The sequence below is a fragment of the Bufo gargarizans genome, unplaced genomic scaffold (assembly GCF_014858855.1).
Source record: "Bufo gargarizans isolate SCDJY-AF-19 unplaced genomic scaffold, ASM1485885v1 fragScaff_scaffold_703_pilon:::fragment_4:::debris, whole genome shotgun sequence".
Taxonomy (NCBI): Eukaryota; Metazoa; Chordata; class Amphibia; order Anura; family Bufonidae; genus Bufo; species Bufo gargarizans.
The window spans coordinates 531992-589870 of record NW_025334171.1 but is presented as its reverse complement, the minus strand read 5'-3'; the positions used below and the strand labels follow the sequence as shown (position 1 = coordinate 589870).

Sequence of the window (57879 nt, the reverse complement as noted above, 5' to 3'; positions counted from 1 at the left end):
CAGATGTAGACAGCCTGTCCGTTTACGCCATAGGCGGTAATCAAGGAATGATTTCTCATTTTCTAGGTTCTAGATGACCACATACACACTACTCCTTGCAGCGAACAGTGCAGAAACCTAGACAACTCCACCACCTGGGAACAATCTAGATGGTGCACCTTTAATGTGTTGCTGCCTTTCAGTACAACACATCTCTCTTTTATCACTTAGGCCCCATGCACACGGCCGTTGTTCACAGCCGTGTGCGGGCCGTGGAACCGCGGCCTGGATCCCTCCTGAGAGCAGGAGCGCACGGCGTCACTGGTTGCTATGACGCCGTGCGCCCCCTGCTGCCGGCACAGTACAGTAATACACTGGTATAGATCGTACCAGTGTATTACTGTACTGTGCCGGCAGCAGGGAGCGCACGGCGTCATAGCAACCAGTGACGCCGTGCGCTCCTGCTCTCAGGAGGGATCCAGGCCGCGGTTCCACGGCCCGCACACGGCTGTGAACAACGGCCGTGTGCATGGGGCCTTACACTGAAGTAAACGCGTTTCTACACATACAGTGAACCACCTGAAACAAGGATCAACAACAGCCATCCTGACTACATTTTTTTTACTGCAGTTTAAACTGACAATAGATACAAGGCCGAGATAAAGTTTTACATTTTTTAAAAAAGTTTTTAAAATATTATTATACAAACATATTTCATATAAAATGTGCAAAACAGCAGAAATTCCAAAATGACAAAAAAATTTTTTTTTAAATTACAATTATTAAAAAGTTAAAAAATTTAAAACCTTTCCCATGGGGAAACACCTTTAAGAACTGCGTGAAAGCTCTAAACTATGGCAGGATCTTCCATATCGCAATAATGTTTTTGTCGGTTAAAGCCACTAAGTATTCCATCGCTGGGTCCACAAGCACGGTGTTAATCACAGACTCTCCCATTTTCTCTTTTTTAGCACTGAGGTACGGCCAGTCTATGATCTGTCAAAAAACAGAAAAAGGTTATATAAAACGGCACAATAAAATATAACAATTCTTAATGGGGTTGTCAACCCCTTCACAAATGATGGTTTATTTACAGGATAGAACAAACAAAAAAAAAACTAGTGATGCAAAGAAACAAAACAATACTACTAGATTGCAACATTTTTTATTTTTATTACATAAAAAGCTGTGGTCATAATGGCCACACATATCCCATGGGATAAAAACAGTACAAAAAAAAAAAAAAAAAAAGAGCTGTGGGGGGACACGGCAATAAGTCCTATATATTGATGTCCTAAATGTCCCATGTGATATATGTGTGACCACAGCTTTTAATGTATTTGTCTATGTAATAAAACTTATTCTTTTTGCAATCTAGTAGTATTGTTTTATTTCTTTGTATAGCTAGGTGTGTTTTTTTTTTAAACTATTAGTACCTAGCTATTGGTTTATCACAGGACAATTCATACTATAATCCTATTGGCCTTTGTGTTATGTAGGTTTATTATTTACAGGATAGACCACCACTAACTGATTGGTGGTGGTCCAACACACCATACCCTGGCTGATCAGCTGTTCTGCAGTAGCTCTTGCACTGGTATTACCCAGCTTTGTCCATTGTGCTGTGGATGAAGCTGGTTAGTGCAGCTCTGCTCCTGTTGAACTGAATGGGAGCAGTGCTGCAGTTACCCGCTGCATCCACTTCACAACGGGCAGAGCTGGACCCAGAGCTACTGCAGAACAGCTGATCGGCGGGTAAGCGGGGTGTCGGATCCGATGTTTATGACCTAACCTGAGGATAGGCCATTAAAGGGGATGTCCAGGTTAAGAGCTGAACCCAGACATATCCCCTTCTTCACCCTGGCAGCCCCTCTGAGATGAGCATAGGATCTTTTCATGCTCCATTACTCTTCTTTGCTTTTTTGTTTACATTTTTACACTGCTAGGCAGAGGCTTCCGTCTAGCAGTGTTCCCGGTGACGTCATCGGTACTAATGGGTGGGCTTTAGCGCTGCCCTAGCTGAGACCCGGTACGTCACCGAATATAATGAAAAAGCATTTGCCCTGCACTGTTCAGGGCAGGACAAGGGAGAGCATCGGAGCATAAAATGCTCCGATGCTCATCTCAGAGGGGCTGCCTGGGTGAAGGAGGGGATATGTCCGGGTTCAGAGCCAACCCCTTTAATATAAAAGGAGTGAACAACCCCCTTTATTATTATTCTGGTTCAGGAGACAAATAGAAAAATAAACAGAGACATATGTTCTGTTTTGGCATGGGCTTTGACCTATAGTGAAGCCAAGGGGACGCCATGTTCTGCAGAGGTGTCAGCAGAGCAGAACAACTAAAATACCAAAGTGCTGAATCCGGAACATGAACTGAACAGATCCCACTGATGGACTGTGTTCGGGAGGTCATTTAAAAATTGTTTTAAAATGTAAAAGTCCTGCTTTTTGACTGAATCTGTGATAGAGGCCCTAGATGGAGCCTCCAAACAGATGTGAAGAAGCTCCTAACTGCCTACTGCTCCTTAACACTCCCCTTGTGTTAAAAAACAGAATATACTATAGGTCTCATACATGTATGTCAACATAATCCAAACCAGAAGATGCCAGACTGCACTCCAGCATACATACCTTTGTGGGCTCCCGCAAAGCCTTGCATGCTACTCCTTTTCGTAATTCAGCCTTGCAAGACTCAAGGTCATATATCCATATCTTTCCAGCTTCATCTCCACACAAAACACACTCTTCATCTGTAAAGGAGTAGAATAAATAATCAGCATGCTGCTTTTTCATGTGCCACTGCCTTCTAGGGTTGTACTGGGTAGATCAATACTTTGATGCTCAGTTCAATACTGACATTGCCACTTTTTCAATACTAGGAAGCATTATTACGCAGCCTAGTAGCAGTCATGATTATAGTACAATGCCCTGCATGCCATGTTCTCATAATGTCCCTCACTTATCACGGTGACGCGACTGGCCACCATCACTAATGAAAACGCTGAGCGGCCTGATGGTGGGGGATGGATAATAGGAGTGTCCATGCTGTCTGCTCACATTCACTGCTGCCTCAATGCTTAAAGGATAAACGGACCTGTGATGTCATCGCCATGTGGCCAGTAACATCCATATGTTACTAGTCACATGGCGATGATGTCACCTCACAGGTTCTTCATCCTAGGAGCATCCTGGAGGAGTCTTGCTGCAGGTATAGTTATATGTGGGGATTTCCTAATGAGCAGGTGACAGAGGTGCATGCTTTGTGGAGTGCTGCTGTATGCCTGTGCATTGCACACACAGACCATACATGTCTGGAATGTGCAAGCTGCCGAGCTATGTAAAGGGGATGGGAGGGAGTCATTCATATTAAGTGCCCCCATCAAGTACCTCCTCAGAAAATGGGCAGCATGGGGTTTAATGTGTGGGTATTTTCTTGTGTTTCTTTTTTGCAATTGGTATTGAGTATTGTGATACTTTACTTTGTATCGAAGTCAAAATTCTGGTATTGTGACAACCCTACTGCGTTCATACAATTAATTGGCTTTATTATATTAAGGTTTCTCTTTTTTTGTAAATTATTTCTATTCATAATTTAGTGACAACACAGATGAGCAGTAACAGGCAGGTTAAAAGCTACTAATTGACTAAAATGTTCTAAGCTATCTCACTTAAAGTATAACTGTCGTATTTATATATTTTTTTGGAGTATTGGATTGTGGTAATATCACCTTTGTGGCCCTATTTCAACTTTTCATTGTGTATTCAATTACCCCTTAATTCCACATTTTTGTTCCCTGTACTGCCTACTTTTACCTGTGCTTAAAATAGGGTTGCTAGGCATGGTCCGTCTATGTGTTGAAGGACGGAGGACACAGAAGCAGGCAGCGTGCAGGGTCACATTACTGACAGCCAGGGACTGTAAGTAAATGATTAAAGCCAGGTCCTCCCCAGCAGCTGATAACAGTGCCTGGGCTGTGTGCACTTCTCCCTGTCCCTGCGCTTGGCAGACGCTCCCTCACTCAGCAGAGCTGGAGAATGCAGAGTTGAAGCAGCACAGACCAGGGAAGGGAGATCTGCCGTCTGCTCAGTGTATAAATGAAAGCAACATGTGGTAAGAGGACCCCTTTGTGCTGCAGGTGATTAACCCTTTAGAGGGGAGGGCTCTGGTTTCTGACACTTTTGGGGGACTATTGTTACTGGCTAGTGAGGGCAGTGGCGCCATCTTAACTGAATAGTGAAATTGCAGTTTTATGCAGACTGGTTAAATATGGGGTAAGTCAGTCTAATAGTAACGGATTCTGGAATATCATGTTATTAGTAACTACATATATGAAAATTGAAATTAGGGTCTAAATGTGACAGTTATCCTTTAAGCTACGTCCACACTAGCATTTACAGTTCTGGTAATATGTTCCAGTGAAGGACCATAAATCGCCAAATATGGCCTATGTCCAACACTGCTGGCGCCTACCAGATTCCACTCGCTGTAATGCAGTGAGGTGTAAGCTAAGGCTACTTTCACATTAGCGTTCAGGGCTCCGCTTGTTAGCTCCGTTTGAAGGCTCTCACAAGCAGCCCCGAACGCATCCGTCCAGCCCTAATGCATTCTGAGTGGATGCGGATCCGCTCAGAATGCATCAGTCTGGCACCGTTTGTCCTCCGCTCCGCTCAGCAGGCGGACACCAGAACGCTGCTTGCAGCGTTCGGGTGTCCGCCTGGCCGTGCGGAGGCAAACGGATCCGTCCAGACTTACAATGTAAGTCAATGGGGACAGATCCGTTTGAATTTGACACTATATGGCTCAATTTTTAAACGGATCAGTCCCCCATTGACTTTCAATGTAAAGTCTGGACGGATCCGTCTGAAGCTACTTTCACACTTAGAATTTTTTCTACAATATAATGCAGACGGATCTGTTCTGAACGGATCCCATCGTCTGCATTATATGAGCGGATCCGCTCTGAACGCAAGTGTGAAAGTAGCCTTAGACAGGCTGTCTAGACCTGCACCAGATTTATCACAGGGGATCAGGCTGGATGATAAATGCGGTGCAAGCATAGAAACTTTCCTAATTCTATACCAAATATTGGTTGGCTTACCGCGAGTCAGATTGGTACTCCAGAACGGCCCCCTAATTTCGGTGCAAAATGGTACATATTGGACTCCTTCCGTTTCTGTGAAGCATTACCTACCTTGCCAAGCTCTACCACTTCCCCCCCCCCCAAACATGACGGTTTACAATCTACAATTGTAGAAATCCTAGATGTGCCAATTTTTGCCACTTTTTTAATGCAAATCTGGGCACGTGTTTTAGGGATCAAGATCCCTACCATAATACGTGAATTGCTTATAAAAAGCACAACCGAAACAGTTGCATGCAAGCAGAGGTTTCTTGTCTCACGGGAAGTACACTATCTGTAAGTGTTTGACAGTACTAGAATCATTTAGTAGGTGGATGCAAACATCTTACCTGCAGATGTTGTTAGAGCAAGATACGGGAGATCCGTCTCTGACCACTTCAGCTCTGCTAAGATTTGGGCTTCTGCTTTCCTGCTGCTCTTAGACTTTAGTTTCTCAAAAGATTTCTTCCAGCTCCATACATATATGGATCCTTGCAATGCACTTTTAGAAACTTTGAATAAAAGCAAAAAGTTATTACTAGACAACACCTACCCAACCAGTTGCTGTTTACATGCATATATCGAATGGGGTGAATCTGTTAAATGGATACATCAAAATTACATAAAATCAGGGTCTCAAGAGTAGCCCCATCGCTCATCTCTTTCCATAACTTCCAAAGACTCCTATTATCCATTGAATAAATGTGTGAGATGGGAATACCACGAAGAGCATCCTTTTACCTTGTTCTTTTTTTAACTAAATGTTTTTTTCTTTGAAACTAAAGCAAAACGTACTGTGAACAGAGCAAAACCAGCGCCTTATGAATTGATGGGCTCCACTACGCAGAACTATAATTTTGCTTATAGTAACAGTTCTGCATATGTCTGTATTGTAGGCTCTGTGCATGACCAATATATAGGATCAGATCTCTTTCTGGGGATTATAACCACCATAGAAAAAGCCTTTGGAAAAGTTGTCCAGATCATGAAGGATAGGATTTGATCCAATCTTTGGCACCAAATACAAATATTGTCCGTTTGTAATAGTCTTAGGGCTGTGCAATCAATCTAATTATTTCAATTAATTTGCCCTTTAAGCGTCTGAACATTATTTTTTTTAAGAACGTCAATTCACATTTTTCAGAGTGCTGTATCAGTGCAGACTGTGTACTCTCTTCAGTCTCTGCTAATATAGCACTGGTTCAGAGATAGCTCTGCTTCCCTAGACACAGTGGTTATAGCCACTGTGGCATCTAGGCAGTTAGACAGAAGCTTCCTATCACCATCTATGCCTATTGTGGGGTGCTGAGGAGTTGCCATTAAGAAAGGTTCCCAGGTCTGCCGTAACTCTGTGTTAGACTGTACTGTAGACATAGCCTAAAAGGCTATTATGCACTAGTATACAAGGTATACCACTGCATTGTAAAAGTCATGTTCCCTACTGAAAATTTTAAAAAATAAAATTTGAGGTCAATAAAGTTTATAAAAAAAAAAATACTACAGCTACATCCACAGAAAAATGAATAAGTTCTGACTGGAAAAAATAAAAATACAGACCCCCACAAAACTATACATGTGGTATCGCCATATTTGTATTGACCCATAGAATAAAAATAACATGCTAGTTATGCCACAAGGTGAATGTTATGAATTAAAGTGCAAAAAAACAATGTCGGAATAGCTTGTTATATCCATCACCGTATGCCAAAAATAATAAGTTAATCGATATCTCTTTTGCAATTTCGTCATAAACATAATTCTTGCAATATATGCAAAAACATATCCAACTGCTCAAATATGTATATTATATGCACAGGTAGGGTTATTCTACCCTTACATACACCACTTCAATGTACACAAAAGTCTTGTACAACTTACCTACAAGATCATTACTTAGAAACGCCAGACCATCCACAATGTGGAAATCTGAATCCTTGGATTCCTTATTGTATATTGGAAAACTGAACTCTACTTCATAGGACCTGGTTTAAAATAAATGGTGAAAAATAGTTAAATACTTTTTTGTTTTTTATTTTTTTAAATAGAGTATATTTTCACATTCATAGCGATATGCCATTAATGTCCCATATGGGGCAACCACCTTAACACTACCATAAAAAAAATGTTTTAACAGCTTTTTTTTTTTTTTTTTCCACAAGGGTGGATGGTTTTCTAGATATACTTTTTTGAAGTCACTCCATATATTCTACTTCCTGGCTTGTCTCCAACATCCTCCTTTGTTTGGCAAACAGCCATGCTTGACTTTATCTATCAGAAAATTCACTTCAACTAGAAAAAGCCCCTATGTAGTAACTTAAGCTTATAATACACTTGCAGATTTTGCAGGAGATTGTCGGGAGGGAAGCGTTTCCCCGCCCTGGAATCACCTGCTCCCCAGTGGAGGGGACCGCTACTGCTACATGCAGTGATCTCCTCTATAGCATTTGGAGGAGCGATCGATTGCCATCACTCTTCCCCATACTGATTCATTGTTTGCTGGCAGCAGATCGCGATTACACACCACGATCTGCCGCTGGAAAATAATGATTTTTAAACATGTTGAAAGATTCCAATTACCCGTGGAACAAGCGTTTGCTCATCCATTGGGTAATCGGCGGCAGTATAACGCTGCCAGATCATCCCTAACGAGCGCTCATGCAAGCGCTTGCTATCGCTGATCTTCTCGATTATCTGCAGGTGTAATATAAGCTTAAATTAGAGAATTAGATTGATAAGTGCAATGCTCTTCTATGGGCATCTTTATCTAGGCATATCAAGAGAACAGTAGCGCAGTCATACTGTCATCCTAATTCTTCAATGTACTATTACACTAGCAGATAACATCTTCCCCTCACAGCAGCAGTAATCCGACTATAAATACATAAATATATAGGATTTTTTTTTTCTGTGTTGACTGCTACAGAACCATATTTTTAATTATTTTTCAATGTTATAGTACTGCAGAAAAAAAAATAAAAAAGCCCCAAAAATCTTAAAAAAATAAAACATTTTCTATGAATACTTTTTAAAAGTTAGCAAAAATCTTTAAAATTGTCCATTTACCTAAGCATTATAATCAGACATAGTTATTCTTTGTATTCTGGTTCTGTGGCAGTAAAACAATGCCGCTTAGCATTATTATATCATCTGCCTTATTTGTATACAACAGACAGACCATAGCGGAAACTGAAAGACCCATTATAAGTCAGCGGGCATCACCAGTGCCCGACTTGCGACAGATCCTGGGCTGATCCTGTGGCTTCTGTTGTAAATGGAAGCCACAATGGGAACAAAGAACTTAGCTGACAGATTTATTAACACTGAGAACACTTGCAGAAATTTATGAGGGCATTACCGGCTTCCCTGTTGCTTTTTTAGCGTTATGTCCCAAACAAAGCATCCATCTTCACAAGCTGCCATGAAGTACTGATCTGGACTTGCAGGAACTGGGCAGAGACGCAGAGGAGTAGATGTAGTATGCAGGGTGAGCAACTGGCTGGAAATCAGAAGAAGGGGGGAAACAATTGAGACTTTCAAGCAAATCAAATTACCTTCGAGTAGAAGCAATCATCCTGGATCTTGCACATGCAGTTGTGCTGCATTTGTTAGGCTGGAGAGATTTCGAACTCATGCACGCGGCCGTTCTGTGCATTGGGGATGGCAATTTGCAGCCCCCAATGCACGGGCAATGTCCGTGTGGCGGCCGGGACGGATTGAGACCCATTCAACACCAGAAGCACGACGTAGTGCTTCCGTGCCTCCGTTCCACACCGCAGCTCCAGATTGCGGACCCATTCAAGTGAATGGGTCCGCATCCGTGATGCGGGGAGCCACGGCCGTGTGCATGAGGCCTTGGTCTGTAAGCCGACAATATCACACCATGTAGTTTCAGCTGAGGCTGCTTCCATGGAGGGACACATGAGGGTTTGGGTTGTCCTTGTTGCAATATTTCATAGCTATAAGCCATCATTTCCTAGCCACATAGTATTATGCTTGTCTGTAATGAAGAGGCTTTTGACTGCAATACAATTTACTAACATAGTGTGGTGACTTCACGTCATGTTGAGGGGGTTCAAGTCACTGTGGAGGCAGAGTCTAATGGGGTGCAATGTTACATGGTATGAAGAAACTATGGAATGTTGTACTGTTCTATCAAAGCTGCCTGGTTGCTGTGGTGCCATCTGGGAGACATTCATCTTCCTGCATAGTAATTTGGCCCCCATTTTCTCCTTCTGCAATGCTGTTTTTTAATATAAAAAGTCTGAAGTGTGCAGCCTGTATCTGGCAAATGACATAGAAATTGGCCAGATTTTACAGAACGTGCACACACAAAGAAGAGGAATCTAGTAAGAAGTGCATGTTTCACTACTGCAATGACAAATTAGCAATCCTTTACTAACCAATCACATTTTCAAACAGCCGAGAAATATTTTGGTGCAACGTTATATTCTATATTAAAAGGGTAGTCCGAGCCTTGGCGTTGACAACCTGTGAGGTCCTATGCCCCTGAACATAAAAACCCCCACTCACCTGTCACCATTCCTGGCTGCTTCCAGTCCCCATAGGACTAGGTAACATCTTGGTTCCGTGACTGTTTCAGCCAATCACAGATCTCAGCCATCACGAGACCAAGCCATATCTTGGTCTTGGCAGGACCGGAAGCGGCAGGACCATGGACAGGTGAGTGGGGCTTTTTAGGTTTCAGGGGCACAGGTTAGGACCATACAGGTCGTTGATTCCAAGGCTGAAAAAGCCCTCAATACCAGAAATTTAATTCTCAGCTGTTATAAAATATCACACAGTACATGCCTACATGTATACCATACCTAGCTCTGAAGTTGTATTCATGGTCAGGAACGCCTATATCCCATAAGATAATCCTCTTGTCATAAGATCCAGCTAATAAGAGAGAACAGGTCAATATATATTACATATCTGGAATATGACAATTTTGACTTTTTTTTTTTTTTTTTTAAACTAAAGATTATTTTCTCATGCAGTCGTTATAGGGGTATTCTGATTTCTTTCAAATTTCTTTTTATTGATTAATGAAGTAAAACATACATGGCTTATATAAATAGTACAAAGGCTTGAGATACAAAATTGACATAGCCATTTATCAAACATAGTATGGATTGTAACAGCAAATTGTCAGTAAGGCATCAGTTGGGGTAAAAAAAAAAAAAAAAAAAAAAAAAAGGGGGGGGGGGGGGTAGGGTAGAGAGGGACAATTCATCCGACGTCCACTCCCCAGGTAGGCACAATTTCATCCTCCAAGTATTCAAATACACCTGGGCCCGTGCGCATAAAAAGCACATTTTTTTATGTTAAGCCTTCTGCAAGTATACTGGAAGTGACCAGCAGTCACATGGTATTGTCAATGTTCAGGTTGCCTGTATTCTGTGAACTTATGATTCCCTAGGTATCAAAATCAGGGGATTTGCTGAGTCTATAAGTTTTCCAGGGATTCCATATCTTTAGGAATTTCCAATGTTTTTGCTCTTCCCACCTCGCCAACTCTTCTAGGCGGTACATCTGGTCTACTTTGTCTCTCCACTGTTCTATGGTCCTACTTAAGCATTTCAATGGGATTAATAGTCTTGCTGCCTGAATCGGGAGGGTAGCTAAATCCTCTTTAGACGGTTGCCAATAGTTTGTGGGCAACCAGAGGAGTACAGCTTCAGGTGTCAAGGTAATATGGGAGGGGTATAAGCTATTAATTAAGCGTGTGATCTCCAACCAAAAAGGTTAGTATCTTTGGGCTGAACCAGAAAATGTGGCTCAGTGAGCCTTCTCCAGTGCCACATCTCTAGCATGTATCGGAATCTCGTAGACCCTTTGAGTACATCTGCTTGGGGGTTTTGTACCATTGAGGGGTATTCTGGTTTCATGACAGACCTTTCCTTAGGATATGTCATCAATATCATAAAACAACATCCCTTTAAACCCTTTCCCAAGCTCTGCTCTCAGGCTTAGAGAAAATAACCCCTCAAACCTGGGCTTGGTAATAGCTACAGATATGGGACTGGTCTTGTTTCAAAGCTGACAGTCTAGGCCAGGGATGGCCAACCTGAGGCTCACCAGATGTTGCAAAACTGCAACTCCCAGCATGCCCAGACTGCCAACAGCTATCAGCCTACAGCAGGGCATGGTGGGAATTGTAGTTTTACAACAGCTGGAGAGCCTCAGGTTGGCCATGCCTGGTCTAGGCATTATATCCTCTACATCGGGAGATAGAGCTTTTAGAAATCGGTCAGGAGGTTTCAGCTGCTTTCACTCCCGGTCCAATTCCTAACAGCTATATCTCCTCATGTGGAGGATATAATGCTGTCATTCTGGTCTTGTTTTAAAACCTAGACTGTCATCTTTGAAACACAATAATATTGCTGCTTTATTATCTTTCCCCTAAAAATTACATAAGTTATTTAATACACTATATGGCCCCCAAAATGGTTCCAAAAAGTATAACTCATCCTGCAAAATTCAAGGTCTTAAAGGGCTTCTGTCACCCCACTAAACTGATTTTTTTTGTGTGTGTGTGTGTGTGTGTGTGTGTGTGTGTGTACTTATAATCCCTATCCTGCGATATTGCTATACCTTATGTCATTAATAATTTTCGTTCAGTAGATTTTGCAAAAAAAGTACTTTTATGATATGCTAATTACCTTTCTACCAGCAAGTAGGTCGTCTACTTGCTGGTAGCAGCCGCAGAAAACCGCCCCCTCCTCCCGTTGATTGACAGGGCCAGCCGCGATCTCCTTCTCCGGCTGGCCCTGTCAGCATTTCAAGAATCGCGCTGACAGGGCCAGCCGGAGGAGGAGATCGCGGCTGGCCCTGTCAATCAACAAGAGCAGGGGGCGGTTTTCTGCGGCTGCTATATCGCAGGATAGTACACACCAAAAAAAAAAAAATCTGTTTAGTGGGGTGACAGAAGCCCTTTAAACAGCTAAATTGTGGAAAAAATAAAAAACATTATGACAGCTGGAACACAGAGGGGGGACAATGTTACTGGTTCTTAAGGCTAAAATTAGTCATGTCACTAAGGGGTTAAAAAATGCACTTATGTACCCTGAGAGCCAACTAGATTTACTTCAGACATAAATTCAAAATAAAAAAAAGCAACATTTTGGGAGGTTTTTCCAAATTTAATATGGCTGGAGGTTATAACAGAATTACAGGCTCCCTCGTGGGCCATTTACATGGGCTGATGATTAAATGGGTTGTCCAGACTTTTTACTATTGATGATCTATCCTCAGGATAGCCTCAATATCACATCAGCGGGGGCTGACACCCGGCACCCCCACCGATCAGCTGTAAGAGTAGATGGCACGCACGTGTCGTCTCTGGTCTCTCTTCCTGTTCATGGCTGTTGTCTATGGCAAAAACCATAGACAGCAGCAGTGCGCAGGAAGAGAGAGGGGAGACGGCACGTGCGCATTCCGTCTCCCCATACAGCTGATCGGTGGGGGTGCCGGGTGTCAGATCTGATACTGATGACCTATCCTGAGGATACGTCATCAATAGTAAAAGTCTGGACATGGGAACAAAAGATCTAAGCATGCTCAACTCCAATATACCCAATCCTTTTCCCCCAAAAAGTGTGCCATTAGTGGAGAGACAGAACAACCTTTTACAGATTTGATATTAGTGTTATAATGAGCAAATTGTCAGGTTTCCTCTATTATATATCTTTAGACTGCCATGCAATGAATTTTGTTTGAGTTAGCACCAAGGCTATGTTCACATGTGGCATAATCACTGCAGATTTTTGGAGCGCCTATTCAGTACCATGCATGTCAACTGGATAAAAAACAAAACATTTCATACACTGTGGAAAGAACCAGCATGAATTTTACAGCATGCTGCAGATTGTATAATACACAGCATGTCATATTCTGCTGTGTGTTTTCAAAGGCATCTTCTGCAGGTGAACTCCTCTTAGGCTAGTTTCACATTAGCGTTCATGGATCCGGCAGGCTGTTCCGACTAGGCGGATGCTGTCTGAATGCCAGCCGGCTCCGTTAACTATAATGGGGTCCGGCGGAGATCCAGCAGCAACCCAGCTATTATGCAGAGAATCAGCCAGACAAGTACTGCTGCGCGCAGCTGGAAGGCTGTACCGGTAGTATAAAACAAGCCTTCGTGGGGCTGGGCTGAAACGCAGCCACCACGGAGTAAATGTAATACAAACAGGCTGCACCAACAGGGCAGTGGCTAAAATGGTTTTATCTCAACTGGAATTTCATTCAGGGTTTTTGTTTCTTATACTTACTGAAGAGGAAGGTTTCCTGAGTTGGGCTGAAGCACATGATAGAGATGGCCTTTTTATGCGCTTTTATCTCACCATAGCATAAACCAACTTTAGGATACATTAATTTCACAATGCCAAATCTTCCGCCAGCTGCTAACACATTGATTTTTCTTTTCTGCCCCTCTTTGCAGATCATCGTTAGAGTTGTCCACGCCAGTGCGAAGAACTCCTAAATGAATTCATATTCATAGCTTAGCAAATTAATATCTTAAATCAATATAAAGAGTGTCTGGTGAGATGGAATTGCCAATACCATGACACAAGAAGGATCACACTCACCTCTCCAGGGACTTTATACTTATTCAGTACTTTTCCAGTCTCGCAATCAGTTACACAGACAGATCCCCCGCCACAAGTGGCAATAACTGAAATAGGAAATAGCCATTAGCATAACAGTAATTCTCATCTTACAAAGTCACCTATATATCCAATCACTGCAGGAAAGTAACCGAAATATGTGACGTGTCATGCGGTTCTGAGCCTTGCTGACAGAATAACTTATGTCTTACCACTTTTCTATCATATTTATGAACAGTTTAGTTACAATCGTAAGCTCTGTTGGGTGTAACTGTTAGGGCTCATGCATAGAAACGTATTTTCTCTCCATGTCCGTTGTTTTTCCTTTGCGGACCATATGCGGAACCATTCTCTTCAACGAGTCCGCAAAAACAGAAGTTACTCCATGTGCATACCATTTCCATATGTCCGTTCCGCCAAAAAATAGAACATGTCCTATTATTGTCCACATCACGGACAAGGATAGTACAGTTTTTTTAGGGGTCAGCTGTTCCGCAAACTACCGGTACATACGGTCGTGTCCATGAGCCCTTGGTAAATTTTATGTACAGCAATACAGGGCAATTTGCCAAAGAATTAGGGAAATGTATCACTTTATTTTACCTATTAAAATCTGATAGCAACACACTTTTGTTTTCTCCAATCTTAATTTCTGATTGTCAGTTTATTTAAAGGGGCACTATCATAAAAAGAAACAAATGACCTATTAAAGGGGTTGTCCAGGTTCAGAGCTGAACCTGGACATCCCTCCATTTTCACCCCGGCAGCCCCCCTGCCAGGAGCATCGGAGCAGTTCATGCTCCGATGCTCTCCTTTGCCCTGCGCTAAATCGCGCAGGGCAAAGGCATTTTTCTGAGTTCCGGTGACATACCGGGCTCTCTATGGGGCTGACAGGCAGCCCGGTGACGTCACCGGCACTGATGGGCGGGATTTGGCTCTGCCCTAGCCAGTAAAACGGCTAGGGCAGAGCTAAAGCCCGCCCCTCAGAGCCGGTGACGTCACCGAACACACTGCTGGGCGGAAGTTACCGCCCGGCAGTGTGTTATTGAAAACACAAGAGCCTGTGCCCTGCGCGATCTAGCGCAGGGCACGGGAGCGCATCTGAGCATGAGATGCTCCGATGCCAGGCTCAGGAGGGCTGCCGGGGTGAAAATAAGGGTATGTCCGGGTTCAGCTCTGAACCCGGACAACCCCTTTAAAAGGGAATCTGTCACCAGGATCTTGGAGGCGTCAGCCTCTACATAACTCGGGCATACCCTGCGCCAGTCTAAATGTAAGACAGCTTCCTTGCTGGCTTACATTTAGACCATTTTTTATGCCTAAAACAAGCGTCGAGAATGATGAATAGGATGGGCTTGATGTCCCCTTCCCCGTCCACTTTTTTTTTAGACGTGGCATGAACGGGGAAAAGTCGCAGATTGCAATGCAAATAACCTTTGAGCTGCAATCTGACGCCTTAGGCCTCTTTCACACTTGCGTTGTCCGGATCCGGCGTGTACTCCACTTGCCGGAATTACACGCCGGATCCGGAAAAACGCAAGTGTACTGAAAGCATTTGAAGACGGATCCGTCTTCAAAATGCTTTCAGTGTTACTATGGCACCCAGGACGCTATTAAAGTCCTGGTTGCCATAGTAGGAGCGGGGAGCGGTATACTTACAGTCCGTGTGGCTCCCGGGGCGCTCCAGAATGACGTCAGAGCGCCCCGTGCGCATGGATGACGTGTTCCATGTGATCACGTGATCCACGCGCTTGGGGCGCCCTGACGTCACTCTGGAGCGCCCCGGGAGCCGCACGGATGGCAAGTATGCTGCTCCCCCGCTCCACTTTACCATGGCTGCCAGGACTTAAGCGTCCTTGCAGCCATGGTAACCATTCAGAAAAAGCTAAACGTCTGGTCCGGCAATGCGCCGAAACAACGTTTAGCTTAAGGCCGGATCCGGATCAATGCCTTTCAATGGGCATTAATTCCGGATCCGGCCTTGCGGCAAGTGTTCAGGATTTTTGGCCAGAGCAAAAAGCGCAGCATGCTGCGGTATTTTCTCCGGCCAAAAAACGTTCCGTTCCGGAACTGAAGACATCCTGATGCATCCTGAACGGATTTCTCTCCATTCAGAATGCATTAGGATAATCCTGATCAGGATTCTTCCGGCATAGAGCCCCGACGACGGAACTCTATGCCGGATCCGGACAACACAAGTGTGAAAGGGCCCATAGGCATATTTCTGGATAGTAAATGACCACCCTCCAATGTGTCTACTTTCAGGAAATATTTGGATATGGTGGTATATGTCAACACAAGGTTACATCATGGACAATAGGTGATCACCTCCTCCCCCTCCCTGTAGAATGACTGCTGCACAGGTCACAGAGTATGTCTAGAACAGTGATGGCGAACCTTTTACAGACCGAGAGCCCAAACTGCAACATAAACCCACTTATTTATTGCAAAGTGCCAACACGGCAATTTACCTTGAATACTACAGTCCAATATAGAATATCCTCCATGTACTTTATCATTTATCTACAATAGCCTGCCTACATTCAGTGCGCTGCCTGTGCTGTTCATGGTGTGCCCTGCGCCGATGACTGACAGGAGAAGTCTAAGGCATATTGGTACACCATAGAATTTTTCCAGGGTGTGGGTGCCCACAGAGAGGGCTCTGAGTGCCACCTCTGGCACCCGTGCCATAGGTTCGCCATCACTGGTCTAGAACATGCATAGACGTAAATGAGCCATTCCCAGACTCCTGCTTTGATAAGTCAATTTGGCTGCAGTAAAGAATATATCTAAACTGTTATTCACAGGGCAAAGCAACATCTCAGGCAAATGTAAGCCCCACTGTCATGTACAGAAAATTAAATAAGAAAACTTACAAAACAGAAAATAAAAACTAGGAAGGAAAAGAAGAAAATGTTAATAGTGCAGGTGATACATTCCCTTTAAAGTGATTTTCTTACCTTTACTTGAATTTGAAGAATCCAGATTAGGTTCAAAAGCACAAGACCACAGCTGAGTGCAGAAATCATCGCTGTCATTATTTTTGCTGTGACACTGAATAAAATGGAGCGGCTCCAAATTGAACTGTTTCTAAAAATGAAGGGAAAATAATAAGACAGGTTAAAATGTCAATTTCAGAAAATAAAAAAGCTTAATCAGGTTATACGAGAACATGATATTGATGGTCTATCCTCAAGATAGGTTATCAATATCAAATGAGTGGGGTTCAACTCCTAGCATCCCTGACGATCCTCTGTTTGAAGAGGGCGCTGAACATTGTACAGTGGCTGTGCTTGGTACTGCAGTTCAGCCTCATTCGCTTGAAGGGGACTAAGCAGCACACAGGCCACGTGACCAATGTACGGTGATGTCACTGACCTAGGAAGAGGCCTAAGCACTCACGAAGCACAATGCCCTCTTCCAACAGCTGAGGATTGGACATCAATAGCAAATTCCCAGATAACCCCTAAATGTAATATATAAAGCATACTCACCTTCTTGCGTGGGTCTTTCTTTTCTTTCCCACCGGTCACTGTTCTGTCTACTGTTTTCTTTGATGGTGTGCTCCTTAAGGACACTTTTGTAGGAGTCAATAATATACGTGGAGCTTGTTCCTTTACAGGTGTACTATCCGGTTTCCCTTTGACTGGAGTACGTTTGAGTGGGCTTTCTTGCAATTTACTTGACCTCTTTGGTGACAATACAATTGCAAGCACTTCGTTCGATCTGAGCCTTTTAGTGGGAGATACCTGCTCACTATTTGTTTCTGCGCTTAACCTGAGTCTCTTGGATGGCGATTTCACCTCAGAATCTGTTTCTACCTTCGACCTGAGCCTTCTGGATGGACTTATTACCTCACAATCTGTTGCGGCAATTTGTGTTTGTGAAACCTATAGAGCAGTAAAAAGAAAGTGAATTGTGGCTCATCAGACCTAGGTTTGGTCATAATATGTCTATGATCATCAAGTACACATATTATATACTCCAACAACCATTCACATGTGACAATCATCAACACTTTATAAAAGACTATCAGTCTAGAAACAAGTGACATTATTGAGGTTCAGAATGAGATGAAAAGATGAAGGCTGGTCTTTCAGGTAAAAAAAATATTTTGGAGTCATCATTTAATAGATCAATATACTCTAAGACAACATTTCTTGTGCTACTAGAAAGGACATGATAAAACTATTGTAGATCAATACTGTGTTTGGAAACTATCCCACTGAACAGTTGTATACGCTTGCCAAAAACTTCCATTAAAGGGGTTATCCAGGAAATGATAACGATCCTGAGGCTAGGTCATCATTATCACATCAATGGGGGTCCGAGTCTTGACATCTCCACTGGTCAGCTGTTCCAGAGAGCCGCCACGTTTAGGCTACTTTCACACTAGCGTTCGGGGCTCCACTTGCGAGTTCCGTTCAAAGGCTCTCACAGGCGGCCCCGAACGCTTCCGTCCAGCCCTAATGCATTCTGACTGGATGCGGATCCACTCAGAATGCATCAGTCTGGCAGCGTTTGGCCTCCGCTCCGCTCAGCAGGCGGACACCTGAACGCTGCTTGCAGCGTTTGGGTGTCCGCCTGGCCGTGCGGAGGCAAACGGATTCGTCCAGACTTACAATGTAAGTCAATGGGGACGGATCCGTTTGAATATGACACACTATGGCTCAATTTTCAAACGGATCCGTCCCCCATTGACTTTCAATGTAAAGTCTGGACGGATCCGTCTGGGGCTACTTTGACACTTAGAATTTTTTTTACAATATAATGCAGACGGATCCGTTCTGAAGGGATCCACCGTCTGCATTATGTGATCAGACGGATTCGCTCTGAACGCAAGTGTGAAAGTAGCCTTACTGAAGCTCTGTTGAGCGTGGCGGGCTCATGGCAGCTCACCAAGCACAGCACCATACATTGTATGGCAGGCTGTGCTTGGTATTGCAGCTCAGCCCCTTTCACTTCAATAGGGCTGAGCTGCAACTAGGCCACGTAACGTCACTGTCCTAGGAAGTGGTCCCGGAAATCACGGAGCGCCCAGCCTATTCTAACAGTTGGTTGGAGGGGGTTCCAGGAGTCTTGAGGATAGGTCGTCAATATTATTTCCAGGATAACCCCTTTAAGCTACATTCACACTTTTTTTTTACATCGATTATTCACTGTCCGTAAAAAAAAATAAGTGTGAATAACCCCATAGTCTATCATTCTTCTTAAAAAAGACTTGCAACAGCAGTTAAAAAAAACTTTGTCACACGTGTGAATTTAGTCTTAAAAAAAAATAAACTTATACCATGCAGTTTTTTTTGTAATAAAACTCATTTTTAGACAGGTGGGGCTGTGGGATCAGGACGTAAAAAGACCCTCTTTGTCTATAGGCGCACCTCCATATACATTTGGAGATGTTCCCAACGCACACACTGCCAGAGCACCGCTGAAGGGAAGCCACTTCTGCTGAAGGTTTCAGGGGTCTAGTTATTACTGGAATCATTAGAGCTCTGTCCCTTTCGGCCTAAAGGTGTTGTCCCATCTCGCCGCCTGCTCTGCTGTTTGCACAGCTCTCGTTCACTACAATCAGAGCTATGGAAACTGGAGGGCTTCTGTCCGCTCAGCTGTCTTCGTAAGCCCAGCCACCTGGGGCCAGCGCCAAGTCATGCCATGGAAATGCCAAGATGGGACAACCCCTTCATGAGATCTGTCATTAAACAAACAGATATGGTTCATGCCATGCCATGCCATAAGCAACCATAGTTCCTGAAACTAAAATATAGCTAAATGTACTTCATATACATGCTACGATATCAACTGGCAAAATAGGAAATGACAGCTGGCACAATAAAACTCACCTCTGCTTGCTCATTCTGCGGCACACTACTCCTTTTCTTTTCACCCAAAAACGAAGATATTAAATTGTCTGCAATTATTTGTACCTGTGTTAAGAAGAAAAAAAATTAATAAACAGTTTTGATGATGTAAAAGTATTTTAGGTCTGTATTTCCAGAGCAGGATAATGGTGCTCCATCTTCTCTGTGCTGTATCCAATCCCATTCAATACTTATATTACTAGTAAGATATGATCATATTATTCCAACATTTATTTTTGCAGGAGTCTAAGTTAAGCCAAATTTAACAAGTGTCGCATGTTGTTTGATGAATTTGATGCATCTTTAAGTCTGTCTTGAGAGGTTACCCCACTTTCTATGCCACCCCTTTAACTGGACTACAACAATTTTTGCAATTGATAAATCGGGCTTAAATCAGCTCGACAGACTAACCATGCCCACTTTCTCACCCACTTCCAAAACTGGAGTGAGTGGTGGGAAAATGGCACAAAAAGTTGCACAGCGCTAACTTTGCAAATTTTTTATACAGAATTCTGAAGTGCAGGGCTTGATAAATTCCCCCACCTTCCAACAGAAAAATATATATCATTGCAGATTGGAGTCAAAGCCAAAAGAGAATCCCGCAGATTAGGAGAAGTAGAAGTCCTTCTTTTAAATGTCCCATTCCATTGTAAATTCATTCCTGACGCAACGATTTCTTATTATTATTTTCCTTACTTTAAGATTCACTCCTGGCTTTGGGGAAAAACTAGATTGTGCGACTCTGGCCTAATGGCCTCTCAAACAAATCAAGGAAGACATGACAGAGGAATAGTAATCTGTGATCTGCAGTCTTACTTTCCACGTGGTGAAGTCTTTGATTGAATTCGGTCCATACTTGACATGATTCCCCACAGATTTCAGAAATTCCTTACTAACAGATTTAATAATTGCTGGTGTAGGCCCATCAGGTAATTTGTCTTTGTAGTTCTTTTCCCAGTACGATTCAACCTATGGCAATGGAAGGAGAGTGTGGTAGATGAAATGCGTGCTCTTACAGGTATATAGCTTTACAATGAGAAAGGTAAACCATCTTCTAAGAAAGACCACATAAGACACAAATGGCATTTGTTGAGATACAATTTTATCAAAACTGACACTTAGGAAATATATCAAATACAAAGCAAATGCCAAATTCGAAATATTTATAGAGGACCTATCGCCAGGAAATGCAGTGCGGTCTGCAGGCAGCATGTTATAGAGCAGGAGGAGCTGAGCAGATGGATATGCAGTTTTATGGGAAAAGATTCAGTAAAACTCTGCCCTTTCTGAAGACCACCCTGTGGACAGCCATCTCTGTAGACACACTTAGGGCTCTTTCACACTTGCGTTCTTTTGTTCCGGCATAGAGTTCCGTCGTCGGGGCTCTATGCCGGAAGAATCCTGATCAGGATTATCCTAATGCATTCTGAATGGAGTGAAATCCGTTCAGGATGCATCAGGATGTCTTCAGTTCCGGAACGGAACGTTTTTTTGGCCGGAGAAAATACCGCAGCATGCTGCGCTTTTTGCTCCGGCCAAAAAAACTGAAGACTTGCCGCAAGGCCGGATCCGGAATGAATGCCCATTGAAAGGCATTGATCCCGGATCCGGCCTTAAGCTAAACGTCGTTTCGGCGCATTGCCGGATACGACGTTTAGCTTTTTTAGAGTGGTTACCATGGCTGCCGGGACGCTAAAGTCCTGGCAGCCATGGTAAAGTGTAGCGGGGAGCGGCATACTTACCGGCCGTGCGGCTCCCGGGACGCTCCAGAGTGACGTCAGGGCGCCCCAGGCGCATGGATGACGTGATCGCATGGCACGTCATCCATGCGCATGGGGCGCTCTGACGTCACTCTGGAGCGCCCCGGGAGCCGCACGGATGGCAAGTATACCGCTACTACTATGGCAACCAGGACTTTAATAGCGTCCTGGCTGCCATAGTAACACAAAGCATTTTGAAGACGGATCAGTCTTCAAATGCTTTCAGTACACTTGCGTTTTTCCGGATCCGGCGTGTAATTCCGGCAAGTGGAGTACACGCCGGATCCGGACAACGCAAGTGTGAAAGAGGCCTTAGGCCTCATGCGCACGGCCGTTGTTTGGGTCCTCATCTGAGCCGCCGTTTTGGCGGCTCGGATGCGGACCCATTCACTTCAATGGGGCCGCAAAACATGCGGACAGCACTCCGTGTGCTGTCCACATCCGTGGCTCCGTTCCGCGGCCCCGCTAAAAATATATAACATGTCCTATTCTTGTCCTCGCTTTGCACGGTCGTTTGCATGAAGCCTTACACTGAGAATGCCATCACTAATGACACCTTCCCTATGTAAAACTATCAGTGACTGACAGCTATATCTTTGTCTACACACTTACACAGGGAATGCTTATTGATCATTGATAACACCTCCCAGTGTACAGCTCTGTGACTGACGGCTATCTCTGTATACACACTTACACCGAGAATGCCATCAATGACTGATAACACCTCCGTGTGTACAACTATCAGTAAATGACAGCTATCTATTTATACACACTTACACAGAGAATGCTATTGATCACCGAGAACATCTCCCTGTGTACAACTATCAGTGACTGACAGCTCTCTCTGTATACAAACTTACACAGAGAATGCTATTCGGCCATCTCTGTATACACACTTACACCAAGAATGCCATAGATCACTGATAACACCTCCCTGTGTACAACTGAGATCAGAAATAGCAGAGATTTAAATGTATGAATTAAAACTATATATGAATGCGCTTAGCTCCTTCTACTCTAGAACATACTGCATGCAAAGTGCAATGCATTTTGTGCTGACAGGTTCTCTTTAATGCTTGCTTATACCTTGGCGCTCACAGAGTTCTGCTACATCTCTGGGTTTGCTTATGCAATGCAGCAAATAAGCTTTAAACATTCTAGGGCAAATGTATTTCAGAAAGATTACGCAAGTATAGGTAAAGGATTTATTATCCAGATCACTTGAGATGCTGCAGATACATGGTCAGCAGTACTAACATGTGTACTTACCCTGCTGCTCAGCTCCCTGTGGTTCACAAACCTAACGTGGTTGGCTAAGGAGGTTATATCTTTATTATTCAGCCGCCGAAGCTTAGGGAGAAGACAGCAAACTTTGTAATTATCACTAACCTAAGGGAACAAGAAGAAAGATTAAAGTTTGTCTGTAGCTACTAACTACAAACAGATAAGGATAGATATATCATGGGTGGAATTTTCAAAGTCACTCTTGTTCGAGTCTGCGCTGGCGCAATATGTGCCAAATTTATCAAATCTGCCGCATCTGCAAAATTAACATTTTTGTCTAGAGATGTTACTCCAGTGTTTCACATCGCACCTGTACTGTAGTAAGACTCCACGTTTTTTTTTTTCTGTTACGGCGTTCACCGCATAGGAGATTTTTTTTATATTTTAATACTTCGCACTTAAAAGTGCTGATAATATTTGTGCAAATTACACTAAAAAATTGTGACTTTTTAGCACTGCGTTTCAGTAACAGGGGATTAATAAATTTACCCCATGTCTTGTGATGTGACCACTTACCGTCAGATAGAGATTCTCCTCATACATAACCTCCTCCAGACTGGAAAACTGTTGTATAGGAGTAACATCTTCAATCTGATTGTCACTAAAGTTTAGAACTTTGAGTTTAGGAAGACTGAGTTTTCCTGGGAGTTCAGACAGATTGTTCTTGGAGATATCCAGTTCCTCAAGATTCAGCATTTGAGAAAAGAGTTGGGAATCAATGTCTTTGGATTCCAGTTGCATTTTTGATAGGCTGTACAAAAAAAAGAACCAATAATACCAAATTTAATAGGAGAATATATTTCCATCTTCAGCCTCTTTTACGGTGGTCTCTCTCTATTGTTATGTTCCGTTAAAGGAGCAGAATAAAAATAACGGAAGCATGGAGGACAATAACGGCGCCCAAGAGACCCCCATTGACTATAATGTGGCCCTGGAGCTTCTGTCAAAGGGTCCAGCATTCTACCAGACAAAATAGCCACCATTACTAATGAAGCATCCAGAGCAGATGTGAACAAAGCCTAAGGCCCCTTTCACACGGGCAAGTATTCCACGCGAATGCGATGCGCGAGTTGAACGCATTGCACCCGCACTGAATACCAACCCATTAATTTCTATGGGGCTGTTCACATGAACGGTTATTTTCACGCATCACTTGTGTGCGATTTTCACGCACGGTTGCTAGGAGACCCGATCATCATTATTTTCCCTTATAACATTGTTATAAGGGAAAATAATCGCATTCTGAATACAGAATGCATAGTAAAATAGCGCTGGAGGGGTTAAAAAAAAATAATTAACTCACCTTAATCCACTTGATCGCGAAGCCCGGCATCTCCTTCTGTCTTGATCTTAGCTCTGTGCAGCAACAGGACCTGTGGTGACGTCACTCCAGTCATCACATGATCCATCACCATGGTAAAAGATCATGTGATGACCGGAGTGACATCACCACAGGTCCTGTTGCTGCACACAACTAAGATCAAGACAGAAGGAGATGCCGGGCTTCGCGATCAAGTGGATTAAGGTGAGTTAAATTTTTTATTTTATTTTTTTAACCCCTCCAGCGCTATTTTACTATGCATTCTGTATTCAGAATGCTAATATTCTCCCTTATAACCATGTTATAAGGGAAAATAATACAATCTACAGAACACCGATCCCAAGCCTGAACTTCTGTGAAGAAGTTCTGGTTTGGGTACCAAACATGCACGATTTTTCTCACGCGAGTGCAAAACGCATTACAATGTTTTGCACTCGCGCGGAAAAATCACGTGTGTTCCCGCAACGCACCTGCACATTTTCCTGCAACGCCCGTGTGAAAGAGGCCTAATACATCACACATACAAATTATTTTTGGGTCTGCAAATATGTTTGATTTGTAAGATGTTAAAGGGGTATTAGGATATTGATGGACCTATCCCTGCACAAGTCACCAGCCTCAGATTGGTGGAGACCTACACACCTTACCCTCCACCGATCAGCTGTTTCAGACAGGGGCCGAAAACGAAACAGTGGACGAAGGTGGAAGCAGAAGGCTCAGTCCATGTAGTGGCTGTGCTAGTGACTGCAGCTCAGTGCCTACTCATGTAAATCAAGTCAACCAGGGAGGGACAGAAATGAGTGGAGCTTGTGTGCAACAAGAGCAATGATGATGCCCTGATTGCACCAAAGGCCTAATTTGCATATTACAATACTTTTTCTTAACTCGGGAATAAAGTCTCTGATCAACAAAACAAAAACCATTGTTTTATTCATCATACAGAGTAGTCTCTCAGTTATCAAATCAATTTCGTAAGTGAAGTCATAAAGTACAGCAAGTATACAATATAGTGTTTGCCACTATCCCTGTTTTCGGGCATCCTATCTCCCGTGCCTACAGGACTCCTACTGTATTCATCGGTATGTATATTTTTACATTATACCTTTGCATGGACTAGTGTATACCAATATTTCTGCATGAAAAAGATACTGATAAATTATTACTCAGTGTATGCAAAAATGGCATGCTTTGGGCATTTGCTGGGTTAATGAGGCCCTATGGATATGTTCAGCATAGGTCCAGGCACATATCTCGTGCCGAACGTAGCGCAGTAACAACATGTGAACACACCCTTACTGGCACATAAATGTACAGTGATATAAGTTCACATACTTCAGTGTCTTCACGTTCTTCAGATGGCTTGATTTTGGGAGGCCTTTCTTCAACAGGATGTCTTTTGTTAATTTGGTCATCATGGAAGCTGCCACGTTTCATCCACAAAACGAACACAATCTCTGAACCTGTAGTAAAAGGAAAATCATGTTAGTCGTATCATTTATATATAGGATAAAAACGGTAAACTGAACCCACACGACTGTATATTTCTGTCTGCATCTGTTCCGCAATTTTGGGGATCGGATACAGACCCATTCATTTCAATGGGGCCGCAAAAGATACGGATAGCACATTGTATGTCCATTCCGTGACCCCGCAAAAAAATAGAACGTATCCTATTCTTGTCTGTATTTGCGGAAAAGAATAGGCATTTCAATCATAGAGAAGGACGTTCCAATCTGTAAAATGTGGAAGGCAAGCGGCCGGTATCAGTGTTTTGCAGTCAAGAAAAACGGATAGGGTTGTGCAAATGGACCCTAACTCAGTCTATAATCTCATCATGGGAGAACAGTCAGAACATTGTATTGTACTCGCTTACATAGCCTTTTCTTGTGAGATTTACTAAATCTAATGAGAATAACCCTCCTTCTCTCTGGCTGTGAAGCGGTCTGCTAATTGGACAGCATCACAGCCAGGGAGAAGGAGACGCCCCCTGAGAAAAGAAGAGGCCCCCCCCCCCATATAATGCTCTGCATTAACATATTGGGGGCCAAAACTTCCACCATGAAAGGTTCTCTTTAAGAAGAAAAAGATGGGGCATGTTGAAATCTGCCACTACCATACACAGTAGATAGCCAGCCCCCGGAGAAATCAGCAGGTTCAGCAAACATCTAATCTGTATGGAGAGTTTTATCCAAACTTCCCCCAACATCTCTCCATTGGTAGGCACATTAGACTGCATGCTATCCTCCCTTTAAGACACAAAATGTGATAGTAAGACAGCACTACTCACTGAGACTTTAGCTCAAAGTGACCATTAAGTGGTGGTGCCAGCGGTGTCTAATCCTGGCCTATGGACTCCAAGGTATTCAGTAAATGGAAAAGGAAAACCACGGCACTCCAAGGTCTTCTAATAAATCAGTGTTTATTTCCACCAGGCAGGCGACGTTTCGACTCAAAGAGTCTTTCTCAAGCTCTCGCCTGCCTGGTGGGAATAAACACCGATTTATTTGAAGACCTTGGAGTGCCGCTGTTTTCATTTTACATTTACCCTTTAAGACACAATCGTTAAATGACTAATAAATGGTTAAAATAGGCTGTGTGTGACTGGTTTAGGCTACTTTCACACCTGCGTTCGGTGCGGATCCATCTTGTATCTGCACAGACGGATTCGCACCGATAATGCAAACGCTTGCATTCGTTCAGAACGGATCTGTTTGCATTAGTCATCTAAAAAAAAAGTCTAAGTCAAAACGGATCCGTCTTGACTTACACTGAAAGTTAATGGGGGACAGATCCGTTTTCAATTGCCCCACATTGTGTCAGTGAAAACGGATCCGTCCCCATTGACTTACATTGTAAGTCAGGACGGATCCGTTTGGCTCCGCATCATCAGGCGGACACCAAAACACTTCAAGCTGCGTTTTGGTGTCCGCCTCAAAAGCAGAACGGAGACCAAACGCAGCCAAACTGATGCATTCTTAACGGATCCTTATCCATTCAGAATGCATTGGGGCTGAACTGACCCGTTTTGGGCCGCCTGTGAGAGAGCCCTGAAACAGATCTCACAAGCGGACCCAGAAACGCCAGTGTGAAAGTAGCCTTAGCTGTGCATCAGGGGTAGGCAACCTCTGGCACTCCAGCTGTTGTGAAACTACAACTCCCAGAATGCATATTTGCTCGGCACTATTAAAGAACTCCAATAGAAGAGAATGGAGCATGCTGGGAATAGTAGTTTCACCACAGCTGGAGGGCCGAAGGTTGCTGACCCCCTGCATTGCCAGGGACTTCTGACTGTGGAATGTACTCATCTAATACGTATGTGCACGCCCCACCGCCGAGGACGCACTGTCAGCACCAAGGACAGACCGATGACTCAATGCCAAAGCCAGAGTGCCTTTAACAACTAGAATTGATGTATTCATCCTTGTTATAATACTGTACGAATATTTACATACCAGTAAATCCCCCAATACAAAGAGATTTAAGTTTTCTGCCCTAATCCTTTTAGCTCATTATCTCCTACACCAGGAATTGGTAGCTTCAACAAACACTGATTGAATTAAAGCTCATTTCCACTACAATATCTGCTGGACGGCACGGCAGGGAGTAGTCAGACATGTCTGGAGAAAGGAGGGGAAGGGACAAGAATTTACATCTATAATAGAAAACACCCCTGTCTGCTGTGATGCTAATGCAGTAAAGACAATGGGGCTTATTTACTAAAAAGTCTCTTGTGTAAAAAAAAAAAAAAAAAGTTGCAAGGCCCTGTTTTGTGACTTTTTAGGCTACTTTCACACTTGCGGCAGAGGATTCCGGCAGGCAGTTCCGTCGCCAGAACTGCCTGCCAGATCCGGACGCAAATGGATGCATTTGTGAGATGGATGCGGATCTGCCTCACAAATGCATTGCAATATCGGATCTGTCTTTCCGGTTGTCATCCGGAAAAACGGATCCGGTATTTATTTTTTTCACATTTTTAAAAGTCTGCGCATGAGTGGACCAGAAGAACGGATCCGTCAATGCGGCAATTTTAATGCCGCATCCGACACTAATACATTTCAATAGAAATTAATGCCGGATCCAGCATTCAGGCAAGTGTTCAAGTTTTTTGGCCGGAGAGAAAACTGCAGCATGCTGCGGTATTTTCTCCGGCCAAAAAACGTAAGAGTGACTGAACCGATGCATCCTGAACGGATTGCTCTCCATTTAGAATGCATTAGGATAAAACTGAGTCTAATTTATGGAGAGGCCTGCACCTTGTCATAAATTAGGCACGTCCATCGGCAGGGCAGGGGATATCACAGACCGGTTTAAAAAGCCAGCCTTTGACAAATGACCCCGAAATTGTGGTCCGCAATTTACGGGCACTGCCCGTGTGAATCCCATATTGTGGCACGGACCCATTGACTTGAATGTCCCCGCAATCCACAATAGATGGCAAAAGATAGGACATGTCCTATCTTTTGCGGTGCGGAGGCACAGACCCAAAAGCCCACGGAAGAGCTTTGTAGTGCTTCCGATCTGACGGTATCTTGCGGACCATTCAAGTCAATGAGTCCGCATCTATGTTACGCCCACAGACAGCCTACGTGTGAATGAGTCCTTATTTACACGTCTGTGTCCCTGATGACACCCGTCCATGAAGAATCCGTGTTTGGGTCGTGTGCCATCGGGCACTGCTCAATTGAAAATTAATTATCAGAGCATTTCCTACCAATGGTCTGTGAAACGCAGACCAAACTCAGATGCCATCAGTGTTGTATCCGTGTTTTTCACGAACCCATTGACTTCAAACTGCGCATTTGGTTTGCAACATGGACCAAAATTGAGCAAGTCTCCATGGTTTTCATGGGTCAGTGGAAAATCACAGATGTGTGAATACACATTAAAATCAATGGGTACATGTCCTTGGAGAACACAGACAGCACACACATGTGAATCACCGACGTCTGAATGAGGCTATGTTAAAGAGAATACATCCGGATCCGTTCATAACGGATACAGATGGTTGTATTATCAGTAACGGAAGTGTTTTTGCTGAACCCTGCCAGATCCAGAAAAAACGCTGGTGTGAAAGTGGCCTTACACAGAGAATGCTATCATCAGTGTGGCGGCCCACTTGATTACTGTGGATTTCAATAGGTAAATATACGCTGCATTTTAATGGCGAACAGCGCTGTTTAGGGCATAGATGCAGGTCAGCAGCAGATTTTCTATAGCGGGAAAACCCAAAGGATAGCTGGCAAAAACCTGCAGCAGCAAAATCCACACCAAGTAGTGAAGATTTTGGCGCGGAAATGCTTTAGATTTCACCCACTACATTAAAAAGGGTAAAATCTGCAGTAATCACCCACAATCAACATGTTGTGTACTTCAAATCCTCAGTGTATGAGAAATGATGTGCAAACTTCAGTGCAGAAAATGTCTGCGGAGTGTATTGCTGCTACTGTAACCGGTGCAGATTACCAGCACGCAATTCCACTGAAGTAAAATCTGCAGCCTTTGAGACGTGTGTGGCCGCATTCTTAGGGTAGGTTCCATCGGGATAGATAAGGTGTTTCTGGGTCTGCCTGTGAGATCCGTTTCAGGGCTCTCACAGGCGGCCCAAAACGGATCAGTTCAGCCCCAATACATTCTGAATGAATAAGGATCCGTTCAGAATGCATCAGTTTGGCTGCATTTGGTCCCCGTTCTGCTTTTGAGGCGGACACCAAAACGCAGCTTGCAGCGTTTTGGTGTCCGTCTGATGATGCGGAGCCAAGCGGATCCGTCCTGACTTACAATGTAAGTCAGGACAAATCGTTTTTCACTGACACAATTTGGTGCAATTGAAAATGGATCGGTCCCCCATTGACTTTCAGTGTAAGTCAAGACGGATCCTTTTTTTTTTTTATGAATAATATAAACGGATACAAGCGTTTGCATTATTCGTGCGGATCTGTCTGTGCAGATACAAGATGGATCTGCACAAAACGCGAGTGTGAAAGTAGCCTAAGCTGCATGCGCCAACTCCGTGGCATTTTACAGTAAAAAAATCTCACCCACATGCTGCGGAGAAAAAAAATCCACAACGTAAATTGACCTGGAGTCCGGATTTTACAGGGTGAATAAAGTGAATAGTACAGAGCCGTACCATTAAAATTAATAGGACAGAGGACATGTAATTACACTGCTCATTGCTGCAATTGCGACGGCAAGCAGTGAACTGAAGAGCGCTGATCGGCAGGGGTGCCGGGAGTTGAACCTTCCCAATCGGATATTGATGACATGAGTATAGGTAATCCATATAAAAAAAAAAAAAAAGCAGACAACCCCTTTAAGTCCACAGCATGTCAATTTAGCTTGTGGATCTCCTCCACAGATTCCATCCTCTACAGTGCACAGGGTGAAATCTGTGACAAATCTGCAGTGGAAAATGTGCCATGTGTGGCAGAAACCTCCAACATATCCCAATGTGTCCGATCTTCCATCTACACGTCCATGAGGAGGAGCCCTCAGAGGTTATACAGGTATGGCTGTAGGAAGAAAATCTCTTGTCCATACCATTGGCGGCCAATGACTGGCAGATACCTACATGGATATACCTGAACATATGAATTAACCCTGTGAGGACAGCGTACTTATGGTGGTTCTGCAATGGGAGGACTAGAACATCGAAAAGAAAAAGCTCTCATACTCCTCTCTTCCTGAGTCACTACAGATGAAGCTCCATAAAACCAGTAACACTGGACTACCAGATAACAGCACGGCCGAGGCAAACGATGGATCCGCACAGTAACATTAGACACTATATTCTATACCAGGGATCAGCAACCTCCGGCACACACAACGTTAAACTACAACTTCCTTTTCATTTCTATGGGAGCTTCGAGAACAGCCAAGCGTGCATGCTGGGAGTTGTAGTTTCACACCAACTGGAGAGCCAAAGGTTGATGAACTTCAGTGTTTGCCAGATAAAACCAGGAGAGAAAACATAACGGGAAGCTTTGCTCCTCTTCTGAGTTTTTGGCGCACTCCCGGTTTGGACTTACAAACGCCATCGGAAAATACTGACCAAGTGTTGAACGTGACCATGTGGCGGTCACATGACCGGGATCCACTCAGATATAGTGCTGAGCGAACTTGTGTTTTACGTTCGGTGTACAAAGTGCGGGTTATCTAAGAATTCCGTTATGGATTCCGCTACCGTGGACCATAACTTATGGTAGCGGAATCCATAACGGAATTCTTCGATAACCCGCACTTTGTACGCCGAACTTGAAACACAAGTTCGCTCAGCACTAGTGTTGAGCGAACTTGTGTTTTAAGTTCGACGTCTAAAGTTTGGGTTATCGAAGAATCGCGTTATGGATTCTAAATTCCGTTATGGTCCGTGGTAGCAGAATCCATAACGCGGTTCTTCGATAACCCGAACTTAAAACACAAGTTCGCTCAACACTAGTCATTTAATGAATGGAGTGCTAATTAGAGGGGATGGAGAAGCTATACACTGAGTAATAGAGAAGGGGCTCCAACAGAGCCATGGAATTGGAGCCCACTTACAGCACCCCCCGGTAATTGTGGCCCCTAAGCTCAAGGACAAGGTGCAGAGCGTGCACTTTTCTAGTGTCCTGCCCATGTACACGGTACGTTACCGCACTCACCTCCTGCACTCCAGACCTGGCGAATAAGTAAACCTCTGTACAAGCTGCACTTCCAGCAGTTCTGCCTTCTAACTCACGCCGGGATTACGTCACTTCCGGAATCGGAGCCCCCACCGGAAGTGTCGCTGCCCCGGGCTCGCTCCTCATGGCTGACAGCAGCAGTAACCCACCAGCTTGTGGTTGTAAGGGCATCCGGTCGTGTCTACGGTGCGAGTCTCCGGCCGGTGCCTTACCGAAGGGGCTACACAAGGTACCGGAAAGTGACGAATTGCTGATTACTATGATTCCTAAGAGAGAATATAAAGAGCGCCCCCCCTAAAGTAAAGGAAAACTCTGTCACCAGATGTCCACATGTTGTGGGAGCAACCAATCAGATTCCACCTTTCATTTCCAAAAGAACTCTGAAAAATGAAAGGTGTAATCTGATTGGTTGCGATGGCCAGTTCTACTTTACACCAGTTCTGATGAATCTCCCCCATTGTCTTCTTTTATTACTGGTTGTTGTTATTATTGATGTAGCTGGTATTTAAAGGGATATTCTGACCCTGCGTATGTCTGGCATCTGTAGGGTATGTTATAAATGTGTGACCCCATGAGAGGAGGGGTGCCAGGACCCAGTTCCCCACAGAGAGCTGCCCTATAGGTTATAATTAGTGTTAAGCGAACTTGTGTCGGCGTCAGGTTATTGAAGTATCCCGTTATGGTTACTAAATTCTGCGGAATCCATAACGGGATACTTCGATAACCCGAACTTTAGACGCTGAACTTAAAACACAAGTTCGCTCAACACTAGTTTATAATGGATGGTGTCTGAGACCCTTCTAGTGATCATAGGGTCCTGGTGAATGGATCCCTACCAATCGGCCCGTCCTAAGGGCGCCTCGTAGATATCTGTACTGCCGAATAAGAAACCATCATCCGCATCATTAGACATTTTGAGTAGAACAACATGGAGATTTTTATATTTCTATATGGAGGGAAAAAGTGGCTTCTAGTTTGGACAGCCCGAAATCTCATCAACTAGTGATCCATGCTAAAAACGGATAGCGCATCAACTGAATGGCGTGATACAGAAACGACTCCTATGATTTCAGAGAAAAGTGATAAGGTTGTGTTCACACATTGTGGATACACCATGGCCAAGATGTGCCCGAAACGGCTTCAACATGTAGACTGGTGCGGTTTATGAGCAGTGATGGCCAGTTCGCAGTGTTCGCCGGCGAACACATGCGATCTGCCATCTTTATTCCCAAGCCCGGCGGTGCAGAAGTAAGTCCTTGCCTGCGCCGTGAGCGGCTCTGAAACACATGCGGTCACCGGGAGCAGGCAGTTCCGAGAACAGCCGCTGGGGACTTTCATCGGGCTGTTCTCGGAACTGCCTGCTCCCGGTGACCGCATGTGTTTCAGAGCGGCTCGCGGGGCAGGCACAGGTAAGGACTTACCTCTGCATCGCCGGGCTTGTGAATAAAGATGGCAGATTGCATGTGTTCGTCAGCGAACACTGCGAACTGGCCATCACTGTTTATGAGCTGCCAGCAGCTAAATGTAGGTTCAAGTGAATGGGGCTGAGCGCGATACTAAGCACAGCCGCTACACAATGTACGGCACTGTGCTGGGTAAGCTGCAAGGAGGCTGTGGCGCTCACAGGAGCGCCGTTGCCTTCTCAAACAGCTGATCAGCAGGGGTCCCCGGTGTTCAACCCCCACAGATCAGATACTGATGACCTATCCTGATAAAAAGCTCGGAAAACCCCTTTAAAGAGGACCTGCCATGTCTTGACAGAACGGACATTGACAGCATACCTTCACAGCTGCCCCTTCACTGGTTCTGGGACTGTTTTTCCTCTAGCCCCCTTTCTTTCCGTTTATTTTGTCACACGATATTAGTGAATTGTCAGATGGACAGTCACCACCATTCCGTGTCAATGACCGAGGTGCAGTTCCCCACTTGACAGCTCACTAGTGGCAGGTGCCAAAAATAATGGCAGGCTAATGCGGTTGGGAAGGGGTTAGAAGACAAAGAGCGTCAGAACCAGTCACTGCAGTCTCTGTTCTATCATTCAGATTTGTGATCGTTTGAGTAACCTTATATCTTTGCTCATTATATTCCGTAGAGGAAATCATTTACGTACATCCCAGAGGAAGACATAGCCAAAGGAGCAGAGCGGAGCGATGCAGCTGGCTGGTGGTTCCCATTCCCCGGAGTGACTTTGATAGAAGAGTTTGTTACTGAAGATGAGGAGAAGGATTTGGTGCACGCCATGGATCAGGATGAATGGAGACTTTCACAGTCCGGACGAAGAAAACAGGCATGTATCTTCTGATATACCACATGGCAGAGGGACTGGCGATCAGTGGTGAAAAGGCACAGCATGTTTTCTGTGCATGTTAAGCAGTGATCGGTGGGTTATTAGCTTTCTATATCACTGTTATCATCGTTCTGTATATGGGGACATGCAGCGAACACACAGACCATGCTGCTCACATCAAACAGAATGTATGATTTGTGAAACAGGCTGAACTGGATGGACGTGTGTGTTTTTTCCACCTTATAAATTATGTTACTGTGTGTAAGGCTACTTTCACACCAGAGTTTTTACTGGATCCGGCAGGGTTCAGCAAAAACGCTTCCGTTACTGATAATACAACCGTCTGCATCCATTATGAACGGATCCGGTTGTATTATCTATAACATAGCCAACACGGATCCGTCATGAACTCAATTGAAAGTCAGTGGGGGATGGATCTGTTTTCTATTGTCAGAGAAAACGGATCTGTCACCATTGACTTGCGATGGGGGGTCATGCCGGATCAGTCTTGCTCTGCATCCCAGGACGGAAATCAAACTGCAGCATTCTCTCCGGTAAGAGAGCAGAATGCATTTTGGAGCACTCCGTTCTGTTCAGTTACGTTTTGTCCTCATTGACAATGAATGGGAACAAAACTGAAGTTTTTTTTCTCCGGTATTGAGCCCCTATGACGGATCTCAATACCGTAAAATATTAACGCTAGTGTGAAAGTAGCCTAAATTATCCTGCCCACTTATTTGTGTCTGTTTTACCCTGGCCCTATCCGTTCTTATATATTTACCCGTATACAGTGGCGGTGTATCAAGCTAAATTAAGGAGATGCATCTAAAAATTGCACTTCAGTGACATCATTACCTACCAGGGTGCACATAATTGTCTTTGTGATGCGCAGCAGAATTAATTAATTACATCTTGGTGTAAATATTGATGGAACGAACTACATCCCATTTTTTAAAATATTGGAAAGAATAAAAAATAAAATTTTTAATGAAAGGGGTTGTCCCACAAAAAATATTCTACAGCTTTCAAACCAGCATCAGGATCTGAATACTTTTTGTAATTGCATGTAATTAAAAATGTGTTATAGCCACTGAGTTATTCAATAAAATGTATCTGTATAGCGCCACCTGCTGTTTTCCCTGTCAGAAGCACATGCTCAGTTCCATCCTTCAGCTTCCAACAGCTGCAGGACACGTGGGAGCAATACATGGGAAGATCCCTGGATCCACGTGAGGGCTGGTTCTAGCTTTGTTAGAAAGAGGTTGGCATGTAATAGATTTATGCTTCTATTATTTTACATTATTCATGGCATAACCCTTTTAACCCTTACAATACAGTGTGAAAAAAGGCAACAAAGCCAATAAACATGCCAGTTACACGAGTGGAGCTGAACTCCAATGGCAGATAATTCCAATGGATGGATGGATGGTACTATTTATTTGGGGGGCTCTTTCTTATCCTGGACATTCCCTTTTCATCCAATGCTTATTTTCTGAACATTTATTGAATGCCTTCGTAGACACGGAGAATCTGCACAGACTCTATTTGCGTTGGGCATTCAGGCCACATGTATGTGGCTTGTATTGAATTATCAGTAACCCGTAATTTTTCTGTCTGCAGGATTTTGGTCCTAAGGTGAACTTTAAGAAGCAAAGAATTAAAGTTGCCAGCTTCACTGGTCTTCCAAGTTATAGCAAGGTGCTCTGGGAACGGATGAAGAATCGCAACGTACTGGGCGGGTTCCTACCTGTTGAGCAATGTAATCTGGATTACAATTCTGAGAGGGGATCTGCTATCGATCCCCACTTTGATGACTCTTGGCTTTGGGGTGAAAGATTAGTTAGTCTAAATCTTCTTTCAGACACGGTGTTGACGATGACGAGTTCTTCTGGAGACAATCTGCAGCTGATATCTACAATGAATCGGCATAGTGAACTGAAGGGGGTCTGTACACAGACTGTCCTTGATAACCATGTGACTAATGTACAGTCTGAACCCCAGGGCTGCGGGGCTCATAGCACCTCACAGACGGCCTCCGTTCCTTATAGTGATGTGGAAGTAGCCATACGTCTTCCACGAAGGTCGTTGGTTGTTTTATACGGAGATGCGCGCTATAACTGGATGCATGCAATTCACCGTGAGCACATCAAGCAGCGCAGAGTTTGCAGTACATTGAGAGAACTGTCGGCAGAGTTCAGTGCGGGAGGCAAGGAAGAGTCACAAGGACAAATGCTGCTGGATATCGCTCTTGGCTTTCAAGGAAAATCAGTTTAAAGGCCTTTCCTTCATGTGTCATATTTTACCCTGTGAACTTCTTCTGCGTCAGTTTTTTTCAGAGTATCCCTTTAAAGAGGACCTGCCACCAGTTTTTTATTTTATTTTTTTAAATAAACTCAATTTCTCATACTGTAGTTCAGGTTCAGGACATGCCATCCCGCTATGTTTTTTTTCAAGATCCTCTCTTCCATTGTGCTGTTATGTCCCCATTTGGTTTTGGCGCCTAATATGTTAATCACTAGCATCTGTACAGGAAGGAGGAGACCTCTGCGCTTCTCAGTGGGTGTCTCATCTCCCTGGCGGTGATGCTCTCCAATACCCGAGGACCGCTTTACAGGCAGGGAGGAAACGAGCTGTTCTCATGAGATTTAGTAAATTTTGTGAGATCAGACTATATAAGCAAGTATAGGGAGAAGGACACGCCAACTGACAAGAGCAGAGGTCTTCTCCTCCCTGTACCAGTGCTAGTGATTAACATATTAGGCGCCAAAACCAAACAGGGGGCATAATAAATTTAAAAAAAATTGTGGCATTGGCATGGCATGTTCTGAACAACAAATACTGGTGACAGGTCCTCTTTAAGTTGGTGCTAGTTTTGGACCTAGTTATGGCTTTCCATAGAAAATTATGTCATAAACTGCAGGAAAAACTCTTGGAAAAGCATAAAACAGTGGCATAGCATATTAATTATTATACAGTTGCAAGAAAAAGTATGTGAACCCTTTGGAATGATATGGATTTCTGCACAAATTGGTCATAAAATGTGATCTGATCTTCATCTAAGTCACAACAATAGACAATCGCAGTCTGCTTAAACTAATAACACACAAAGAATTAAATGTTACCATGTTTTTATTGAACACACCATGTAACCATTCACAGTGCAGGTGGAAAAAGTATGTGAACCCTTGGATTTAATAACTGGTTGAACCTCCTTTGGCAGCAATAACTTCCACCAAACGTTTCCTGTAGTTGCAGATCAGACGTGCACAACGGTCAGGAGTAATTCTTGACTATTCCTCTTTACAGAACTGTTTCAGTTCAGCAATATTCTTGGGATGTCTGGTGTGAATCGCTTTCTTGAGGTCATGCCACAGCATCTCAATCGGGTTGAGGTCAGGACTCTGACTGCGCCACTCCAGAAGGCGTATTTTCTTCTGTTTAAGCCATTCTGTTGTTGATTTACTTCTATGCTTTGGGTCGTTGTCCTGTTGTAACCCCCATCTTCTGTTGAGCTTCAGCTGGTGGACAGATGGCCTTAAGTTCTCCTGCAAAATGTCTTGATAAACTTGGGAATTCATTTTTTCTTTGATGATAGCAATCCGTCCAGGCCCTGACGCAGCAAAGCTGCCCCAAACCATGATGCCCCCACCACCATACTTCACAGTTGGGATGAGGTTTTGATGTTGGTGTGCTGTGCCTCTTTCTCCACACATAGTGTTGTGTGTTTCTTCCAAACAACTCAACTTTGGTTTCATCTGTCCACAGAATATTTTGCAAGTACTGCTGTGGAACATCCAGGTGCTCTTGTGCAAACTGTAAACGTGCAGCAATGTTTTTTTTGGACAGCAGTGGCTTCCTTTGTGGCAGGCATGGCCAACCTGCGGCTCTCCAGCTGTTGTAAAACTACAACTCCCACCATGCCCTGCGGTAGGATAATAGATGTAGGCAGTCTGGGCATGCTGGGAGTTGTAGTTTGGCAACAGCTAGAGAGCCTCAGGTTGGCCATCCCTGCTCTGTGGTATCCTCCCATGAAATTCATTCTGGTTTAGTGTTTTATGTATCATAGATTCGCTAACAGGGATGTTAGCATATGCCAGAGACTTTTGTAAGTCTTTAGCTAAGGCCTCATGCACACGACCGTTGTTGTGTCCTGTGTCCGTTGTTCCGTTTTCCGTGATTTTCTGCGGACCCATTGACTTTCAATGGGTCTGTGGGAAAACTCAGCTAATGCACCGTGTTTCCAGTCCGTGAAAAAAATAGGACCTGTCCTATTTTTTTCACGGACAACGGTTCGCGGACCCATTCAAGTCAATGGGTCCGTGAAAAAACACGGAGGCACACAAGATTGTCATCCGCGTCCATTTTGTTTCCTATCATTTGCATGGCAAACTTAACTTAGATTTTTTTTTTTACTTTCCTTCATGTCTGGAGATCCTCCAAAAATAAAGGAAGACACACGGAAACAAAAACAGACACGGATCACGGAACCCCATTTTGCGGACCGAGAAAATCAACTGTCGTGTGCATGAGGCCTGAAACTCTAGGATTCTTCTTCACCTCATTGAGCAGTCTGTGCTTTGCTCTTGCAGCCATCTTTACAGGACGGCCACTCATAGGGAGAGTAGCAGCAGTGCTGAACTTTCTCCATTTATAGACAATTTGTCTTACCGTGGACTGATGAACAGCAAGGCTTTTGGAGATACTTTTATAACCCTTTCCAGCTTTATGCAAGTCAACAATTCTTAATCGTAGGTCTTCTGAGAGCTCTTTTGTGCGAGGCATCATTCACATCAGGCAATGCTTCTTGTGAAAAGCAAACCCAGAACTGGTGTGTGTTTTTTATAGGGCAGGGCAGCTGTAACCAACACCTCCAATCTCATCTCATTGATTGGACTCCAGTTGGCTGACACCTCACTCCAATTAGCTCTTGGAGATGTCATTAGTCTAGGCCGGGGTTCACATACTTTTTCCACCTGCACTGTGAATGTTTACATGGTGTGTTCAATAAAAACATGGTGACATTTAATTCTTTGTGTGTTATTAGTTTAAGCAGACTGTGATTGTCTATTGTTGTGACTTAGATGAAGATCAGATCACATTTTATGACCAATTTGTGCAGAAATCCATATCATTCCAAAGGGTTCACATACTTTTTCTTGCAACTGTATATGCAAACATGTCTCCATGATATAAGTCATGGACGCCACTTATTATATATGCAGACATGTCTCTGATAGAAGTCATGGATGCCACTTTTTAACAGCTGCAGGAGCAGCCATTCTTTTTACTTTGTTCTACCAGGCGGGGATTTGAATATATTTAGTATCACATGATATTAAAGGGGTTGTGCAGTGGCATAATATTGATGACCTATCCTCAATATCGGATCAGCGAGGATCTGACTCCTGGCACCTCTGCTGATCAGCTGTCTGAAGGGGTAACATCACTTGTGTGAGCGCTGTCTCCCTTGTAGCGGTTGTGCAGTTTAATTACAACTGCTCGCCCCATTCAAGTGAATGGGAGAGGAAGATGAGTGCAGTGCTCACACAAGCACCGCAACCCCTTCAAACAGCTGATCTGATATTGAGAACCTACCCTGAGGATATTACACCACTGCCCAAGGCATGATTCAGACCATCCATCTGCTATCTGTGTGCTCAACGGACTGAACCTGTGCTAGAAATCACACGTCTGTCATTTTTCGTTCCAAGCTTTATTCTTTCAAGTGATGGGTGCTGGAAAAAAATGAACGCCATTCAGACATCTATACGGGTTGACATCCAAACAGCCTTTGGAATCGGGCCATGAGGGAGGAAAGTCCACCAATGCTACAATCTAAATTTAAACTTAAAATTGCAAAGGTCTAGCCCTGTAAATCAAAGGGGAGGGGGAAGGGAACAGAGCACCAGGGGCGCAGCATTAGCAGTGCTCCAGGCGGTATGGCCAGCCTCTTTGTTGCTTGAAATTGGTAACGCAAAAAAAAGCTGAAATCCCAGCAGTTCACTCTATGCAGGTATCATTTTACTCAGCAAGATCTTTATGGGTTGATCATGCTTACAGATGCTCTTTAATCATACGTTTTCGATTGTGAAGGTGGGCACGGCCTTTAATTCTGCACATACTGCCTTATCATAGACCATGTTGGTTTAGATTGTCATAGAAAGTGTTCTCTTTTATAGATACCTGGTTTAAATCATTTTATATTTCTCCACAGCTGAATTTTAATTAAAAAAAAAGTCAATTTAAAAAAGTAATATTTTCTAAGGTGTTCATTTCTGTTACTTTCTTCATCTTAGGGCACTTTTACACTAGCGTTATTCTTTTCCGGCATACAGTTCAGTTCTTTTCTGGTATGGAGCCCCTAGGACGGATGTTTTATCCTAATGCATTCTGAATGGAAAGAAATCTGTTCAGGATGTCTTCAGTTCAGTCGTTTTGACTGATCAGGCAAAAGATAAAACCGCAGCATGCTACGGTTTTATCTCCGGCCAAAAAAACTGAAGTCTTGCCTGTATGAATTTTTTTCCATAGGAATGTATTAGTGCCGGAACCGGCATTCGGAATGCCGGATCTGTCCTTCCGGTCTGCCCATTTCAAAGCATTTTTAAGGCTGATCAGTCTTACAAATGCCTGATCAGTTGGCATACGTTTTGCCGGATTCGGCAGGCAGTTGCGGCGACGGAACTGCTTGCCGGATCACTCTGCCGCAAGTGTGAATGTAGCCTTATTCTTTTCCGGCATTGAGTTCCGTCCTAGGGGCTCAATACTGGAAAAGAACTGATCAGTTTTATCCTAATGCATTCTGAATGGAGAGCAATCCTTTCAAGATGCATCAGGGTGTCTTCAGTTCAGTCTTTTTGCCTTTTCAATACGGAGATAATACCGCAGCATGCTACGGTTTTCTCTCATTCCAGAACACTTGCCGGAATGCCGGATCTGGCATTTTTTCCCATTAAAATTCCCCAAGTGTTCCCGCAAAACGGATCAGTTTTTGTGGTCTGCGCATGCTCAGACTGCAAAAAAATGTGAAAACAAATAAATGCCGGATCCGTTTTTCCAGATGACACCGGAGAGACGGATCCGGCATTTCAATGCATTTGTCAGATGGATCAGGATCCTGATCTGTCTGACAAATGACATCAGTTTGCATATGTTTTGACAGATCCGGCAGGCAGTTCTGACGACTGAACTGCCTGCTGGAATCCTCTGCCGCAAGTGTGAAAGTACCCTTATATTCTCTTCCAGTACAGTAGATGATTGAGCAACACACAACAGTTTGTAATGCTGATCATATAGATGGTATGATAGCCCCACATGCACATTCAATGGGGGACCTGTATCGATAAATGGCAAGGGATGGATCTCTGAGCATATAAGGATGTCACTAGGGAGACTCGCCACAATGTGTGAACACAGGCATTGAGTGACCCTTAGGCCTCTTTCACACGGGCATCATATTTTTGGCCCGGATAAGAGGCGTGTGTGAAAATGCGCGATTTTTCTGCGCGAGTGCAAAACATTGTCATGCGTTTTGCACTCGCGTGAGAAAAATCGCGCATGTTTGGTACCCAAACCCGAACTTCTTCACAGAAGTTCGGGCTTGGGATTGATGTTCTGAAGATTGTATTATTTTCCCTTATAACATGGTTATAAGGGAAAATAATAGCATTCTGAATACAGAATGCTTAGTATAATAGTGCTGGAAGGGTTAAAAAAAAATAAAAAAAAGTTAACTCACCTTTTCCTCTTGATCGCGTAGTTCCCGGTCGGTCTCTTCTTTAGCTGTAGGCTAAATGACCTGTGGTGATGTCAGATCACATGCTCCAATCACATGGTCCATCATCGTGGTCATGGAGCATGTGATCTGACGTCACCACAGGTCCTTTAGCCTACAGCTAAAGAAGAGACCGACCGGGAACTACGCGATCAAGAGGAAAAGGTGAGTTAACTTTTTTTTATTTTTTTTAACCCTTCCAGCACTATTATACTAAGCATTCTGTATTCAGAATGCTATTATTTTCCCTTTATAACCATGTTATAAGGGAAAATACAGTGAATAGACTGTCACCTAGAACCCATGCGTGAAAATCGCACCGCATCCGCACTTGCTTGCGGATGCTTGCGATTTTCACGCAACCCCATTCATTTCTATGGGGCCTGCGTTACGTGAAAAACGCAGAATATAGAACATGCTGCGATTTTCACGCAATGCATAAGTGATGCGTGAAAATCACCGCTCATGTGACAAGCCCCATAGAAATGAATGGGTCAGAATTCAGTGCGGGTGCAATGCGTTCAACTCGCGCATCGCACCAGCGCGGAATACTCGCCCGTGTGAAAGGGGCCTTAAAGGGAACCTGTCATCTTCAATTTAGCTATTAAACTTATCCTTTCTAAATCTATATTGTGTTTTCCCAGTCATATATATCACAATTAGAATTAAATCTGCTGCCGATTTAACTAACTAACTAACAATCCTTGCTTCACTTCCCGCCATCTATGCAAATGTGCATAAGAGTCATATCTTACGTCTCTCAGCCGAGAAGAGTCATATCTTCCTGGAGTCAAGCTCCTCAGCCCCGCCTCAGAAACGCCCCATGTCGATGTAATCTCGCGCATGTGCATTATTCTTATTATTGAAAATGAGGTTGTATCGCTGTGAAGCAGGAACTAACGCGCCACTATCTACTATCGCTGGGGGACTGGATAGTTTCAGCACGTTGTGGCGTGAGGGGACATACATTGAGCTATCTGATTGCTCCAAAAAAGAAAGGGCAATTGCGCATGCGTGTGATTTCAGATGCCATTTAGAGTGAAAGATGCTGAATATTGGCTGTCAATCAAAGTCTAGGGGGAGGGAAATAGGCGCTGATGGTGTGAGGGGAAGGAATTAAATATGCTAATGAGCATAATGGAGGAAAAGCTTTAGGGGGCGCTATATTAGGATATGGGGGTCCAGAGAAGGTTATGGATGGATCGCAGGAAACTCTCATGGTAGACAAGATTTAAGGTACCTTTTAGTTTAATATGTAAAAACATGGTGACGGGTTCCCTTTAAATCATCACATAACACAAAACACAAGGTCATAGAGCAAGGCAGTGGTTCCCAGGAGATAAAGCATTGCCGGAAAATGTCTTCATGCCCAGTGAGTGCTATGTAGAGAATAAAAGTTGTAGCAGTGTCACTACCACTGCTACCAGGCATTAGATAACTAATTATGGCATTACGAAGAGGTTGTGCATTTTACTGGAACTGTGAAGGGAAATTACTTGCTTGCTTCCTGGCACCGACACTCCGCTGCTTCTCCTCCCCCGGCCTGCAATGTTCTGCTGGGCTCCCTCGCTGTGAACAAAGGCTAGCTTACCTAGTCCAGCCTTAAAGGGGTTGTCCAAGTTAAATTTATTGATGACCTATCCTCAGGATAGGTCATCAATATCAGATCAGCTGTTTGAAGAGAAGGCGCCCGCCGTGCTAGCTCTGCCTCCCCTTCACTGTTTACCTTCTCGCCGTTGCATCTGCAGCGGCGAGCAGGTGTATTTACACCCAAGCCGTCCCATTCATTTCAATTGGACGGCTCTGTAGTATACAAGTGTATAGGAATGAGCCGTCCCATAAAAAATTATTGGGACGGCTTGGGTGTAATTACACAGATGCAACGGCTAGAAGGTAAACAGTGAAGGGGAGGCTGCGCTAGCACGGCGCACGCCTTCTCTTCAAACAGCTGATCGGCGGGGGTGCCGGGTGTCGGACCCCCGCCGATCTGATATTGATGACCTATCCTGAGCATAGGTCATCAATAAATATAACTTGGACAACACCTTTTAAAGGAAATGTCACCCAGTTAAAACCAGAAAGTAACACATTTCCTTTTTTTCTAATCTGTTTTTATTTTCAGATTGTAGATTTTTATTTTATTTTGTGAACATTATTATGGGAGCTGCCATGTTGCCTGGCCTGTTCTTAACAGCTTTTACACAGCATTGTTTTACGGCAGCCACATGAGCCATAGACACAGTGGTCAGGTGGGGACCTCATTGACTTCTATGGGAGTTTTCTAGGCATGCTCTGTCACCTGTGCAGGGGTCATTGTACAAGGAAAGAATAGATAAGCTGTGATATTACCTATAGTGAATGGAGGGATCCTGTATTATCTATACACAGAGGTGATATCTCCTTATCATTACAGGCAGGTTTAGTATATAACTGCAGTAAAGTGATCTGTACAAACCAAGAAGTGGCACCAATTATTAGACATAGTGGTGGAGTGCTTTTTCATAACTGTATAAAACATTTATCTAAATATCCTAGTTATAGTGGACTTGATTATATATATACCTATAAGAGGCCATATTGTTATATTCATCACTTTGAATGTATTTTAAAGATGGCCGAGAGAAGTTCATGGAAAGGTCACTGTTAATAAGGTTTCTTCTCATGAATGTACCAGTGTGAAAAAGAGGCCTTCTTGTCTTCATATAAATTTATGGCTGAGATAAGAGTAAGCTCTAGAAGCAGCTAGTGCTAATTAACTCTACAGTTTGGCATCCATTAATGAGACAGAAAATCTGCGGTACCTATATATAAACTTATAATCAACCTTAGTTTTGCATAAGAAAATCAATAAGACATATGTATTGTTTTATATTGTTACGTCTTATTAACGACATTTATGTATTTGCTATCGTATATATTCTTAGGAATATTCCTATTATAGGATGAAGACAGTTGGGGTATGGACTTTGTTAATGAGTATCTGTAAAGATGTGGTGTTTTTACTAACAATCAATTAACCGTTGGAGTAGCAGAGGAGGCACAGATATCTCTGTGAGAAAACAAGGCTCATTCATATTATTATCTATAACATAAATTTAGGAGTGTGAGAAACATTCAAGAGGCAACTAGAAGTCTGTTCTTAATTGGTAAGAAGTGTCAGAATTAATCCCTCTAGCTTTGATTTAGCTTCTAGATGTCAAATGTATAGAATGCAAGATGACTAGTTAACTCTTTATAGTGTGATAATAGCTTATACAACAGTGCCACCTAGGTATGAGTAGGCGACATTACAACAGGAGCAGAAGTGCATTCTGGGTGATGTAGTGACTTTACCACCTTTATCACATGTACACGCCTATCAGACAGTGATTGGAAAGCTCCAAACTGGGAAGGTGTGTCTAACTGATAAGTTTGTGATCATAAACCATACACAAATGAGGGAAGAGGGACCACCAACAAGAGAGAAAGGAGAGACCCCAGGAGAAAAATCCAGATGACCAGAACATACCTTAGAGCTGACTTTCCCTTAGTCTCTGCACATCATCTGCATTCTCAGTAATGTATAACTTTATTTTGTGTAGTATTGACATAAATTGATTAGCCTGATATTTAGCAAACTCCCCACTGTTGGCGGATGTATAGTTGTTAAAAGGCGCTACATCAATATTATAACTATTCAGTAACGATGCATATTACTGAATCAAAGATCTAATATTGCTTTTCAGAAGAAACTCTCTGATTGGAATAATTTTATTCCATAGTCAATACCAGGCTTGATAATGTATATTGCTACCTATTATCCGAGATTTGCCATAGTTGTGTGCAGAGCAAGGGTTCGTATCTTTTATTAATGTTGAGTTTTTATATCTAAAATTGTGGTCAAGACAGGTTGTATTATATTCTTATGTCTGAAAGGTACTGTGTATACGCTGATATGTGTTGGGTACTACATTTTACTATCATTGGTTTTATATTCATTGTTATCGATTTGTATATAAATTATTGTATAATAAATCATTTATATTTTTGCATAGATGCTTGTACCTTGTTTCACCGATTGCACAATATAATTAAATAACCGATCAAGCTCTTTTTGAGGTGTTATATGTCAACCTCGAGGATCAAAATAATTAGAAAATTTTCTTTGATTCTTTCTTTTATATAAAGCCTTTTGCTTTCTATCCCCGACAGTGGCCAGTGCAAAAACTGCAGTAATTTTGGTTTTAGTTTAACCCTTTCATGACAGAGCCAAAAAAAAGCCTGAATGTCCAGGCAATTTTTGTGATTTTGTGCACTTGTTGGTTTAGTGACCCTAACTTTTTTTTTTTTTTTACTACCAAAATAATTTTTGCAATGTTTTTTACTTGACACTTAGGACTTTTTATTATCATGGTTTTGTAGAGAATTTTTTTTTAGGTTTAATTTGGCGGAAAAGCGCCAATTCTTATTAAAAGTTTTTTTTTTAATTATAGCTTTTTATTTCTTAAATATTAAAACTGACACAAATTATTAGAACGGCTTCCCTATTTTGGGACGATCGCTTTGATATATAACATTGTTAAAAGGAAATATTAATAATTGATATTTTGGGTAATCTCTAATAAATATTCATAAATAGGCGTGAATCATCTATTGATGACTCTGCCTTTTTATACCTTAAAAGAAGCTACCTCTGTTGCCTTACCTAATTCCCTGAACTACGTGCGTTCACTATTATGAACATGTCAGTATTCTTAGTTCACAGTGTCATAATCGGTGAAAGGTCCTCTTTAAACAGTTCAGTGTTTTAGTCACATATAACGAAAAACAAAAAGTAACGTTTTGCAGTCTTGGTGTTTGTTCACACCATAAAAAGTCCACAGAACAAAAGCCTTCACCTGGTCAGCAGTTTTTCCACCCACAGTCCACAGCAGGCTTTAGGGCCCATTTCCCAGCAGGCATCTCGCAGCCCTTTAGCACGACACAAGTTCTCAGTTCCCAAACACACAGAGACTGACGGCGCTCCACTGTCGAAGAGTAGTAATCCACCCACAGCTGAGACTGATGGCCAGGTTGATATAGGCCAGTAAAGACCCGGCCTGGAACGTGGGGAGAAGCCAAATACCAAGCACTTTGGCTACTCCCAGTAAGAGCCGGCTCGGATCGGCTTTACAGCCATACTGACAGCAAACAGTGTCAAACAGCACTAGCTGTCGCTGACCCTTGAAATTACCGGCTCTTACCTCACCGAGGCCAGGAACCTCGGTGACACATACCTTCTGTCAATGACTGCCCCTTGCGCCCTCGTACATACCTCCCCCTTTGTTCAACCCTGAGGGCGTGAACACCCGCCAGACAGTGTACCAGGGACAGGGCATCTGCGTTTCCCGTTAACCCGCCTGCCCTATGTTCCACGGAAAATGTAAAGTTTTGTAGCGACAAGAACCACCTGGTGACCGAGCATTCCTGTCTTTGGCCTGACTCATCCACCTGAGACGGGAGTGATCGGTCACCAGACGGAACTTTCTCCCCAACAGATAATAGCGGAGAGACTCGAGTGCCCATTTGATGGCCAGGCACTCCCTCTCAACTATACTGTACTGGATCTCGGCTGGGGTGAGTTTACGGCTGAGGAAGACAACGGGATGCTCCTCCCCGTTGACTTCTCAACGAGATGCTCCTCCCTGTTGACTTCCTGAGACAGTACAGCAACGAGACCTACCTTGGAGGCATCTGTCTGCACTATAAACTCCCTTTTGAAGTCAAGCGTCACCAAAACCGGGGACCCACACAGGGCCAACTTCAAAGCGGAGAAGCCTTTTCCGCCTGTTCATTCCAGTGGACCGTCACTGACTTGCGTCCCTTCAAAAGGTCTGTCAATGGTGCGTTGACTGCTGCAAAGTGGGGGACAAACCTCATATTGTACCCAACCATTCCCAGGAATGACTTTACTTGCCGAGTAGTGACAGGTCGGGCCAATTCCGAATTGCCTCAATTTTGTTCGGCTGAGGTTTGATAATTCCGTGCCCAATTACATACCCCAGGTACTTGGTCTCTTCTAACCCTATTGCACACTTTTTTGGGTTAGTGGTCAGTCCAGCCTTCCTTAGGGAGTTCACTACAGCCTGCACTTTGGGTAGATGATTTTCCCAGTTCGTACTATGAATGACAATATCATCCAAGTAAGCCGAAGCATACCGACGATGTGGACAAAGTACAACGTCCATGAGCCGTTGAAAAGTGGCATGGGCGCCATGCAGACCAAAGGGTAACACCTTATATTGGTATAGCCCTTCTGGTGAGATGAAAGCAGTTTTCTCTTTGGCAACCTCCGTCAAGGGTACCTGCCAGTACCCTTTGGTGAGGTCCAAAACGGAAAAATACCGAGCTTGGCCTAACCTCTTAGTGATAATGTCATGCCGGATTATGGACGTGCGTCCAGGAAGGTCCGAGAACACATCAGTCGGAACGACTAATGAACTCCCTGGCTTCCTGAGCCTGTTTAGAGGAGAGGCTGTCAGCAATTTTCACTGTGGCAGCAGCTTCCCTTGCTTCAGACAGAGGGGCCAAAACTGCTTCCCATAGAAACCCTGGTCGTGGTCTGTCTTCAATACAGGTTTCCCCCATCTTTCTATGGTGTGAGCAGATGCACATGATACACCTGCTCCGGCTTTCGCCTCCCTGGCTGGTGTAGCTTGTAATCTACCTCTCCAATTTTTTCAAGTACCTCGTAGGGCCCCTGCCACCTAGCTAAGAACTTATGGTCTACGGTTGGTACCAGAACCAACACCCGAGTTAAAGTTCAGGACCCGCGCCTGCCGATTATAGACCCTACTCTGGGCTCGCTGCGCTGCCTCCATATGCTCTCTAACCAGAGTTAAAACTGTTTCTATCCGTCCTTGCATCTGATTGACGTACTCAACCACACTTTTGTGCGGTGTGGGTTGTTGTTCCGCAAGGGTGTCTGCCGTATAGCAGTTTCGAAGGGCGAGAACCCAGTAGAGGCCTGGGGCACCTCTTGCACTGCGAACATGAGATAGGGCAGAAGAAGGTCCCAGTCCCTCCCATCCTTAGAGGCCACTTCTTTTAGCATATTTTTTTATGTTTGATTAAACCTCTCTACCAGGCCATCCGTTTGCAGATTATACACGGATGTCCGTAGCCATTTTGTGTGGAGCAACTAACAGAGTTCCCTCATGACCTTGGACATAAATGGGGTCCCTTGATCAGTCAGAACCTCCTTAGGCAGACCCACTCGAGAAAACATCTCCATTTACTCCTTAGCTATGAGTTTCGCTGATGTATGACGCAGTGGCAGTGGCACTGCCTCCGGGTACCGAGTGGCATAGTCAAGGACGACCAAGATGTGTTGGTGTCCTATAGCACAGTGTTTCCCAACCAATGTGCCTCCAGCTGTTGCAAAACTACAACTCCCAGCATGCCCGGACAGCCTTTGACTGTGCGGGCATGATGGGAGTTGTAGTTTTGCAACAGCTGGAGGCACACTGGTTGGGAAACACTGCTATAGCAGTCTTCGGTACCGGGCCTACGAGATCCATTGCGATTCGCTTGAACGGGACCTCTATAATCGGGAGGGGTACCAGGGGACTACAGAAATGTGGCTGGGGGCTCGTTAGCTGGCAGGTTGGGCAAGACTAACCATATTGTTCTACCTCTCTGAACACACAGGGCCAGTAAAACTGTTGTCGTATCCGGTCCTTTGTTTTCTGCATTCCCAGATGACCCCCGAAAACATGCTGGTGGGCTAACTCTAACACGAGTTTGCGATAAGCCTGGGGCACCACCAACTGTTCAATGGATTCACCTTGCAGTTGGTTTACCCGATACAACATATCTTGATAAACCACAAAACGGGGAAACACCAACTCTGCCCCCGGTTGTTGTGGTTCCCCATCTATTAATAATACATTTTCCCAGGCTCGTGATAGGGTTGGGTCCTGGTGTTGTGCAGTACCAAAATTATTCCTGGAGACATTGAGGTCTGCCAGCTCAGGACCTGGTGGCAAGTCCTCCATGTCTCCCACCATCACACTTAGCAGGGTTGTCTCCCCCTCTTCCACCGAAGTGGCAGTCACCGCTACCGCTGGCCCTTCGGACTCAGGTTCCCAGGGTTCTGGTCTCCCCCCTGAGCCGGGCCACTCTGCTAGGGTTATATCTGTCTCACGGGTATCAGTAACTTTTGCATCGGGCCATGGTGCTGGGAAACCGGGGAAGTCTCCCAATTATTAGTTCATACTGTAATTTTGTGGCGATGGCCACCTCACAAGTCCAGCTGCCAGCCACCGTTGATGGAGAGACCAAGGCGGTGGGATAGTCCTTTAAGTCTCCCTGAATGCACACAACGCTGACCTTTCTCTTACCAGGGACACCAGGCTCCCTGAATCCAGCAGTGCCACCACCAGAGTGTCCCCCACTTCCACCTGGCATAGGTGGCTCTTGTCTATAGTCTCAGAGGTTCTTGTGGCACATAGCTTCCTGGCATACAATAAGTGGTGGTAGCCATAGTTGGTATCCATGGGTTCACTCCGATGGGGACAGTCAGCCCTTATGTGTCCCGGCTCGTGACACCACCAGCAGACCACCGGGGTTGGGTCTACAGCAGGTACATCTTGGGCGGGTTTGGCTGGCACCGGCCGCTGGGTCTGGGGGGATTTCTGGGGTTTGACTGGCCCCCTCCCGAAAGAACCCCCCTGCAGATTTCTGGTGGCCTCGTAGCGCTCCACCAGGTCGACCATCTCTAAAGCATTACCAGGAGACAGCTGGCCGATCCAGTGCTGGAGAGGGAACGGCGAAGCCCTCCAGAACACATGCGCCAAAAGACAGTCCAGCACAGCAGTGGGAGTCAGTATGTCAGGCTGCAGCCATTTTTTTTCAACCAGTGTAGCAGGTCATAATATTGTGGTCTGGCGGGTTCAGCCAGGTAAAATTCCCATTGATGTACCCGCTAAGCCCGGACCAATACATTCACCCCCAGTCTCACCAGGATCTCACCTTTTACGGTTGGGTAGTCGGCCGCTTGATCATCGGGGAGATCTAAAAACACTGGGGTCAAGACGCCAGGAACAGAGCGACAACCTCAGCCCACTGGTCTCGGGGTAAATTCTCCCTCACGGCCACCTTTTCGAAAACCACCAGATAGGCTCGACGTCATCCGAGGGGGTCATCTTAGGGATTGCCGCATGGACAGCTTTCCGGGCATTGTGGGTGGTCTGTGATGCTCCTGCCGCTTGCAACGTCATCACATGTTGTAATAGCAGCTGGTTAGCCTCCCGCTGCTGCAAGTTAGCCTCCACAAGGGCTTTCACGACCACCTCCATTTTGTCAGGGGACACGGGTCGTAACCTTGCCGGCTTAATTATAGGACATGTACTTGTGTCCGGGAAAACAAAAAAAAATTCTCGGCCTTCAGGCCTGCCTTACTGCGTTTGCCCGCATCCGACACCAATTGTGGGGATTTGCTCTGGTAGACAGGCTAGCCGACGCAGTACAGAGGCAATCACAAAGTCTTTAACTTAAACAGTTTAGTGATCAAGGTCTCCTCAGACCCTGCAGCTCTGCTCTTGCCCAGACACCCGGCGGTCATATGACTGCTGGGACTAACAGAGGAAGCAGTTCGGACGCTTCCCGCTGTCCCCCCTGAGCTCATGTACTGCTCTGCTGCTGGCACAGGAGAAAGCAAAAGTGGTAATAAACTGCTTCAGTCTTCTCCTCAGTGTCCCTGTTGTGTCTCACAGCCAGGAACCGACCTGCAGGAGCAGGATTAAAGTGCTGCCTGACCGTTTATATACGTTCTATCAGCACAACGTATGTATCCAGTGGACAGTTAAGAAGGGGTTGAATATAAAAAGTGACGTGGAAAATTAAAAATATCAAAAAGGATTTAAAAATGTTAAACTATAAAATAAAGATTTTAATCTGAGACGACCATGGTCCATTTGACAGACATTATATAGGTACAGTGCCCATTACACATTGTTTAACTAATGTGCAGAGAAATCAGTGGTGTGGTATAGGGACGATTAATAGCTTTTCTGTCCCGTCTCTCAGTTGGAAAATGAGATTTCAAATAATATTGACTGCTATGGAATCCTGCATAGGCTCTAGCTGAACTACTTTCATCAGCTTAGTTACCTGCCCCACTACTACCACGTGAGAAATTCCACCTTGGCCTATAGGTACCACCATGTAACCAAGTACCATACGCCTGCACAGGCTGCATCAGAATAGTAACTGATCAGAACTTCATTGTTCATTCAGTGTTCTTCGTTAACGGCGCTCGGTTATGCAATTTACTGCACGGCCATTAACAATGAAAACCAAATTAAAAATTTGGTTCTATCATAATATGATCATGCCCTGGCTTGAAGGACACGCTCCTACGATGAGACCATGTGCTGTGGCTGGCTGCAAATGGCCAAGCCATACCCCCTGCAGTAGCCAAAGGCTGCAATGTTATCCTGACAGAGGGCACAGTGGCAGGGTATGGTTTGTCACATGCAGCTAGCCACATTGTGTGGTTTTACCCTCAGGCTGAAAAATTTTTTTACAATGGTTTGTGGCAGCTGTAGGTCCGAAACAGGACTGAATTTCTGTAAGCGAATACAGGAAAATCTGTAACCCTGCTTTCACACCTGAGCGTTTCCCAAACGCGCGTTTTTTGTAATAGTACAGCTCTGCTATGTCTGCCTTGTTTACAGGAGCCCAGAACTGTACACAGTACTCCATGTGTGGTCTAGCGATTTTGTAAAGTGGTAGAACTATGTTCTCATCACGGGCATCTATGCCCCTTTTGATGCAACCCATTATCTTATTGGCCTTGGCAGCAGCTGCCTGACACAGTTTTTTGCAGCTTAGTTTGCTGTTTATTAAAATTCCTAGATCCTTTTCCATGTCAGTGTTACTGAGTGTTTTACCATTTAATAAGTACGGGTGACTTGCATTATTCCTTCCCATGTGCATAACTTTACATTTGTCAATGTTAAACCTCATCTGCCACTTATCTGCCCAAGCCTCCAATCTATCCAGATCCCTCTGTAGTAGTATACTGTCCTCATCAGTGTTAATTACTTTACAGTTTAGTGTCATCTGCAAAAATTAATATTTTACTATGCAAGCCTTCTACAAGATCATTAATAAATATATTGAAGAGAATAGGGCTCAATACTGACCCCTGAGGTACCCCACTAGTGACAGTGACCCAATCGGAGTATGTACTGTTAATAACCACCCTCTGTTTTCTATCATTGAGCCAGTTACTTACCCACTTACAGACGTTTTCTCCCAGTCCGAGCATTCTCATTTTATATACTAACCTTTTATGTGGTACAGTGTCAAATGCTTTGGAGAAGTCCAGATACATGACATCCATTGATTCGCCGCTGTCAAGTCTAGAACTTACCTCCTCATAGAAACTGATTAAATTTGTTTGACATGACCGATCCCTCACGAAGCCATGCTGATATTGCGGTATTTGCTTATTTCCGTTAAGATGCTGTAAGATAGCATCTCTCAGAAAACCTTCAAGCAGTTTACCCACAACAGATGTTAAACTTACCGGCCTATAGTTTCCAGGCTCTGTTTTTGGACCCTTTTTGAATATTGGCACCACATTTGCCATGCGCCAATTCTGTGGGACATTCCCTGTCAGTATAGAATCTGCAAATATCAGAAATAAGGGTCTGGCTATGACATTACTTAATTCCCTTAGGATACAGGGGTGTATGTCATCCGGTCCTGGCGATTTGTCTATTTTAATCTTTTTAAGTCGCTGTTGCACTTCTTCCTGGGTCAGACAGGACACTTTTAATGAGGAATTTATTTTTACATTCGGCATGTCATCCGAGTTTATTTTCCTCAGTGAACACATTGGAGAAAAAAAAATATTTAACAGCTTTGCTTTCTCCTCGTCGCTCTCTGCGACTCCCCCCTCATTACTCTTTAATGGGTCGACACCTTCAGATTTATACTTTTTAACATTTATATAATTGAAGAACATTTTAGGGTTAGTTTTACTCTCTTTGGCAATTAATCTCTCGGTCTCTAGTTTGGCCGCTTTTGTTTTTTACATGTTCTATTTTTTTTCCTTATAGTTTTTCAGTGCTTCCGTGCTACCTTCCTGTTTTAGTGTTTTATATGCTTTCTTTTTGTCATTAATTGCTTTCTTTACAGTTCTGTTTATCCACATTGGTTTCTTTTTGTTCCTTAACCCTTTATTCCCATACGGTATGTACCTCTCACAATGAGATTTTAGGATGCTTTTAAAGATATCCCATTTTGTGGCTGTATTTTTATTTGTGAGGACTTTATCCCATTGAGTTAGGCCTATGGCCTCTCTTAGTTGGCTAAATTTAGCTTTTTTGAAGTTTGGTATTTTTGTTCCTCCCCGTAGAAACGCTGTCTTCAATGATAATTGGAAGGTTATTACTCTGTGGTCACTATTTCCTAGGTGTCCCCCAACCTGCACGTCTGTTGTTCTGTCAGGTCTATTGGTTAATACTAAGTCCAGTATGGCCGTCCCTCTAGTCGGGTCCTGAACCAGTTGGGAGAGGTAATTGTCTTTGGTTATTGCCAAGCCCCTGTTTCCTTTATGAGATATACAAGTTTCAGTTTCCCAGTCTATATCTGGGTAGTTGAAGTCCCCCATAATAACCACCTCATTATGATTTGCCGCCTTGTCTATCTCGTTTAGTAGCAGATTTTCTGTGGACTCTGGTATATTAGGTGGTTTATAGTAAACTCCTATTAGTAATTTATTATTGTTTTTAACGCCATGTATCTCTACCCACAGTGACTCCACATGTTCATGTCCCTCACTTATATCATACATAAAGGCAGACCCCTCCTCCTCTCCGGTTTTGACGATCCTTTCTAAACAGACTGTAACCCTGTACATTAACTGCCCAGTCATAGCTATCATCCAGCCATGTCTCAGTTATTCCCACTATGTCATAGTCCTCCTTACACATCACTAATTCCAGTTCACCAGTTTTATTAGTCAGGCTTCTGGCATTAGTATAAATACATTTGAGAGGTTTATGTATATTTTTTACCCTACACCCTTTCCTTCTGAACTGTTCTAGTCCCTCCTTCCATTCCTCCTCCCCCAGTCCCACTACCTTGCCCCCGGTCTCTATCTGCACTATCTTCCCATCCTATAACATAATTACCCTCCCCCCAGTCCCTAGTTTAAACACTCCTCCAACCTTCTAGCCATCTTCTTCCCCAACACAGCTGCCCCTTCCCCATTGAGGTGCAGCCCGTCCCTACGATAGAGCCTGTAGCCGATAGAGAAGTCGGCCCAGTTCTCCAGGAACCCAAACCCCTCCTTCCTACACCAGTTCTTGAGCCACTTGTTAATCTCCCGCTGCCTTTCTTGTGTGGCCCGTGGTACAGGTAGTATTTCGGAAAATACTACCTTTGAGGTTTTTGCCCTAAGCTTTTGACCTAAATCCCTGAAATCATTTTTAAGGACTCTCCACCTACTTTGTCATTGGTTCCAATATGGACCATGACCGCTGGATCTTCTCCAGCCCCTCCCAGTAATCTGTCAACCCGATCCGCCATGTGTCGAACTCTAGCGCCAGGAAGACAGCACACTGTTCGGCGATTACGGTCTTTGTGACAGATTTCCCTATCTGTTCCCCTAATAATTGAGTCTCCCACTACCAGAACCTGTCTGGCCTGCCCTGCTCTCTTGGTCCCCTGCTTACCGGAGCTGACATTCCCCTGACTGGCAGACTATTTTTGTAATCGAGCATTTTATCGATTATTTCAACGATTAATTGAGTACTCTAATAAAAAAATGTTTTTCTTTATAAAAACTCATCAGCCCCCTCATTGCCACTATCGCCCCCTCATTGCCATGTCTCCAGTGCCAGGGAAATAAAATACTTGCCTCTCCTGTAGGGGTGCTGCTCCACAGCTCCTTCTCCGCGCACTGCACTGACATCCTGATGTCACACAGCATCAAGTCATAGTGCACGTAAGCGTGCACTATGTCCTGATGATGTGTCAGGAGGAAAGTGCAGCCTGGTGGGGGCCGGCGGGTGACCACGGAGCGGTGAGTAATAGCAAGTGCTTCACTCCCGCTCCGTGGTAACATGACACAAGGATTTTTTTTTTGTGTCGAACTACTCGATTCAATCAAGTAATCGTTTCAGCCCTAATTTGAACCCATTTCTTCTGTTACACAGCTCACTCATTGAGGGTAAATATACAGTTGTGTTCAAAATTATTTAACCCCCACTGAAATTGAGTGTTTTGGCCAGTTTGACATTGATTTTGATTATTTCAGTCATCTTGTTTACAATTAAATCAAAGAGGCACGTGTAAGTCAGACAAATATAACATAACATTTATAATGAAATAACCACAAATGTATTTTCTGTGCTCACATCATTATCAGTTTGATTCAACCCCCAAGTGACATTTAATCTTAGTACAACATCCTTTTCCAGTTATAACAGCTTTTAAACGTGAAGCATAGCTTGACACACGTGTCTTGCAGCGATCTACGGGTATCTTCGCCCATTCTTCATGGGCAAAAGCCTCCAGTTCAGTCACATTCTTAGGCTTGCGCGCTGCAGCTGCTTTTTTTAAGTCCCACCAGAGGTTCTCAATCGGATTTAAGTCTGGTGACTGCGATGGCCACTTCAAAATGTTCCAGCCTTTAATCTACAACCATGCTCTAGTGGACTTGGAGGTATGCTTGGGATCATTGTCCTGTTGAAAGGTCCGTCTCCCAAGCCTCAGGTTTGTGACGGACTGCATCACATTTTCATCCAATATCTCCTGGTACTGAAGAGAATTCATGGTACCTTGCACACACTGAAGCTTCCCTGTACCTGTAGAAGCAAAACAGCCCCAAAGCATGATTGACCCCCACGCCATGCTTCACAGTAGGCAAGGTGTTCTTTTCTTCATAGGCCTTGTTCTTCCTCCTCCAAACATAGCGTTGATCCACGGGCCCAAACAGTTCTAATTTTGTTTCATCAGAACGCTATCCCAAAACTTTTGTGGTTTGTCCACATGACTCTTCTTATTCTTTGGAGACAGCAAGGGGGTGCGCCTGGGAATTCTGGCATGGAGGCCTTCATTACGCAGTGTGCACCTTATTGTCTGAGCTGAAACTTCAGTACCCACATCTGACAAATCTTTTTTCAGTTCCTCAGCAGGCACACGGGGACTTTTCTCCACTTTGTGCTTCAGGTAGCGCACAGCAGTCGAAGTCAGCATCTTCTTTCTGCCACAACCAGGTAGCGTTTCAACAGTGCCCTTTGACTTGAATTTGCAAATGATGCTTCCTATGGATGTTTAACATTTATGCAATCTTCTTATAGCCATTGCCCTTCCTGTGAAGAGAAATTACCTCTTCTCTTGTCTTCCTGGACCATTCTCTTGACTTCACCATGTTTGTAAACACACCAGTAAATGTCTAGAAGGAGCTGAGTATCACAGTCCTTTTAAATTTGCCTAATTTATGCTTGATTGCTGCTCCTTGACATCCACTGGTGTTTTCAATACCAAGAAACCACTTGAATGAACCTCTGTTCTTAAGAGTGGTAGTCTTTAAGGGGTTGAATTATTGTGTCAATGAAGAAATCACAAAAAAAAACATTTAATACAGCATTACAAAAACAATTGATGTCATTTTAGTTGCATTTGGTTCTTTAAAAAGTCCTTGTAAGATTTCATTCTGAACACAATTACAAATGTACACTAAATTCCCTAAATCCTTTACAGCATTGGGGGTTGAATAATTTTGAACACAACTGTAGGTGCACTAAGCCGCATTGTTTCTCCAGGTTTATAGAAATGTCTGGTTGCTTAAAGCTCAGGGAAATATTTAATAAAAAAAATACATTTATGTCCATAGCAAGACTTAGGGCCTCATTAATCAAAGCTGCCTAAGGCCTCATGAACACAAACATATTTTCGTTCCATGTCCGTTCCGTTTTTTTTGCGGACTGTACGCAGAACCATTCATTTCAATGGGTCCGCAATAAGAAAAAAAACTGAAGTTACTCCGTGTGCATTCCGTTTGTTCGTTCTGCAAAATAATAGAACATGTCCTATTATTGTCCGCATTATGGACAAAGATAGGACTGTTCTATTAGGGGCCAGCTGTTTCGTTCAGCAAAATACGTACGGTCGTGTGCATGAGGCCTAAGAGTAAAACGGTCTTAGTTGCCCATAGCAACTAAAGCCCAGCTTTTATTTTTT

The 57879-nt window shown here is 43.9% G+C and overlaps 2 protein-coding genes across 2 annotated transcripts; one reads left to right on the top strand and one right to left on the bottom strand.

Moving 5' to 3' along the window:
- Positions 1-589: 589 nt before the first annotated feature.
- On the bottom strand, positions 590-31653 carry LRWD1 (leucine rich repeats and WD repeat domain containing 1). The gene is made up of 16 exons (XM_044273510.1): positions 31577-31653; positions 25269-25396; positions 23132-23366; positions 22601-22720; positions 20388-20540; positions 19554-19637; positions 17205-17600; positions 16671-16800; positions 13693-13778; positions 13375-13582; positions 9928-10000; positions 8457-8597; positions 6980-7083; positions 5452-5613; positions 2613-2731; positions 590-975 (listed from the first exon to the last, which is right to left on the bottom strand). Exons 2-16 carry the CDS (start codon positions 25349-25351, stop codon positions 832-834), a joined length of 2238 nt encoding a protein of 745 aa, XP_044129445.1. The 5' UTR covers positions 25352-25396; positions 31577-31653; the 3' UTR covers positions 590-831.
- On the top strand, positions 31609-36883 carry ALKBH4 (alkB homolog 4, lysine demethylase). Its single transcript, XM_044273511.1, has 3 exons — positions 31609-31826; positions 33690-33884; positions 35505-36883. The coding sequence occupies exons 1-3, from the start codon at positions 31722-31724 to the stop codon at positions 36156-36158; spliced, it is 954 nt and encodes a 317-aa protein (XP_044129446.1). The 5' UTR covers positions 31609-31721; the 3' UTR covers positions 36159-36883.
- The last annotated feature ends 20996 nt before the right edge of the window (positions 36884-57879 follow it).

Excerpts from the sequence above, each read along its gene's own strand:
- LRWD1 (XM_044273510.1), bottom strand. The coding sequence starts at position 25,351 with ATGATGACCAAATTAACAAAAGACATCCTGTTGAAGAAAGGCCTCCCA. Across the intron at positions 22,721-23,131 it reads AGGAGAATCTCTATCTGACG|GTTAGTGATAATTACAAAGT; the intron begins GTAAGTGGTCAC and ends TTGTTCCCTTAG. Across the intron at positions 13,779-16,670 it reads TTCTTCAAATTCAAGTAAAG|TTATTGCCACTTGTGGCGGG; the intron begins GTAAGAAAATCA and ends TTCCTATTTCAG.
- ALKBH4 (XM_044273511.1), top strand. The coding sequence starts at position 31,722 with ATGGCTGACAGCAGCAGTAACCCACCAGCTTGTGGTTGTAAGGGCATC. Across the intron at positions 31,827-33,689 it reads TACCGAAGGGGCTACACAAG|AGGAAATCATTTACGTACAT; the intron begins GTACCGGAAAGT and ends TATATTCCGTAG. Across the intron at positions 33,885-35,504 it reads AGTCCGGACGAAGAAAACAG|GATTTTGGTCCTAAGGTGAA; the intron begins GCATGTATCTTC and ends TTCTGTCTGCAG.